General features: G+C 35.6%; 1 non-coding gene across 1 annotated transcript; it reads left to right on the forward strand.

The window, feature by feature from the left end:
* Positions 1–22435: 22435 nt before the first annotated feature.
* LOC112423630 (U6 spliceosomal RNA) lies at positions 22436–22540 on the forward strand. The gene has a single exon (XR_003014109.1). It is a non-coding gene; the product is annotated as a U6 spliceosomal RNA (small nuclear RNA).
* The last annotated feature ends 49549 nt before the right edge of the window (positions 22541–72089 follow it).

Raw genomic sequence — 72089 nt, forward strand, 5'->3', positions numbered from 1 at the left:
ACGAGGTCAGGAGATCGAGACCATCCTGGCTAACACGGTGAAACCCCGTCTCTACTAAAAAATACAAAATACTAGCCGGGCGCGGTGGCGGGCGCCTGTAGTCCCAACTACTCGGGAGGCTGAGGCAGGAGAATGGCGTGAACCCGGGAGGCGGAGCTTGCAGTGAGCTGAGATCCGGCCACTGCACTCCAGCCTGGGCGGCAGAGTGAGACTCCATCTCAAAAAAAAAAAAAAAAAAAAAAGAAAACAATACAAGCTAAGACAGGTGGTACACAACAATCTATGTTTAACGTTTTAGGAAACCACTCGAAGATTTTACTTTTTTTTTTCTTTTAGTGATTGAAAGTAATTAATTTGTAATTCATAATTTCAAATTAACTGGATTTATCTGCATCTACGCTCAGTTATTTTTTATAGTATCATTTTTCTAACCCTTTTACATGATATATATGTATCTATATTCATAACTTTAATCAAATGTTCCATATATTTATGCATGCAGTTTGTCTTTGTTATTTAATTATTTAATATATAAATTACAGTTATTTAAAATTTCTTCTCTTATTTTTCTAATACTTGGTTAATCTTTGAGCATGATTGTGTTGGTTGCTTATAACTTGACAAAATGTTCTTATCTTAATAGAGTACTGGCAATCAGGCATGGTGGCTCATGCCTGTAATCCCCGTAATTTGAAAGACTGAAGTAGGAGGATCACTTCAGGCCAGGAGTTCAGGACCAGCCTGAGCAACACAGAAAGACACTGTCTCTACAAACAAACAACAAAACAAACCCACCTTAACCAGGTAACCAGGCATGGTGGCGTGTGGCTGTCATCCCGGCTACTTGGGAGTCTTTGGGAGGATAATCACTTGATCTCAGGAGAGTCTGGAGTTGTAGTGAACCAAAATTACACCACTTCACTCCAGCCTAGGTGACAAAGGAAAATACTGTCTCTAAAAATTGCTGAATATTTTGTATAAGAGAAAAAATGGAGCACAATATAAATAGTATCTATCATCAGAAATTAGTATGGCTTTGATTATCTGAGGCCAACAGTGGAGTCAGGAGTTGACTCAATCTAGTCAGGAGTTAAATTCAATTTGTTTTATTTTTGCTACATTTACGTTCAGTGCAACACAACCTTAAAATTCTTGAAGCAGTGGTTTGTTGTTACCTTGTGCATAGTGTGGAAACCTTAAACCAGAAGATTTTTCTCAATATTTCTGTTCTATCCCGAAATTTCAGCAGCCCTTGCATTCTTATACCCCAGAGGGGTTTTTCTCTACTTTACTCTCCCACAATCTTAGATGTAGGCTACCACTTTTGTTACTTATTCTTAACCTAGTCATACAGCCAGAAGAGATTATTGTCTCTCCTTTTTTCTCTCAATGTCTCAGTTTTAGACAGGTTATTTGTGCTTAGGACTTGGGGTAAGGCTCTTTTATTCTTATTATTGCTTCTACCTCTTCCCGCATGCCAATTAAAGTATGTCTTGTTTTTGTTTTGGGTCTTGATCAGGGGAGTTTCCTGACTCTGTCATTGGTAGCAGGTATCTGCTTTTTATTAGCACAGAATCCTCAATCAACTAGGACTTTTCTGCATCTTTCCCAGAGAAAATTAATTTCTGTTTTTACTCCTCTCCAAGTAGAAGTAGATATTGATGTGAAGCAAACAGAATTTTTAATAATTTCCTTAGAGGAAGATAGGTTTTACATCTAACCCAGCCATAGAAACAGTGGAAGTTGGCCTGATCATTGAAAACAAGGGAATTTCCTGTCTCTCCCACATCAGCTTAATGTTTTCTCTTTTTATGAGAAAACTGTCCTAGTAAATGTATGCAGAGTTTTCTACCAGTGTGCTACTGATAGTTACTTATTTTGTAGTTTCCTCTCCTGCCCTAATCTTTCTCTTGAGAACTTGATGAGTGCTTATAAAAGAGAACTTGTCAGTGAATGCAAACTCCCACTGTGTCTGGTGGTGGCAGTTATTCTAAGGGGATATTTGACACAACTCATCCTTTAATAATTAATATCATTTTAGCTGATTTCTTATAATCTACTGTTATGGTCCTACATCTTTTCATGCCTGGCAAAAGATGAAACAGTCTGTGTGTCCTGTCTCTTCTCAGAGGGGCCTGCTGCACTTTAAAGTTTCATTTAATCTTGTTTCCATAAGACCCCATCTATCTGAAGGGATCATAAAAGTTGTTTCATAACTTTGAGGTTTTTCCAATGTTATTAGCATTGTGGCAACATTCTCTTTGATACACCCTAAACAACAGAAAATAACACTTGAATTTACCTGTAAGATCCTCCAGTGTTTAGCCTTCTCCAGTTTCTCCAACATCACTTTAGGCCACTTCTTTCAACACACTCTCCCAATGACATGCTATGGTTTTTGACACATAGTTTATCAAAGTTTAATTCTTTTCATCACAGATTCTTGAATTATTCCGACATTACTGACTTCAATGTTCTTCTCAAATCCCTTCACCCAGTTAACTCTCATATATAATTAAGATTTAGATTCAAATATTGTATTATTCTAGGGTCTTCAGATAAACAGAACAAAAAGGAAAAATGGATAGGATTATAAGAAACTAGCTCACATAGTTATGGAAAGTGAGAAGTCACAATATCTTCAGTTGGCAAGATGGAGACCCAGAATAGCCAATAGTATAGTTTCAGTTCAAATACAAACACCCGAGAACAAGAGAGCCAATGTTGTAAGCTCTAGTGTGAGTCTGAGGCCAAAGGCAGAAGAAGACTAATATCTCAGCTCAAAAACAGTCAAAGAGAGAAAGAAAATTATTATTTATACAGCTTTTTGTTCTATTGAGGACTTCAATAGATTGGACGAAGGGAATATACTTTAGGAAAGGTAATCTGTTTACTCAGTCTACTGATTCAAATGTTAATGTCATCCAAAAACACACTCGAAGACACACTCAGAGTAATGTTTAACCAAATATCTGAGCAACCCTGCTCCACTCAAATTGACACGTAAAAGTAACCATCACAATGTCAAATCTCTTCAATTTAGCACCCATACACATCTCCTTAAATAATACTAAATCTCTAAAAATGATAACAAGGTCAGAATCCCACTTAACATAATACAGTTATCCAGTGTACAACTGAAAAGACCTATTAATATGTGTTTTCCTCAGAATAAAAATGGTAGATTATGTCTTGTTTGCTTTACTTCTTGATGTCTTGTACACTAAATAATATAAAGTAAAATTGACAGTACCTTAAATACTGTGATAACAAGTGCATACCTCTTATGTCACATAACAGAGGAATAAGAAAGATAAGAAAACAACTATATATGCATACATATGTGTGTGTATGTGTACATTTATGACAAAATAAGAAGAAATACTCATGAAAATTAGAGTCCATATTTCTCGGACTGATCATACAGTCATAGTTGAAACTGATAACTACTTTCCTCCACTATTCGTTTTCTATTTCCTGAAACTTCAGAAAACACATCAATTCATTGTAGATATTTATCTTGTAGAATTATTCAACACTTCCTGAAAGTTCTGGGCCACTAGTAGTCCTGCAAGAATTATGTAGTTGCAGTTTTTCATTAACATTGATGACAGGGTCTGGTAAAACTAAGATATCCTCAGAGATCTCTTGTACCATAGACAAACTCTTCCTTATCTTCACTATGGAGCAACGATCCAACTTCTCTTTGGTGGTCGGGAGCAATCACTTCAGCCAACACTGTAACTCCCTTCTTTGCCTGTTGACTCAGAGGCATGAGGAGTTAAAAGTGGCCAGGTAGAAGGCTTAGCGTCCAATTCAATAGAAATATTGTTGTCTCTGCCAGTGGAAGCATTCTTCTCTCTGGAACTAAGGCCACTAGGCCAGTAGAGCATGAAGTCATAGAAACAGGAAGAAAATATTTTGCCTTTGGGCACTAAAGTATAGTGAGTGGTTTCAACTCCCTTTTCTATCTCTTAATTCCTGGACCCATAAATCCTGGGTATGGAAGAAACATCCAGTGCTGATTGTGAACATATGCAGTGTCCTCGAGAACTGTGTTTATACCCTGCCAGGTACAGCCACCTAGAAAATGCTGTAGCTGAGTTGTTAAAAGGCCATTTCACTATTCTAGCACTATTATAGCACTTTTTTTTTGCCATAAAATCAGTTTATTCATCAGAAGCATACTGTGTGAAATATGATGATGATGGATAAGGCATTCTGAAAGTTCACTGATGGCAGTTTTGGCAGAATTATTCCATGCAGGGAAGGCATATTTATATTCAAGAGTAAGTTTCTATTACAGTAAAACAAAACACTACTCTTTCTATAATACAAATAGATGTAATTAACTTGTTATCAGGTAGCTGCCTAATCACTCTAAAAAAATGGCGACATATTAAGAATTCAATATGGGTTTCTGCTACTGGCTGATTGATCATTCAGTCATGGCCATAGCCAGTTTGGCCTTGGTGAATAAAAGTTTATATTGCTGAACCAATGTATAACCTTCATCTCTGCCACCATGACCACTTTGTTTATGAGCAGGAACAGCTGTAGCTGAGAAAAGAGGCTGACTACTATCCAAGTGTAATTATTAAAATCCTCCACTGATGACATAATTCTTTGTTGAGCACTCACAGGGGACACAGATATTTTCATGGTTTTTTTTTTTTTTTTTTTTTTTTTTGCCCATTCAGGAAGATATACCCACATATCTCTTCTCCTAATTTCTTCGTCACCATTTATTCAATCATGTTGGCTATGGTTTGGATGTGGTTTGTCTTTGATAGAACTCATGTTGAAATTTAATTGCAAATATAATCATGTGGGGAGGTGGGGCCTTTAAGAGGTTATTAGGTCTTTGAGATAAATTAATTTCTTCTTTCAAGATTGGTTTAGTTCTTGTAGGAGCAGGTTGTTACCAAAAAAAAGGTCACCTCTCATGTTTTGTCCTTTTTGAACTCCTGCTTCCTCTTCTACTTCTCCGACATCTTATGACACAGCACAAGGCCCTCACAAGAAGCCAACCAGATGTGGCTGCCTATTCTTCCCTTTCCAGTCACCATAATTATGAGCCAAAATAATTCTCTTTTAAAATATAAACTACTCGAAAAACACAAACAACCCCATCAAAAAGTGGGCAAAGGATATGAACAGATATTTCTCAAAAGAAGACATGCATACAGCCAATAGGCACATGAAAAAAATGCTCATCATCACTTGCCATCAGAGAAATGCAAATCAAAACCACAATGAGATACCATCTCACACCAGTTAGAATGGCAATCATTAAAAAATCAGCAAGCAACAGGTGCTGGAGAGGATGTGGAGAAATAGGAACACTTTTACACTGTTGGTGGGACTGTAAACTAGTTCAACCATTGTGGAAAACAGTATGGCGATTCCTCAAGGATCTAGAACTAGAAATACCATTTGACCCAGCCATCCCATTACTGGGTATATACCCAAAAGATTATAAATCATGCTGCTATAAAGACACATGCACACGTATGTTTATTGCGGCACTATTCACAATAGCAAAGACTTGGAATCAACCCAAATGTCCATCAGTGACAGACTGGATTAAGAAAATGTGGCACATGTACACCATGGAATACTATGCAGCCATAAAAAAGGATGAGTTTGTGTCCTTTGTAGGGACATGGATGCAGCTGGAAACCATCATTCTTAGCAAACTATCACAAGAACAGAAAACCAAACACCGCATGTTCTCACTCATAGGTGGGAACTGAACAATGAGATCACTTGGACTCTGGAAGGGGAATATCACACACCGGGGCCTATTATGGGGAGGAGGGAGGAGGGAAGGATGGCATTGTGAGTTATACCTGATGTAAATGATGAGTTGATGGGTGCAGCACACCAACATGGCACAAGTATACATATGTAATAAATCTGCACATTGTGCACATGTACCCTAGAACTTAAAGTATAATAAAAAAATAAAATAAAATAAAATGAAATATAAACTACCCAGTCTCAAATATTTTGTTGCAACACAAAACAGGCAGAGACAATATTCCTTCCAAGTGCCTGGTCATGCAGACAACTATTGGCCACATTCCATTAATTGGTATAGTTTAACATCTGGTCATTTCTCCTTCCAAGAAAAGTCAATAACCAGGTGCACTGCTCAAATTTTTGCCTACTAAAATAATTTCCGTTCACTATCATTTCTCAGGGATATGCAAGAAAGGCACTGTTGGGTAGTACTTACAAATTATACAGAACTAACTGCAAATAAGGCTCAATTTTTTTTCATCTGTCAAGTAGTTGCAGGGGACTCCTTATGAGGCCATAAGTGCAGGTTGGGAGAGAGAAAGCAGTGTAGCAGGAGTGAGAACCATGAACATTTGGGCCACTTTTTTATGTAACTTATTTATGTGTTCAGGACCTGCTCAGGCTCATTCATGTATATACTACCTCCATTTGATTAAGGAGTGCTGCTCTGAATACCAAAATTTGTGGTTTTCTAAGTGAGATAGTATCAGGTTTATGATGGGTAGCTCAGGTCACATAGTAACTTGCTGACCCATGGTTAAGTTTTAATCTTACCAGACTCAGTAGCAAGCCAAGAGCTTTTACTCAAAAAGAGAGTAGTTATCTACAGATGAAGGTATAGCATTGCTCCAAAATCCTAAAGGCTTAAACTATAATTCATACATATAGATACCTATCTAAGGCTCAAAACAACTTATGTGTGTGCCACTGACACTTCAAGCATCATTGGATCTGCTGAATCATATGGTCCATGTGGTAGAGCATCTTACACAATAGTCTGGACCTTTTGAATAGCCTTTCTTATTCTGAGCCCCCACTCAAAACTAGCAGCTGTTTAAGTCACTAAGTAAATAGACCAGAGGAATACATCCAAATGAGGAATATGCTGCCTTTTATTTTTTTTATTTTATTTTATTTTATTTTAAATGGCATGACTACTTTATTGAGCAAATATTCTGTCCTAACAATATTTCAAAATTTGGATCTTTTTATTTATTTATTTATTTATTTATTTATTTATTATTATTATTATACTTTAAGTTCTAGGGTACATGTGCATAACGTGCAGGTTTGTTACATATGTATACTTGTGCCATGCTGGTGTGCTGCACCCATCAACTCGTCATTTACATCAGGTATAACTCCCAATGCAATCCCTCCCCCCTCTCCCCTCCCCATGATAGGCCCCGGTGTGTGATGTTCCCCTTCCCGAGTCCAAGTGATCTCGTTGTTCAGTTCCCACCTATGAGTGAGAACATGCGGTGTTTGGTTTTCTGTTCTTGTGATAGTTTGCTAACAATGATGGTTTAAATTCAAATAGGTCCACTAGACATTGAGTCTTTTATTAGGTTATAGGAGAGGCCAGATGCAGCATTTTATCCTTTAGCTTAGACAGAATATTTTGACATACCCTACATCACTGGATCCACACAAATTTCATTGAGGTAGAAGGCCCCAAATCTTTTTCTGATTTATTTCCAACACCCTGACATGCAAGGATCCAAACTATGTTGAATATAGTTGCTATTTCTTACTCACTCCAATCAGCATAATGTGATCAATGTAATGAATCAGTGTGTTATCTTGTGGAAGAGGAAGGTCGTCAAGGTCCTTGAAAACTAAATTAAGAAATAGGACTAAAGAGTTGATATACATTAGAGGTAGGACAGTGAATGTGTATTGCTGATCTTGCTAGCTGAAATCAAACTGCTTCTGATACACCTGATGACAGGTTAGGATAAAAAGGCATTTTCCAGATAATTAGCTACATACCATGTGACCAGAATGTGTTAATTTTTTCAAGCAATGAAATTGCATTTGGTACAGCAGCTGCAATTAGAATCAACATCTAGTTAAGCTTACAATAATTCACTGTCAATATTCAAGATTTGCCTGTCTTCTGCACAGGCCAAATAGGATATTTGAATAGGAATACTTCCTGCATCTCTCAAGTTTTTGAGAGTGGCACTAATCTCTGTAATATCTTCATGAATGCAGTATTGCTTTTGATTTACTAGTTTTCTAAGTAGAGACAGCTCTAATTGCTTCCATTTCATCCTTCCTATCTTAATAGCCCTCACTCCACAGATCAGGAAACCAATATGAGAATTCCACCAGTTGCTGCATGTATTTATTTCAGTTTTGCTTTCTGGGACTGGAAATATAATCACAAGCTGGGTTAAAAGATACACTGGTCCCTCTTAGAAGTGGACCTAGCTAAAAATCCATTTAAATACTGACATCCATAAGTTTCTACTCTGACCACTGGACCGCAGTGATCTTTTGAATCTCCTGAAATAAATGCCAGTTCAGATATAGTACCCAGTAGTCCTCAGAAGGTGTGTTTATTTTTATTTATTTATTTTTTAAATATAACAGTACCCTGTCAATAGGCCACAGGTCTTTTTGGGTAAGGCAGGAAGAAAGATTAGTAGTATAACTTTTTTTCACCATATCCCATGGTTCTTCCTCAAGTGAACTCAGCCTACTCCACTTCACTAGGAAGATTCTAAGTCAGTAAACTAACTTAAGTGTGGAAATTGGTTGAGAAGCAATGACTTTCTGTTTATATAATGTGAGTGTCATCACTTGTCCCTTGAGATCCTACCTCCCAATTACTTCTGTTACATTTTAGATTCCCAATTAAGTGACCGCATTTCCCAGTGTAAGGTCTGGCCTGTAGTGATGAGTGATTACAGAGCTCATCTAAAGTGGTGATGCTTCCCTTATAAATATATTTTACCCAGTATTTCTGGAAAGTATGTCTTATGGACCCTCTAAGGATGAGACAATATTAAATGAAAAATCCACTCCAATATACTAATATCCCTTAGCCTTTGAATACCTTCCTGTACATTAAACCAAAGAATCAGCTTTTCTAATTCTCTCACGCTTAGTGAGCTTGTATTAATAAATTTGGTCTGATCTAACTTTATGTTCCTTTCACCATTATGCCAAATCCTCAACATGCATTCTCATATATATTTCCCTGATTTCTGTCCCTATATATATATATACACACACACACACACACACACACACACACACACACACATATATAAAATATATAACTCAGGTAGTTCATTTGGAATATAGTGAAATTCTTCTTGAGTCACACTCACCTTTATGCACCTGCTGAGATTTGAGTTTAGTTAAATTTCCTATTGAGATTTATTGGAATTCTCAAATATGAGATTCTATTGGAATTCTCATATTGGTTTCCCTTGATTTAGAAGAAAAGAGGTGTCGTGAGAGTCCATCTTGAGGAAAATCAGCATTATATTGTATGACCACAGCCTGGGAAGGCCGTTACAGTTTCCTCAGGTAATCTAAGGGTTAATCTCCTCAAACAAGTGTGCAGAGGCTGCTACCACTAAGGTTGCAGAGGTTGCTTCTTCTAGGGTTTTGTAGGCTGTTTCTGCTCTAGTTTTGGAGGATACATTCACTGGGAGTGAGGACTTCTACGGACAAAGAAGATGCATCAAAATTCAGGAGCTTAATGTTCCCAGTTTTGTCAGAGTGTTTCCATGCATCCTCATTTCCATTGGTCACATTATTTTCCAATCAACGCCCTCTTTTTAGCAATAGACAGACACCATGTAATACTGGGGATTCAACTTGTAATTCAGCCAGATACAGGATGAAATTACTATTTTCAGCAATTTCAACGTTGTGATTACAAAATAAGAGTTTCCTTCATGGTACACGTAGAAGGTCACTTATGTGGTGCTTTAGCTGGGAATTTAAATACCTGAGCTCATTTTTTTAATTTCCCCATTTACTCCAGAAACTTTAAAAACAACCATGCAACCTCATTATATTTGTTAGTATTCCAAAAATATTTCAAAGGGCAGTATGAACAGTCACCCAGCTCCTTGCTTCTTATAAGTTTTTGATTAGGAGTATCCAATGAAGATATTTTGAACATCTCTATATCCACACTATGCCATGCACTATCAGTACTCTCTTTACTACTGGAAATACAGCCATGTTCTTTTAAAATCTAATTAGACTAGAGGGAAATTTCCAGAAACTCCAGAACCTATTTTAAAAACTCACCTTTAAAATTATCTTCCCGTAAAACCACTCTTGGTACCAAAATCTGTAATAGTCCTAGGTCTTCTAAGAATCAGAACCAATGTGTGTGTGTGTGGTGTGTGTGTGTGTGTGTGTGTGTGTGTCTGTGTATGCATCTGCACATGTGTGTGTGAATGTGTGTTTGTATGCGTGTATGTATAAAGTCATTTATTGTAATAAATGGTTTCACACACTTATGGAGGTAGAGAGGTACCAAGATCTGCATTTAGCAAGTTGGAGAAACAGGAGAGCTGTGGCATAGTTCCAAGTAGACTCTGAAGGTCTGAGAACCAGGAGAGCAAATGGTATAAGTTTCAGTCTGAGTCCATGTCTGAAGGCAGAAGAAGACTAATGTCCCAGCCTGAAGGCAGGCAAAAAGAGTAAACTTTTCTTTTTTCCTCAGCCTTTTGTTCTATTCAGGCCTTCAAATAATTGGATGAGGACCACTCATATTGGGGAGAAAAACATGCTATGTCAATCTACAAATTCAAATGTTAGTATTATCTATGAACACCTTCATGGACACACCCAGAATAATGTTTAACCAAAAATCTGGACACCCAATGGCCCAACCAAATTGACACATAAAATTAACCACTACAAATATTGCTGCTCCTCCAGGTAATATTGACATTAAAAGTCAGTGTCAGTTCTCTGTTATATGCCTTTATAGAATCATGCAATTCCTTGTGGTTGCATCATATCTCTGAATTATATTTGCATGGGTGTGTGTAGTAATTTAATTAATGCATTTCTGAATGCCTATACTAGTAATTCCATGAAAGCAGAGTCTATTCCTTCTTACAGTTTTACCTTTAGTTCCCAGTCTGTGTGTGTGTGTGACACAAAGCAAGCTCTGAAAAATAATTGTTTAATAAATTACTGAGTATCTATGTGCGTGTCTTTCAAGACTTTTAATATTGTACTTTATGTAACATGTTTGTGGGGTGATGTAGGGGAAGTTGTAGTTGTCAAAAATGTGATAACCAGAGATATGATGTAAAAACTCCCAGAAACTGAACACAAGCATGAAATAAACAGATTCAGTCTAGGAGTCAAGAAGTAAAACTGCATGATTAATATGAATGGGAGACAACATGAGATGTGGAGGGGAAGTTCCAGAGACAGTTGATATACAGAAACAAATAATCAAGTACTAAAATGCAGATATTAACAGGAAACAGAGGAGCAGATAGCAAAAGGTGGGATATATGACCTAACTCAGTTAAAGCATGAGTCTTGGATAAATATTATGCTTGACTGAATGTTTATTATGATATGAGTAACGCATGTTCATTCACCAAGTTTGGAAAATATAGAAGAGTTCAATAAACATAATACAAATTATCGAAAAACTTAATACATTGCATTGCTAATGTTAACACTGTGTTTTAAGTTTTTTTGATTTTGTAGATATATATGGATATTTAAACCTTATTAATTACATACATATAAGTTTGTGTGTATGCATGTGTAAAATAATCCTCTTATGTATATGTCCTTTTAACTTTACAATAAATCATGAAAAAATATATGACACAAAATTATACTATTTTTAAAACTTCTATTATAAAAAGTTATGATCTTTTTAAAAATATTATTTTAATGACCAGAAGGGGCTCTATTGTACAAGTGAATTATGATTCATTTAACCACTCCCTTATTATCAAAAATTTGCATTTATTGAAGTACTTAGCAGTTTTCTTAATCCTAACAAGTAAAGCCTTAGTACGAATCTATGAATGTCTATGGAACAGGAAAGCTGCAGATATGATATAACCTGGAATACTGGGTAAACATAATTTTATTTCTTTGATTTCTCACATATTTCCATCCAAATTTGTCTGTAGATTTTTTTTTACCAACCAAAAAAATTAATTCATGAAGCTGTGGACTCTTGTTTTTCATCTGTTATTTTGGATCTGGAAATAATTGTTTTTTAATATTGTCTATTCTAGTGGCTTTTCTGTCACAATTTTTAACTTCTTCCCTAAACATACTTATTTCTGAGAAAAAAAGACATTTATTCGGTGAGTTTTTCTCCCCTAATTACAAATTAAATTTATTTTTTATTGTAGTGGAAGAATCTGGTCTAAGAAGAGAAAGATGCCTTCTAGCAACACAATTATTCAATAATGAATTGTGGGTCATATACAATATAAAATACAAGTAAAGACATTATAAAGAAGGAAGAAAACTGCCATCTCTTTATAGACAGCATTATTAGCTATTTCAAAAACCAAGATATTAAACTAAAATTTAAAGAGTTCATAAGATAGCAGTCTGAACACCAGATACAAAATAAACAAGTTAAAATCATTAGCTTCTCTGTATTCTAACAATAGCAATTCGAAGATATACTGATAATGGAGAAAGATATTTTCTTCACAATAAAAACAAAAATACAAAATATCTTGAAATAAACTCAACAGAAATATAAAGCAACATGGATAATCAAGTTGTAAATACTGAAGCTTAAAATATAATGATGAAATAGGGCATATACCATGTTTATCAATAACATAATGTGTTAATTCTCCATGACTTAATGAATAAATCCAATCCCAATCACAGTCAACAAGATTTTCATGAACTCTAAAATATGCTTTTAAAATTAATATGAAATATAAAATAATGAAGGAAATCCAGGAAATATTTGAGTTAGAACAACAAAGGACAATACTTATTAACGATACCAATTAAAATAATTCAGTATTGATAAAGAAATAAATCGATTGAAAATAATAGACTGATGTGGCACATATGCACCATGGAATACTATGCAGCCATAAAAAGAGATGAGTTCATGCCCTTTGCGGGGACATGGATGCAACTGGAAACCATCATTCTCAACAAAGTAACACAAGAAGAGAAAATCAAACGCTGCATGTTCTCACTCATAAGTGGGAGTTGAACAATGAGAACCCATGGACACAGGGAGGGGAAAATCAGAGACCAGGGCCTGTTAGGGGGTGGGGGGTTGGGGGAGGGATAGCATTAGAAGAAATGCCTAATGTAAATGAAAAGTTGATGGGTGTAACAAACCAACATGGCACATGTATCCCTGCACTGTAACAAACCTGCACATTGTGCACATGTACCCCAGAACTTAAAGTAGAATAATTTAAAAAAGAAAATAAAGGACCATAAAAAAATCAGAAAACTGAGAGAAGAAGCATAAGGGCTAGTGAACACTAAACCTACCCGCTGATCATCTAAGAAACCACACCAGAATCTATCAAGGCAGCAGGGGAACACAGAGAGAGAGGAGCGAAGCTGGGCATCAGCCTATTGGGTTCAACTCAGAGCCAGGAGAATCTTCCAAAAGGAGTGATTGAGTGAGAGCCCCCAGGGGAAAGTACACTTTCCGCAGGTACCTGTAAAAGACTAGGAATGAAAGAATCCCCTGCAACCCCATGCAACCCCACTCACCCTGTCACTGACAGTCAGGAAGGCAATGCCTGGCAAAGCTTCTGGCCCATTGTTCCTGCCTTTGTGAGAACTCAGCTGGAGGGCATAGCTTTCTGTTGTCCTGAGAAACACTGGGATGACAGAGCAGACAACCCCACCCAACCTGGCAACTAATAGTCAGGCAAGCAACACCTGCTAAAGCTTCTGGCCCAGAATTCTTGCTCACGTGCGGACTCAGCTGGAGGGCACAGCATCCTTTTGTCCAGAAAACATCTGGATGACAGAGCACATGACTATCCCCCTACACACACTGATAGCCAGGTGGGCAATGTCTGCTAAAGCTACTGGCCCAGCGGCCCTGCTTCTGTGTAAATTCAGGTAGAGGGTACAGCTTCCTCTTCTCCAAGGAAACACCCAAACAGCAGCAGAGCGCACAATCCCTCTTACCCCCAACACTGATAGCTAGGGAGCCACTTCTGCTAGAGGTTCTGTCCCAGCGGTCATATTTCTGCCTGAATTGGCTGAGGGGTGAAGCCTCCAGTTGCCCTGGAAACACCTGAATAGCAGGTAAGTGACTCCACTGACCCCTAACTCCTGTACTCAGACAGGCCACACCTACTAAAGATTCCAACCTTGTGGTCCAGCTCCTGCCTGAATTCTGCAGGCAGGTGCAATCTAGTGTTTCCCCAGGATGAACATGGGCAGCACATTAGGTCTGAGCTGGCAAGTATACAGCTTGCCTGCCAACTGTGGCTCCTTCCTGAAGGAGCCCTGTGAACCAGAACACCAAACAAAAGAAACATAGGCATGGAGAAGGTTCAGAAGGGGCTCTTTCAAGACACAGGAGCGGACTAGAAATCAAAGCCAGTCAACTGAACCCACCTTATACCATAATCAAAACCCCTTCAAAAAAGAAAAAATAATAAATTTGTAAAACAACTACTTCAAAGATTGAAGGAGCTCTGGGCCACACAAATGAGAGAAAAACAGTATAAGAACTCTGGCAACTGAAAAAGCCAGAGTGCCTTATTGCATCCAAAGAACTACACTAGTTCCCTAGTGAGGTTTATTAACTGGGCTAAAATGGCTGAAATGACAGAAATAGAACTCACAATATATATAGAAATAAAGATCACTGAGATTCAGGAGACTATTGAAACCCAAACCAAGGAAGCTAAGAATCACAATAAAATGATACAGGAACTGATACGATGAAACAGCCATTATAAGAAAGAACCAAACTGATCTGATAGAGCTGGAAAACACACTACAGGAATTTCATAATTCGCTTGCAAATATTAAGAGCAGATAAGACCAAGGTGAGAACAAAACATCAGAGCTCAAAGGTTGGCTTCTGAAATATCTATCTCAGTCAAACAAAAATAAATCAAAACTTTAAAGAAAAAAAAACTGGAGAAATAAAGGATTATGTAAAGAGACTAAACCTATAACTCATTGGCATCCCTGAAAGAGATGGAAAGAAAGCAAGCAACATGGAAAACATCTTTTAGCATATCATCCATGGAAACTTTTCCAACCTTGCTACTGAGGCCAACACTCAAATCCAGGAAATGCAGAGAACCCATGTGAAATATTACACAAGAAGACCTCCCCCAAGAAACATAATTATCAGATTCTCCAAGGTCAAAATGAAAGAAAAAAATATTAAAGGCAGCTAGAAAGATGAGCCAGGTAACTTACAAAGGAAACCACATCAGGCCAACAGTAGACATTTCAGTAGAAACTCTAAAAGCCAGAAGACATTGGGGGCCTATATTCAATGTGAAAGAAAATAAATTCCAAGGAAGAATTTCATATCCAACCAAACTAAGCTTCATAACTGAAGGAGAAATAGGTTTTCATTCAGAGAGCAAATTCTGAGAAAATATATTACCACCAGACCTACCTTACCAGAGGTCCTGAAAGAAGCAGTAAATATGGAAAAGAAAGGCCATTATCAGCCACTACAAAAACACACACTTAAGTACACAGACCAGTAACAATATAAAGCAACACCCAAACAAATCTGTCTAATAACCAGTCAACAACCTGATGACAGGAACAAATTCACAGATATCAATACTAACCTTGAAAGTAAAGAGGTTAAATGTCCCAATTAAAAAGGACATAGTAGTAATCTCGGTAAAGAAACAAGATCTAATGGTATGTTGTCTTAAAGAAACCCATCTCACCTGCAGTAATATTCATACACTCGAAATAAAGGGATGGGGAAAAATCAACCAAGCAAATGGAAAACAGAAAGAAAAGCAGGGTTGCAATCCTAATTGCAAACAAAATGGACCTTAAACCAACCAACATCAAAAAAAGGCAAAGAAAGGCATTATATAATAGTAAAAGCTTTAATTCAGCAAGAGGACCTAACTATTCCAAATATATATGCACCCAACACAGGAGCACCTTTTTTAATAAAGCAAGTTCTTAGAGACATGCAGGGAGACTGAGATTTCCACACAATAATAGAGAGAGACTTTAAATCCCCACCAACAGTATTACACAGATCATCGAGGCAGAAAATTAACAAAGATAAAAACCTGAACTCAACACTTGACCAAATGGACCTAATAGACAAAACTCTCCACTCAAAACCAACAGAATATACATTCTTTTTATCACTACATGGCACACACTCCAAAATCAACCAAATATTCAGACATAAAGCAATACTCAGCAAATTCAAACGGACCAAAATCATACCAACCACCCTGTCAGGCCACAACACAATAAAAACTGAAATCAATTCTAAGAAAATTACTCAAAATTATACAATTATATGGAAATTAAACTCCTCCTGAATGACTTTTGGGTAAACAATGAAATTAACACAGAAATCAAGAAGAAGTTCTTTGAAATTAATAAGAGCAAAGATACAACATACCAGAATCTTTGGGACACAGCTAAGGCAATGTTAAGAGGGAAATTTATAGCACTAAACATCCACATCATAAAGTTAGAAAGACCTTCAATTAAAAATCTAACATCACCTCTATAACTAGAGAATCAACCCCAAAGCTCACAGAATACAATAAATAACTAAAATCAGATCCAAACTGAAATAAATTGAGACATGAAAAACAGTTTGAAAGATCAACAAATTTAGGAGATGGTTCTTTGAAAAAATTCATAAGATAGATACAGCACTAACTAGACTTATAAAGAAAAAAACGGAAGCTCCAAATAAGCAGAATTAGAAATAACAAAGGGGATGTTATCAGTGACCACACAGAAATAAAAAGCAAGACCATAAGAGACTACCATAAACACCTCTATGCATACAAACTAAAATATCCTGAAGAAATAGATGAATTCCTGGACACATACACCATCCCAAGACTGAAACAAAAAAGAATTGAAACTCTGAACAGACCAATGTCAAGTTCTGAAATTTACTCAGTAGTAACTAACCTACCAACCAAAAAAAGTCCAGAACCAGATAGATTCATAGCTGAATTATATCAGACGTACAAATAAGAGCTGTTACTATCACTACTGAAGCTATTCCCAAATAATGAGGAGTAGGAGCCTCTTCCCAACTCATTCTATGAGTCCAGCATCATCCTGATACCAAAACCAGACAGAGAAGCACCAAAAGCAGCAACAACAGCAAAACACACAAAAAAGCCACATCAGGCCAATGTCTTTGATGAACATAGATGCAAAAATTCTGAACAAAATAATAGCCAACCAAATCAAACAGCACATCAAAAGGCTAATACACCATGGAATACTATGCAGCCTTTAAAAAGAACAAGATCATGTCCTTTGCAGCATCTTGGATAGAGATGGATGCCATTATCAGAAGCAAATTAACACAGGATCAGAAAAACAAATATTGCATAGTCTCAGTTATAAGTGAAAACTAAACAATGAGAAGATATGAATACTAGGAGGGGAACAACAAACACTGGGGTACACTTGAGGATGAAGGGTGAAAGTAGGGACAGGATCAGAAATAATACCTATTGGGTACTATACTTATTACCTGGGTGACAAAATTATATGTATTCCAAACCCCTGTGATCTACAGTTTACCTATATAATAAACCTAGACATGTACCCCTGAACCTAAAAGTTAAAAACATAAGCATTAAGAAACAAGAAGACATATGTATGTCATTTCAGCATACATTTAAGACAACATTTCAAACTAGTAAGAAAAATAAAAGACTTTATTAATGATTTGGGGAAATCAATCACCCAAAATTAAAAAAAAAAATAGCGTGAACTCGTTTCAAGTGGCTATTATTATTTGAATTAAATAAAATTTTAGAACAGATTTTGATCTCTGAAATACACAGACACAAAAATATTATAAAGGCTGAGCTAAGCAACTTATAAAATCCAGACTTCATAAAACAATTGACAGATTTAAATTATAAGATAGAACTTTTTGTCATGAAAGACAGTACGATATAATAAGTAATTTTAACATAAAATATTAATTAGAATTATAATGACAAGAGAGTAAGTAAAATAAGAGAGAAGATCCAAATAAGCTCAATAAGAAATGAAACTGGAGATGTTGCAACTGATACCACAGAAATACAAAAGATCACCCAAGCCTAATATGGACACCTTTACATGTGCAAACTAGAAAATCTAGAGGACATGGATAAATTCTTGAAAATATACAACACTTCTAGGTTAAATAAAATTAGAAATCCTGAACAGACCAACAACAAACGGCAAGATTGAATCAGTAATAAAAATAAATTGCCACCATGAAAAGGTCCAGTATGAGATGGATTGACAGCTGAATTATATTAGACATAAAAGAGATCTTTAAAAAAAAAAAACCTTATGAAACACTACTGAAAGAAATCATAGACAACACTGGCTTAGGCGGAGAATTTATGACTAAGAACTCAAAAATCAATTCAACAAAAACAAAAATAAATAAATTGGACCTAATAAACTAAAAAATCTTCTGCACAGAAAAAGAAATAACCAATAAACAGACAACCCACAGAGTGAGAGAAAATATTTGCAAACTATGCATTTGAAGAATAACTAATATCAAGAGTCTACAAGGAGTTCAAACAAATAATCAAGAAAAAAGCAAATCCCATCAAAAGGTGGGCAAATAACATGAATAGACAATTCTCAGAAGACGATATACAAACAACCAACAAATGTATAAAAAATGCTCACTGATTCCACAGACGTACAAACTACCATCAGAGAATACTATAAACCCCTCTACATAAAGAAACTAGAAAATCTAGAAGAAATGGATAAATTCCTGGATACATACACCCTCCCAAGACTAAACCAGGAAGAAGTCTAATCTCTGAATAGACCAATAACAAGTTCAGAAATTGAGGCAGCAATTAATAGTGTACTAACCAAAAAAGCCCAGGACCAGACGGATTCACAAACAAATCCTATCAGTGGTACAAAGAGGAGCTGGTACCATTCCTTCTGAAACTATGCCAAACAATAGAAAAAGAGGAACTCTTCCCTAACTCATTTTATGAAGTCAGCATCATCCTGATACCAAAATTTGGCAGAGACACAACAAAAAAAGAAAATTTCAGGTCAATATTCCTGATGAAAATCAATGTGAAAATCCTGAATAAAATTTTAGCAAATCAAATCCAGCAACAAATAAAAAACTTATCCACCACGATCACGTCTACTTCCTCCCTGAGATGCAAGACTTGTTCAACATATACAAATCAATAAACGTAATCCATCACATAGACAGAAGCAATGACAAAAACCACTTGATTATCTCACTAGATACAGAAAAGGACTTTGATAAAATTCAACACCTCCTCAGGCTAAAAACTCCCAATAAACTAAATATTGATGGAATGTATCTCACAATAATAAGAGCTGTTTATGACAAACCCACAGCCAATATCATACTGAATGGGCAAAAGCTGGAAGCGTTCCCTTTGAAAACTGGCACAAGACAAGGATGCCCTCTCTCACCACATCTATTCAACATAGAATTGGAAGTTCTGGCCAGAGCAATCAGACAAGAGAAAAAAAATAACGGGCATTCAAATAGGAAAAGAGGAAGTCAAATTGTCTCTGTTTGTAGACTACATGATTATATATTTAGAAAACCCCATTGTCTCAGCCTAAAACTTCCGTAAATTGATAAGCAACTTCATCAATGTCTCAGGATACAAAACGAAAGTGCAAAAATCACAAACATTCCTATACACCAATAATAGACAAGCAGAGAGCCAAATCATGAGTGAACTCCCATTCACGATTTCTACTAAGAGAATAAAATACCTAGGAATACAACTTACAAGGGATGTGAAGGACCTCTTCAAGGAAAACTACAAACCACTGTTCAAGGAAATAAGAGAGGACACAAACAAATGGTAAAATATTCCATGCTCATGGATAGAAAGAATCAATATCATGAAAATGGCCATACTGCCCGAAGTAATGTATAGATTCAATGCTATCCCCTTCAAGCTACCACTGACACTCTTCACAGAATTACAAAAAAACTACTTTAAATTTCATATGCAACCAAAAAAGAGCCCATATAGCCAAGACCATCCTAAGCAAAAACAACAAAACTGGAGGCATCATGCTACCTGACTTCAAATTATACAAGGCTACAGTAACCAAAACAGCACGGTACTGGTACCAAAACAAATATATAGACCAATGGAGCAGAACAGAGGCCTCAGAAATAATGCTATGCATCTACAACCATCTGATCTTTGACAAACCTGACAAAAACAAGCAATGGGAAAGGGATTCCCTATTTAATAAATGGTGTTAGGAAAACTGGCTAGCCATATGCAGAAAACTGAAACTGGACCCCTTCCTTACAGCTAATAGACAAAAATTAACTCAAGATGGATTAAAGACTTAAACGTGACATGTAAAACCCTAAAAACCCTAGAAGAAAACCTAAGCAATACCATTCAGGACATAGGCATGGGCAAAGACTTCAGGACTAAAACACCACAAGAAATGACAAGAAAAGCAAAATTGACAAATGGAATCTAATTAAACGAAAGAGCTTCTACACAGCAAAAGAGACTATCATCAGAGTGAGCAGACAACCTACTGAATGGGAGAAAATTTTGCAATTTATCCATCTGTCAAAGGGCTGATATCCAGAATCAACACATCTCATTTTTCTATGTTATTCTACACTAATCTACTACTGTTGTTGTATATTCTTCTATGTGTTTTTTTACATGACTCCATGGCTGAGAAAGTTTATTACATTTATGGAGAGTTGAGAAGAAGAAAAAATAAGAAGTAGTAGGAGGAGAAAGACGGAAAGAAGGAGGATAAGCAGGAAGAAGAAGGGCAGTAGGAGGAAGAAGAAGGAAAGGAAGAAAAAGAAAGGGAGCAAGAGGAAGTGGAGAAGGAGGAGAAAGTAAATATGAGAATAGCAGTGTAAAAATTAACCAATGTCAATTTTTTTTCATTTTGACAAATGTACTATTGTTATGTAAGATATTAATATTCGGCCAATTTTGGTGTCTTTAGATGTGAGTCACTGTGAAAAAAGCAGCATTGCATTAGCGGTATATTTGCCAAATTTTCATATCCTGAGCCTAGCCATGAAAAACACCAAACAATATGAGCCTTCCTTCCCACAGAATAAAATGCTACTATTCATTAAAATTGGCACAGTCATGAAATAGAGGGTAAGACAGAAAAACTGTTCCAAATTAAAGGGCAGTAAAGAGATGTGATAATTGAATACAACATTTAATCCTGGATTAGATCCTTGACCAAAAATATAAAATAGGAATTATTGAGACCATTAGCAAAATTTGAATGGAATCTGTAAAATAAATGGCAATGTTTACTAATTTGGAGGTTGCAATGGTGGTATGGTGAAAAAAGTCATTACTTTGGGCAAATGTGTACTGTAATAAGTTTGCAGCATCAGAATTACACTATATTCTTAACTTATTCAGAAAAAGGATAATGCAACATTTTTATCTAACCATATAGTTATTTATTGACAGAGAGAGAGAGAAAGAGAGAGAGCACCCATATCATAAATCATTGACAATTGGGGAGTCTGAGTAAAGAAGATATATACTTTTTGTACTGTTCATATGGCTTTGTTTTAAGTTTGAAATTATTTCAAAAATGGACATCTCAGGTGGTTCTAGTAGATGATTAAAACAAATACATACTTTGATGAAGAGGAGCTGCTGCCCAGTGAGGAAGAAATGATACTAATTAAAAGAGGTGGAAAATATGTGAAGGCATTAATTAATCTAGACTACTCATTGTTTGAACAGAAGTCTTCTTTATGCAATGAAATTATTGATAATTATCTAATTCATATGCCTTTCCTAATTTTCCAAACAAGTGTGTATTGAAAAAAGACATATTTTACTCGGAATATTTTTTAGAAATATTAATCTTACAAATATTTTATTCATAATTATGCCATCAAGATTAAATAAGAGTAAGTTTAAGAAAATGCTATTTCAAATTTCAGTTATACTACTTGCTTTTGACTCATAAATAATCAATTTTTTCTAGGAATATAATTTCACACACAAACCTGTTTATGATATTAATATCAAGTTAATTTTGGGATCTGGAATATTCTTTCATTAAAATAACCAGAATCTCATTACAAAATTTAATTATTCCTGAAACCTTAACACATGAATTTCATTGATAATGAACTTTCATATTTTACCAACTAGTATTAATACTGTGTAACATTACTTTTTATTTCAAATAATTTTCATTGCCTAAGATGAGTCATGTCACTATTACATTCTACAATATTAAAGGCATTTCTGATTAAAGAGAAATTCATGATTAAAGATTAGCCACTCACACAGAAGTACTCAAAATGTGAAAATGCATTTGCAGCCTTGGATGGTTATATATAGGGACAGGACAAAGTTTCCTATAGAATATTTAATTCTAAATTTAAAATTCTATGCCCACTTTGGCAGCATATATACAAAACATTAAAACAATACAAAGATTAGCATGGCTTCTGTGCATGGATGACATGCAAATTTGTGAAGCATTTCATATTTTTCCAGGAAAGAGAGAAAGAGATAAACAGCCTAAAAAGTAATCATTTGGAGTTTCTGTAATTAAAAAACTAATTTTAAAAATTAAAAAGTTCAATTGAAATCTTTATCAATAGACTACACAAACCAGAAGAAAAAAATCTGAGTTTTAACTCTGGTCTTTTGAGTTAATTCAGTATACAAAAAAATAAACAAAATATGTTTTTATAAATAAACAAAGTCTTTGACAAATATGAGATTATATAAATGACCACACCCACAAATTAATGAGATCCCTGAAAAAGAGAAAGTGAAAGTAAAGAGATTGGAAAACATACTTGAGGGTGTACTTCAAGAAAATTTCCTTAATTTTACTACAGAGATTTACAGCAAGATGCAACAAATCTAGAGAACATCTGTTAGATATTATATGAAACAGCATCAAGACATATAGTAAATGGATTGACCAAGATCAATGCTGAATAAAAAATGGAAAGGTAACTAGACAAAAATTCAGATTACATCCAAACACCACCAGGCTAACAGCAGATCATTCAGAAGAAACCTTAAAAGCCAGGAGAAATTGGTGGCCTATTTAGAGCATTCTTAAAGGAAAGAAACTCCAACCAAAAATTTCATATCCCACTAAGCTAAGTTTCATAAGGAAAAGAGACACATTTTCCAGGCAAGCAAGCACTAAGAAAATTTGTTACCACTAGGCCAGCCTTACAACAGATCCTTAACGGAGTTCTAAAAACTGAAATAAAAGAACAAGACCTGCTATCGGAAAAACACACTTAAGTACATAATCCACTCACCATATAAATCAACCACAATATAGAAACTACAAACCATCCAAATAACAGCTTAATAGTAAGAGCAAAACCTCTCAAGTCAATATTAACCTTGAATGTAAATGGCCTAAACACCTCACTTAAAAGGCACAGAGTGGCAAGTTGGAATAAAAATAAATAAATAAATAAATAAACCTCTCTGCTGTCTCCTAAAGACCTGTCTCACATGGTCACATGGAAAGACACAAATGGGCTCAAAGTAAAGGGTTGGAGAAAGATTTATTATGCAAATGGAAAATAAAAAAGAGCCAGGGTTGCTATTCTTATAACAAATAAAGCAGACTTTAAACCAACCACAGTGAAAACAGACAAAAATGAGCATTACATGCTGATAAAGGGTTCAATTCATCAAGAATACTTACCTATCCTAAATATATACACATCCATCACTAGAGCAACTATTTTATAAAACTAGTATTTCTAGACCTATAAAAAGACTTCGAAGGAAACACAATAATAGTGGGGGACTTCAACACCACACTTACAGGGTTATACGTAACATCAAGCAAGAACATTAACAAAACAATTATGGAATTAAATTTTACATATGACCAATTAGACCAAATAAAAATCTGCAGAATACTCCATGCATCAACCACAGAATATGCAATCATCTCATCTGCAAACAGTACCTGCACCAAGACTGACCACATGTTCAGCAAATTAAAAGCACTACTCTATAAATTCAACAAAATCTAAATGACACCAGCCATACTATGAGACTACAATGATATAAACATAGAAATCAATACCAAGAAGATCTCTCAAAATTACACAAATTAATGGAAATTAAACAACTGGTTCCTGAATAACTCCAGGGTGACCATTGAAATAAAGGCAAATTTTTTTTTTAAATTTTAATTAATGAAAATAGGGAGAGAACTTATAAAAAATGTTTGAGATACAGCTGAGGTAGTATTAAGAGAAAAGTTTAGAGTGTTAAATGTCTACCTCAAATAGTTAGAAAGATCTCAAATTAATGATATAACATCATGTCGAGAGGAACCAAAAAGACAAAAGCTAGCCAAAGAAATAAAATAATTAACATCAGAGCAGAACTAAATAAAATCGAGACCTTCCTCAAATTAATACAAAGTATCAAAAAACCAATAGTTGTTTTTTTAACAATAAAAAATATTGATAGAACACTAGCTACATTAACAAAGACAAAAAAGAGAAGATCCAAATAAGAACAATCAGAAATGACAAAGGTGACTTTACAATGGATACAAAAGAAATAAAAAAGATTCTCAGCAACTGTTATGAACACCTCTATACAAATAAACTAGAAAATCTAGAGGATATTGACATATTCATGGAAACACACAACTTCCAAAGACTGAACCAGTAAGAAATTGAAGCCCAGGACAGACCAGTATTGAGTTCTAAAATTTAATCAGTACGATCAAAAAACAAAAACAACACAGACACAAAAATCCTTAACAAAATAATAGCAAACCAAATCCAGAAACACATCAAAAAGGTAATTCAGTATGATCAAGTCAGCTTCATTCCTGGGATGCAAGGTTGGTTCAACATATGTAAATCAATAAATGTAATTCATCACATAAAAAATTAAAAACAAAATCCGTATAATCAGCCCAATAGATGTGGAAAAAGCTTTTGAGAAAATTCAACATCCTTTTATGATGATAGAAGCCCTCAACCAAGCATTGGAAGAACATAACTCAAAATAATAAGAGTAATCTATGACAAACCCACACCATACTGAATGGGCAAAAACCAAAAGCATTACTGTAATAGGCCATCCTTGCATTACTATAAAGAAATATCTGAGACTGGGTAATGTATAAGGAAAAGATGTTTAATTGGCTTACAATTCTGTAGGCTTTACAGAAAACATGGTGCTGGCATCCACTCAGTTTCTGGGGAGACCTCCTGAAGCTTAAAATCATTATAGAAGGTGAAGAGGGAGCAGTCATATAACATGATCAAAATAGGAAAAAAGGAATGGGGGGGGGTGGATGGTGCCACACATTTAAGAAAAAAACATTTAATTTTTAAAATTTTCAACGTTTATTTTAAGTTCAGGGACACATGTGCAGGATGTGCAGGCTGGTTACATAGGTAAACATGTGCCATTGTGACTTGCTGCACAGATTATCAATTATGTTCAGGTGTTAAGCCCAGCATCCACTAGCTATTCTTCCTGATCTGCTCCCTCCTCCAACCTCCACCCTCCAGCAGGCACCAATATGCACTGTTCCCTCCTATGTGTCCATTCATTCTTACCATTTAGCTCCCACTTTTAAGTGAGAACATTGAATATTTGTTTTTCTGTTCTTGAATAAGTTTGCTAAGAATAATGGCCCCCAGCTCCATCCATGTCCCTGAAAAGGACATGATCTCATTCTTTTATATGTCTGCATAGTATTCCATGGTGTATATGTACATTTTTCCTTATCCATTCTATCACTGATGGGCATTTAGGTTAATTCCATGTCTTCACTCTGGTGAATAGTGCTGCAATGAACAAACATGTTCATGTGTCTCTATAATAAACAATTTATATTCCTTTGGTATACACTCAGTAATGGGATTGCTGGACCAAATGGTGTTACTGTCTTTAGGTCTTTGAGGAATCGTCACACAATCATCCACAATTGTTGAACTAATTTGCATTCTCACAGTGTGTAAGTGTTCTTTTTTCTCCACAACCTCACCAGCAATGTTTTTATCTTTTTATTTTTAATAATACCCATTCTGAGAGGTTGATCTTCTAATGGTGTATCTTCCTAAGGTTCTCTGGATTTATTGAATTTGAATGTTGGCCTTGTCTTCCTATTTGGGGGAAGTTCTGGATGATATCCTGAACTATGTTTTCCAACTGATTCTGTTCCCCATGTCTCTTTCACATACCCCAATCAGTCATAGGTGCAACCTTTTTACATAATTATACAGTCCTCGGAGGTGTTGTTCATTGCTTTTTATTCTTTTTTTTCTAATCTTGTCTGGCTGTCTTATTTCAGCAAGACAGTCTTCAAACTCTGAGATTCTTTTCTCCTCTTGGTCTATTCGGCTGGTTATTGACACTTGTGGGTGCATTCTGAAGTTCTCATGTTATGTTTTTCAGCTCCATTTATGTTCCTCTATAATTTGGTTATTCTGGTTAATAGCTCCTGTAATGTTTCATCATGGTTTTGAGCTTCTTTGTGTTAGGTTAGAACATACTCCTTTAGCTCAGGGAAAGAGTATTTGAACTTATATACCTTTGATCTTTGAGGCTGCTGACTTTTGGATGGGGTTTTGTGGGGTCTTTTGTTTGTTGTTTTCTGCTTTTTTTTTTTTTTTTAATCAGTCAGGCCCGTCTTCAGTAGGGCTTCTGTAGTTTTCTGGGGTTCCATCCAAAACATTATTTGTCTGGTCCCTCCCACACATGGAGGTGTTACCAGTGGAGGCTGCAGAACAGAAAATGTGGCTGCCTGTTCCTTCCCCTGGGAGCTCCATACCAGAGGGGCACAGACCTGATGCAGGTGGGAACGCTCCTGCATAATATGTCTGCAGGCCCCTGTTTGGGGGGTGGGGTCTCAACAAGTCAGGAGGCATGAGATCAGGGACCCATTTAATGAAGCACTCTAGCCCCAACAAGTGTGCTGAGCTGGGAGGAATGCCCCTCCTCTGGACTGCCAGTATTCATCAGAGCCAGCAGCCAGGAAAGACCAAGTTGGCTGGACCCCAGAGACCATGGCTGCCCCGCCCTGCAGTGGCTCTGTCCTAGGGATTTCAGAGTTCTGTCCATAAACCCCTTGCTGCAGATGCTTAAATTCCTGCAGGGAGGCCCCGCCTGGTGAGGAGGAATGGATCCAGCTTCCACCTAAAAAAGCAATCTGGTCACGATTTGCCACAGCTGCTGTGCTGTGCTATGGGGAATTCCTCAAAGTACAAACCACCAAGTCTCCCGCCTCAGCAGGGGAAAAGGGCTAACTGGAACCGACTTGTTGTCAGCCTCCCCTCCCACCGGGTACTCAGTCGTCTTGGGCAGTCTTCATCCTGCTGATGCTGGCTGCAGCCCAAGCAGCCGCTGAGTATCTGCCCAGCTCCATTCTTGGGACCCAAGGCCCTGGTGGCATGGAGTATCTATCTGACAAAAGTCTAATATCCACAATCTACAAGGAACCTAATTTTTTTAAAAAAAATCTCATTTAAAAGTGAGCAAATGACATGAACAGACATTTCTCAAAATTATACATGTATGCAGTGAAGAAACATATGAAAAAAAAGCTCAACATCTCTGATCATTAGACAAATATAAATCAAAACCACAATGAGATACCATCTCATGCCAGTCAGAGTGGCAATTACTAAAAAGTCAAGAAACAAGAGATGCTGATGAGGCTATGGAGAAATAGGAATGTGTTTATACTGTTGGAGGGAAGGTAAATTAGTTCACCCGTTGTGTAAGACAGTGTGGCAATTTCTCAGAAACCTAGAACCAGAAATATCATTTGACCTAGCAATCTTATTACTGAGTATACTCAAATTAATATTAATTATTCTATTATAAAGATACACACATACACATATGTTCATTGCAGCACTATTTACTATAGCAAAGACATGGAATCAACACAAATGCTTGTCTTATTTTATCAATGATAGAGTGGGTAAAGAAAATGCAGTACATGTACACCACAGAATACTACACAGCCTTAAAAAGGAACAAGATCATGTCCTTTGCAGGGACATGAATGGAGCTGGAAGTCATTATCCTCAGCAAACTATACAGGAACAGAAAACCAACCACTGGATGGTCTCACTTATAAGTGAGAACTGAACAATGTGTACACATAGACACATGGAGGGGAAAAACACCCCAACACACACTGGTGCCTGTCTTGGGGCAGAAGGAGGGAGAGCATCAGGAAAAGTAGCTAATGCATGCGGGCTTAATGCCTAGGTGATGTTTTGATCTGTGCTGCAAATCACCATGGCACAAATTTTCCTATGCAACAAACTTGCACATCCTGTACTTGTACCCCAGAACTCGAGATAAAATATGAAAGGGGAATATTCATACACTGTCATTTGGAATTTAAATTAGTTCATCCACTGTGAAACACAGTTTGGAAATTTCTCAAATAAATTAAAACAACTACCATTTGACTCAGCAATCACATTACTGGATATATATCCAAAGGAAAAAATTTTCCACCAAACAGTCATATGCACTTGCATGTTAATCCCAGCACTATTTACAATAGTAAAGCCATGAAATCAACATAAGTGACCATTAATGATGGATTGCATAAAGAAACTGTGGTACATATACATCATGGAATACTACACAGCCATAAAAAATGAAGTCATGATTTTTGCAGCAACATGAATGAAGATGGGGACCATATATAAATGAAATATATAAATAAAATATATGTAAATAAAAACATATTTATATTTTATAAATTATATATTATATATCATATAATTGTATATATGATATATCACATATGCAATTTCATATATATGATATATATCACATATGTAAAATCTATATATGAAATTATGTATATATGAATATATATAAAATCATATTTATAATATATATTTCTAAAGATTCAGGTAAACAGACAAAAAACTATATGTGATGATATATACATAAGGTGATGAATTTGTTAACTAGCATGATTTAATATTCCACATTACAAATGTATAATATCATGACTTTGCAACCCATAAACCTAAAAAATTATATCAATTAAAAATATAATTATATTTTTAAATACACAGTTATAAATTTAAAAAGGAAAGACCTTGGAACAACTGCTGGCTTATGGTAAAGTTATCCATAAATGTTAACTATTAAGAGTATCAAATTATGGAATCTTCACAACAACCTTGTAAAGTAGATACCAGTATTACCCCCAGTTACAGGTGATTACATGTAGGTTCAGAGAAAGTCTATAACTTGAGTGTGGTCGCACACATAGTAGGTAGCAAAAAAATGATTCAAACTTAGGTACGTCCAACATTTTTCACTATAACAAACTTCCCCTCCAAAAAATTATTTGACAATCTGTTTAATGCTAAGATGTTTATATCTCAATTTTTTTATTCCGGGGACATTATTTTCATTTTCTATCTCTAATAACTCCATTGAATTCACACTTCTCACATCCAACATGACTTTCCCTCTAGAGTAATTTTTCTCCAACTTGCCTTAGCAGGTAATTCCTACTTATTATTTTATACATCATATTTTTAAGAGTTGCAAACTTAACTACCCACATTTTTTATTGTTGCTTTTAGACCATTACTCCTTCATTATCTTCCCAAACCCCAAGTTCCTCAGAAACCTGTAAATTCTACCTCAGTCTACTGTTACCCATTCTTCTTACTTGTTGTCTTATATTGACTCCTGGTCTACCTCTCTCAGTTACTAAAGATCTTAGTAACTGAATCATTGTATTTCTTTCTGCTTTAAAAACTGTCATCATCCCAAATGGTGTCACACCCATATGGATAAAATTATCATCATTCTGGGCAATTGATTTCCTACTTTTTCACCTTAAGTGATCTCCACAGCCAATATATTTAGCTTTTACATGGCCATGCACCGCACCTTTCCATTATCTGAAATTTGATCACATATGAACTCTGATATCTCCTTTCTCATTAAACTCATCACAACTTCCTATCTCTTCACTCTTTTAATTATAATTTAAATTCTCATGTAATGAAAATTACTGAGATAAATCATTAGATTGTTTACCTCTTACTTCAATCTCTTCTCCTTTGCTAACAGCACTTCTTTTATCTTTACTTAATTTCTTATTTTCTTTCTTTCTTTTTTTTTTTTTTTTTCCAGACTGAGTCTAGCTCTGTTGCCCAAGCTGGAGTGCAGGAGTGCAGTGGTGTGATCGCAGTTCACCACAACTTCTGCCTCCAGGGTTCAAGCAATTCTCCTGCCTCAGCCTCCCAAGTAGCTGGGACTACAGGTGTGCGCCACCATGCCTGGTTAAGTTTTGTATTTTTAGTAGAGACGGGGTTTCACTATGTTGGCCAGGCTGGTCTCGAACTCCTGACCTTGTGATCCACCTGCATCGACCTCCCAAAGTGCTGGGATTACAGGTATGAGCCACCACGCTCGGCCTCTTTACTTAATTTCTTAGCCAATGTGTTAATTTTCTAAATTCACATTGTTAACAGGGTTGTGTTCCAGCTGGTTGCTCCAGCATATCTTCGTTTCTTTGCTTTTTTCAGTTTCTGCAATCTACCTGCATTATTTAGCTCATGGCAGCTTCCTACATTTTCAAAGCCATCAGTGTAGCAAATTGAAATATTTTTCTCTCTCTGAACTCTGCTTGCCTGGTCATATCTCTTCCTGTGCTTCTTTGGTCATGTTCAGTCTAGATCCCATGGTCCTTTCAGTTTTAGATCAATCTTGTTGTCTTCTCTTCTTTTCTCTTTCTTTTTTCCTTCCCTTCCTTTCTCTTCCCTCCCCCACTTCATTCCTTTTTCTTCCTTTTCCACACTAGGTTTTCAACTTTGACTTCACATTATCATCAAGTGTTTTATATAAATACTGTTGTCAGGAGCCTCACTCAGAATCTGTTAAGTCGGAATATCTTGGATGGAGCTAAGGCATCCATACTTTATAAAATCTCCCCAGGTGAATATAATGTGGAATCAAGATTTTGAGCCTCTTCTCTACACTTTCCAGGGGTAATTTTCTTCACTCTTGTTGTTTCTATAATATCATTAGCCATATGTTGATTTCGCATATAGATTTAAAACTAAGACCTATCTTCTAAACTTTATGTATTTATACCCAATGCTTACTGGAAATCTCCATTTAGCACTAAAACAGAAGAGGGTAACACTGAGGGGTTTTTTTTCCCCCAATACCCTAAAGAGGAAAACAAAACTCTTTACAGTCTTTTAAATGAGTGTCATATTCTCTGTCTCCAATGCCATTTTTTATTTATTTATTTATTTATTTATTTATTATTATTATTATACTTTAAGTTCTAGGGTACATATGCATAACGTGCAGGTTTGTTACATATGTATACTTGTGCCATGTTGCTGTGCTGCACCCATCGACTCGTCAGCACCCATCAACTCGTCATTTACATCAGGTATAACTCCCAATGCAATCCCTCCCCCCTCCCCGCTCCCCATGATAGACCCCGGTGTGTGATGTTCCCCTTCACGAGTCCAAGTGATCTCATTGTTCAGTTCCCACCTATGAGTGAGAACATGCGGTGTTTGGTTTTCTGTTCTTGCGATAGTTTGCTGAGAATGATGGTTTCCAGCTGCATTCATGTCCCTACAAAGGACACAAACTCATCCTTTTTTATGGCTGCATAGTAGTCCATGGTGTATATGTGCCACATTTTCTTAATCCAGTCTGTCACTGATGGACATTTGGGTTGATTCCAAGTCTTTGCTATTGTGAATAGTGCCACAATAAACATACGTGTGCATGTGTCTTTATAGCAGCATGATTTCTAATCCTTTGGGTATATACCCAGTAATGGGATGGCTGGGTCATATGGTACATCTAGTTCTAGATCCTTGAGGAATCACCATACTGTTTTCCATAATGGTCTAAAACACCAAAAGCAACGGCAGCAAAAGCCAAAATTGACAAATGGGATCTCATTAAACTAAAGAGCTTCTGCACAGCAAAATAAACTACCATCAGAGTGAACAGGCAACCTACAGAATGGGAGAAAATTTTTGCAATCTACTCATCTGACAAAGGGCTAATATCCAGAACCTACAAAGAACTCAAACAAATTTACAAGAAAAAAACAAACAACCCCATCAAAAAGTGGGCAAAGGATATGAACAGACATTTCTCAAAAGAAGACATTCATACAGCCAACAGACACATGAAAAAATACTCGTCATCACTGGCCATCAGAGAAATGCAAATCAAAACCACAATGAGATACCATCTCACACCAGTTAGAATGGCGATCATTAAAAAGTCAGGAAACAACAGGTGCTGGAGAGGATGTGGAGAAATAGGAACACTTTTACACTGTTGGTGGGATTGTAAACTAGTTCAATCATTATCCAATGCCATTTTTAGATTGAACCACTGTCTTCTACCACCTTGCCTTCTCAATGTTTTGCCTCTCATCAACATAGCCACCTTTCAATTCACTTCACAGCCTTTTGCTAGTGTAATCTTTCTCAAATGAAAATTTGAACGTGACATTTATCTGCTTATGATGCATTGGCCTCCAAATAAAATTAAAATCTCATGACATGTTATACTTCATCATCATTAATCTGATGCTTACTAACTTTCTAGCTTTGTCTCAAGTCATTAAAACCTCTTCCCTCATACTCTACGTTTTACCCATTCTGACATATTTGTTGATTAAGGTTTTCTGCCAGGCTTTGGTGTAAGTATTTTCTGTGATTGGACTACCTTATCTCCACACAACCAGCTTTTAATCCCATTCATGTTACAGGAATTGATGACAGCTCCTTCAGTTGAGAAAGTCATTTTTTTTTTTTCTAACTTAGGTACATAACTTTTAGAGAAATAGTTTTCAACATGTGATCTTTGTATCAGCATCATCAGGATCACCTGGGAACTTGTTAGTAATTCAAATTGTCAAACACCACTTCAGACCTGCTAAATTCAAAACTATTTGCATTAACGAGTCCTCCAGGGGATTCTAAATCAAGTTAAAGTTGGAAAATTACTGCTTTAAAGCACAGAATTGTGATATAATGTAAAAATTTTCATGCATGTTTGTCCTCACTGTATGAAATTACTTGACCGAGGTACTACATATTTTTTTCATCACTATCAATTCAATGCTGACTGCAGCACTGGAAATGTTGATATTCAAGAAATAGTTGTTATACTGTTGAATAAATTAATATCTGAAAATTAGAAGTTACTTAATTTAGTAGCTTACCAGGCAATAGCTAAACTTCTGAGGCAAAGCGACTTTAAGGCATACCCCATAAGTACCTAACAGCTTGTCCCTGGGCACTCCAAAATAACTTCAACATCAGAGGATTTTAGATTTGCCTGAATTTTCTCTGAGTTTATTTGAGTGGATTCAACTTCACACTTCCAAAATAACACTCAAACATGAGCTTATCCAGCTTCTATTTGAAAAGCAGAAAATAAAATGCAAAAACACCAGCTTGTTCAGATTCAGACTTAGCTAACGCTTTTTTAAGACTTACTGTATGACACGTTCTTTACTAGATGTTTTCACAAATGCCAATCTCAAAAGTTCTAAATTGATATAAAGAATAATAACAATGGTAAGGTTTCCTTTAATATTTACATGTACAGTATTTTGTGATTTAGAATATATTTCACATCAATTGTCATTTTATCCTCACAGCTCCCCAGAGAACTGGTAGACTAGTAAAGTTTTAAGTCAACATTTTATAGATTAGAAAATTGAGACTGAGATTTTAAAAGACATACCCAATGGTACTGGTACCAAAACAGAGATATAGACCAATGGAACAGAACAGAGTCCTCAGAAATAATACCACACATCTACAGCCCTCTGATCTTTGACAAACCTGACAAAAACAAGAAATGGGAAAAGGATTCCCTATTTAATATGGTGGTGCTGGGAAAATTGGCTAGCCATAAGTAGAAAGCTGAAACTGGATCCTTTCCTTACTCCTTATACAAAAATTAATTCAAGATGGATTAGAGACGTAAATATTAGACCTAATACCATAAAAACCCTAGAAGAAAACTAGGTAATACCATTCAGGACATAGGCATGGCCAAGGACTTCATGTCTAAAACACCAAAAGCAACGGCAGCAAAAGCCAAAATTGACAAATGGGATCTCATTAAACTAAAGAGCTTCTGCACAGCAAAAGAAACTACCATCAGAGTGAACAGGCAACCTACAGAATGGGAGAAAATGTTTGCAATCTACTCATCTGACAAAGGGCTAATATCCAGAACTTACAAAGAACTCAAACAAATTTACAAGAAAAAAACAAACAACCCCATCAAAAAGTGGGCAAAGGATATGAACAGACATTTCTCAAAAGAAGACATTCATACAGCCAACAGACACATGAAAAAATGCTCATCATCACTGGCCATCAGAGAAATGCAAATCAAAACCACAATGAGATACCATCTCACACCAGTTAGAATGGCAATCATTAAAAAGTCAGGAAACAACAGGTGCTGGAGAGGATGTGGAGAAATAGGAACACTTTTACACTGTTGGTGGGATTGTAAACTAGTTCAACCATTATGGAAAACAGTATGGTGATTCCTCAAGGATCTAGAACTAGATGTACCATATGACCCAGCCATCCCATTACTGGGTATATACCCAAAGGATTAGAAATCATGCTGCTATAAAGACACATGCACACGTATGTTTATTGTGGCACTATTCACAATAGCAAAGACTTGGAATCAACCCAAATGTCCATCAGTGACAGACTGGATTAAGAAAATGTGGCACATATACACCATGGACTACTATGCAGCCATAAAAAAGGATGAGTTTGTGTCCTTTGTAGGGACATGGATGCAGCTGGAAACCATCATTCTCAGCAAACTATTGCAAGAACAGAAAACCAAACACTGCATGTTCTCACTCATAGGTGGGAACTGAACAATGAGGTCACTTGGACTCAGGAAGGGGAACATCATACACTGGGGCCTATCATGGCGGGGGGAGGGGTAGGGATTGCATTGGTGTAAATGACGAGTTGATGGGTGCGGACGAGTTGATGGGTGCAGCACACCAACATGGCATAAGTATACATATGTAACAAACCTGCACGTTATGCACATGTACCCTAGAACTTAAAGCATAAAAAATTAAAAAAATAAAAATTAAAAAAATAATAAAAAATAAAAAGACATACCCAAGCCACACACAAGAAGGGTAATGTAGGCAGACCAGACTAAAGTCTATAAATTCTAGTTTACTGATTTTCCTCATAAGCCATGATGCCTTCCATATAGCACTAGCTTTTTAAAATTAGAGATTTCTGATATATATTTACTGGGGCTAACAGACAAAATTCTGTAAAAAGTAGAGTTTTAGAAAAAAACAAACAAAACTTTGAACAACAATTCTGTCCATCTTGCAACATTGTGAGGATCCCTGTTTCATTTGGTTGCCAGTTGAGGCAAAATTAAGACCAACAACCACGGGGCAACCATCAGACTGACAGTAAATATAAATAAAGAATGAGATATAAAAACAGAATTATACCAATAAATTAGAAATATTTATTTTAAAATCAAAGTTTCGAATTAATATTCCATATACTTATCACGATCAACTGCCAATACTTTTCTTTCTTAAGCAAGAACTGGAAAGTAATTATTATTGTTTTCACTCCTGGTTTTTAATTATGAAACTCCAGAATAGTTTCAGTTCATAACTAATTTCAAAATTGCAAATGGAACTTTTAAGTAGAAAATGATTTATCAATATTAGTAAATGAAATGTAATCTTCACATCAGTAATAATTGATGCAGTCTTTGAGATGACACTATGTTTATACATTTTTTTATTATTACACTTTAAGTTCTAAGTTACATGTGTAGAATGGGCAGTTTTCTTACATAGGTATACATGTGTCATGGTGGATTACTGCACCCATCAACCCGTCACCTACATTAGGTATTTCTTCTAATGTTATCCCTTCCTTAGCCCCCCAGACCCCACAGGCCATGGTGTATGATGTTCCCCTCCCTGTGTCCACGTATTCTCATTGTTCGAATCCCACTTCTGAGTGAGAACATGTGGTATTTGGTTTTCTGATCTTGTGATGGTTTGCTGAGAATGATTGTTTCCAGCTTCATCCATGTCCCTGCAAAGGACATGAACTCATCATTTTTATGGCTGCATAGTATTCCATGGTGTATATGTGCCACGTTTTCTTAATCCAGTCTGTCATTGATGGGCATCTGGGTTGGTTCCAAGTCTTTGCTATTGTGAATAGTGCCACAGTAAACATACGTGTGCATGTGTCTTTATAGTAGAATGATTTCTAATCCTTTGGGTATATGCCCAGTAATGGGATTGCTGGGTCAAATGGTATTTCTAGTTCTAGATCCTTAAGGAATCACCACACTGTCTTCCACAATGGTGGAACCAATTTACATTCCCGCCAACAGTATAAAAATGTTCCTATTTTTCCACAATCTCTCCAGCATCTGTTGTTTTCTGACTTTTTAATGATCACCATTTTACTTGGCATGAGATAGTGTCTCATTTTGGTTTTGATTTGCATTTCTCTAATGACCAGTGATGATGAGCATTTTTTTCTTAGGTCTGTTGGCTGCATAAATGTCTTCTTTTGAGAAGTGTCTTCTCATATGCTTTGCCCATTTTTTGATAGCGTTTTTTTTTTTTTTTTCTTGTAAATTTAAGTTCTTTGTAGATTCTGGATATTAGTTCTTTGTCAGATGGATAGATTGCAAAAATTTTCTCCCATTTTATTGGTTGCCTGTTGATTCCAATGACAGTTGAATTAGATCCCATTTGTTAATTTTGGCTTTTTTGCAATTGCTTTTGGTGTTTTACTCATGAGGTCTTTGCCGATGCCAATGTCCTAAATGGTATTGTCCAGGTTTTCTTCTAGGATTTGTATGGTCCTAGGTCTTATGTTTAAGTCTTTGATTCATCTTGAGTTGATTTTTGTATAAGGTGTAAGGAACTGGTTCAGTTTCACTTTTCTGCATATGGCTAGCCAGTTTTCCCAACACCATTTATTAAATAGAAAATCTTTTTCCCATTGCTTGTGTGTGTCAGGTTTGTGAAAGATCAGATGGTCGTAGATGTGTGGTGTTATTTCTGAGGCCGCCGTTCTGTTCCATTGGTCTTTATATTAGTTTTTGTACCAAAACGATGCTGTTTTGGTTACTGTAGCCTTGTAGTATAGTTGGAAGACAGGTAGCGTGATGCCTCCAGCTTTGTTCTTCTTACCCAGGATTATCTTGGCTATGAGGGTTCTTTTATGGTTCCATATTAACTTTAAAATAGATTTTTCCAATTCTGTGAAGAAAGTCAGTCGTAGCTTGATGGGGATAGCATTTATAGCATCTATAAATTAATTTGAGCAGTAAGGGCATTTTCACGATATTGATTCTTCCTATCCATGAGCATGAAATGTTTTACCATTTGTTTGAGTCCTCTATTATTTCCTTGAGCAGTGGTTTGTGGTTTTCCTTGAAGAGGTCCTTCACATCCCTTGTAACTTGTATTCCTTGGTATTTTATTCTCTTAGTAGCAATTGTGAATGGGAGTTTACTCATGATTTGGCTCTCTGTTTGTCTGTTATTGGTGTATAGGAATGCCTGTGATTTTTGCACATTGATTTTGTATCCTGAGACTTTGCTGAAATTGCTTATCAGCTTAAGGAGATTTAGGGATGAGACAATGGCTTTTTCTAAATATACAATCATGTTATCTGCAAACAGAGACAATTTGACTTCTTCTTTTCCTATTTGAATACCCTTTATTGCTTTCTCTTGCCTGATTGCCCTGGCCAGAACTTCCAATGCTATGTTAAATAGGAGTGGTGAGAGAGGGCATCCTTGTATTGTGCAGGTTTTCAAAGCTAATGCTTCCAGTTTTTTCCCATTCGGTATGATACTGATTGTGGGTTTGTCATAAATAGCTGTTATTATTTTGAGATATGTTCCATTGATACCTAGTTTATTGGGAGTTTTTAGCATGAAAGGCTGTTGAATTTTGTCAAAGGCCTTTTCTGCATCTATTGAGATAGTCATGTGGTTTTTGTCTATGGTTCTGTTTATATAATGGTTTACATTTATTGATTTGCGTATGTTGAACCAGCCTTGCATCCCAGTGATGAGGACGACTTGATCATGGTGGATAAGCTTTTTGTTGTGCTCCTGGGTTAGATTTGCCAGTATTTTATTGAGGATTTTTGCATCAATGTTCATCAGGGATATTGGCCTAAAATTCTCTTTTTTGTTGTTGTGTCTCTGCCAGGCTTTGGTATCAGGATGATGCTGGTCTCATAAAATGAGTTAGGGAGGATTCTCTCTTTTTTATTGATCAGGATAGTTTCAGAAGGAATGGTACCAGCTCCTCTTTGTACCTCTGTTAGAATTCTACTGTGAATCCATCTGGTCCTGGACTTTTTTTGGTTGGTAGGCTATTAATTATTGTCTCGATTTCAAAACCTCTTATTGGTCTATTCAGAGATTCAAATTCTTCCTGGTTTAGTCTTGGGAGGGTGTACGTGTCCAGGAATTTATCCATTTCTTCTAGATTTTCTAATTTATTTTGGTAGAGGTGTTCATAGCATTCTTTGATGGTATTTTGTATTTCTGTGGGATCAGTGGTGATATCCCTTGTATCATTTTTTATTGTATCTATTTGATTCTTCTCTCTTTTCTTCTTTATTAGTCTGGCTAGCAGTCTATTTTGTTGATCTTTTCCAAAAAAAAAAGCTCGTGGATGCATTGATTTTTTGAAGGGTTTTTTTGGTGTGTGTGTTTCTATCTCCTTCAGTTCTGCTCTGATCTTAGTTATTTCTAGTTTTCTACTAGCTTTTGAATTTGTTTGCTCTTGCTTCTCTACTTATTTTAATTGTGATATTAGGGTGTCAATTTTAGATATCTCTTGCTTTCTCTTGTGTGCATTTAGTGCTATAAATTTTCCTCTACACACTGCTTTAAATGTGTCCCAGAGATTCTGGTACATTGTGTATTTATTCTCATTTGTTTCAAAGAATATCTTTATTTCTGCCTTCATTTTGTTATTTACCCAGTCATCATTCAGTAGCAGGTTGTTCAGTCTCCATGTAGTTGTGTGGTTTTGAGTGAATCAAACAAATTAAAAAAATTGTTTCTCATTCAAGAATGGTTTATTTATTTTATTCTTATTTATATTATTTGCATGATTCAGTTTCTATGAAATGTTCAAAACATTTCATGAGTGAATTTCTTAATCCTGCGTGCTAATTTGATTGCAATGTGGTCTGAGAGACAGTTTGTTGTGATTTCTGTTCTTTTACATTTGCTGAGGAGTGTTTTACTTCCAATTATGTGGTAAACTTTAGAATAAGTGTGATGTGGTGCTGAGAACAATGTATATTCTGTTGATTTGGGAAGGAGAGTTCTGTAGATGTCTATTAGGTCCACTTGGTCCAGAGCTGAGTTCAAGTGCCAGATATCTTTGTTAATTTTCTGTCACGTTGTTCTGTCTAATATTGACAGTGGGGTATTAAAGTCTCTCACTATTATTGTGTGGGAGTCTAAGTCTCTTTGTAGGTCTCTAAGAACTTGCTTTATTAATCTGGGTGCTCCTGTATTGGATGCATATATATTTAAGATAGTTAGCTCTTCCTGTTGAATTGATCCCTTTACCATTATGTAATGGCCTTCTATGTCTCTCTTGATCTTTGTTGATTTAAAGTCTGTTATGTCAGAGAACAGGATTGCCACCCTCGCTTTTTATTTTTTACCTTCCATTTATTTGGTAGATCTTCCTCCATTCTTTTATTTTGACCCTGTGTGTGTCTTTGCATGTGAGGTGGTCCTCCTGAATACAGCACACTGATAGTTCCTGACTCTTTATCCAATTTGCCACTCTGTGTCTTTTATTTGGGGCATTTAGCACATATACATTTAAGGTTAATATTGTTACATATTAATTTGATCCTGTCATTATGAGGCTAACTGGTTATATTGCCCCTTAATTGATACAGTTTCTTCATAGCATCGATGGTCTTTACAATTTGGCATGTTTTTGCATTGGCTGGTACCGGTTGTTCCTTTCCATATTTAGTGCTGCCTTCAGGAGCTCTTGTAAGGCAGGTCTGGTGATGACAAAATCTCTCAGCATTTGTTTGTCTGTAAAGGATTTTATTTATCCTTCAGTTACGAAGCTTAGTTTGGCTGGATATGAAACTCCGGGTTGAAAATTCTTTTCTATAAGAATGTTGAATATTGGCCCCCACTCCCTTCTGGCTTGTAGAGTTTCTGCCAAGAGATCTGCTCTTAGTCTGATGAGCTTCTCCTTGTGGGTAGCCCGACTTTTCTGGCTGCCCTTAACATTTTTTCCTTCATTTCAACCCTGGTGAATCTGACAATTATTTGTCTTGGGGTTGCTCTTCTCAAGGAATATCATTGTGGTGTTCTCTGTATTTCCTGAATTTGAATGTTGGCCTGCCTTGCTAGGTTGGGGAAGTTCTCCTGGATAACATCCTGAAGAGTGTTTTCTAACTTGGTTCTATTCTTCTCATCACTTTCCGGTACACCTATCAATCGTAGATTTGGTCTTTTCACATAGTCCCATGTTTCTTGGAGGCTTTGTTCCTTTCTTTTCACTCTTTTTTTCTCTAATCTTGTCTTCTCACTTTATTTCATTACTTTGATCTTCAATCACTGATATCCTTTCTTCTGGTTGATTGAATTGGCTATTGAAGCTTGTGTATGCTTCACTAAGTTCTCCTACTGTGGTTTCCAGCTCCATCAGGTCATTTAAGCGCTTCTCTACACTGGTTATTCTATTTAGCCATTTGTCTAACATTTTTTTCAAGGTTTTAGCTTCCTTGCAATAGGTTAGAACATGTTCCTTTAGCTTGGAGAAGTTTGTTATTACCAACCTTCTGAAGCCTACTTCTGTCAACTCGTCAAACTCGTTCTCCATCCAGTTTTGTTCCCCTCCTGGTGAGTAGTTACGTTCCTTTGGAGGAGAAGAGGTGTTCTGGTTTTTGAAATTTTCAGCCTTTCTGCTCTGGTTTCTCCCCATCTTTGTGGTTTTATCTACCTTTGGTCTTTGATGTTGGTGACCTATGGATGGGGTTTTGGTGTTGATGTCCTTTTTGTTGATGTCGCCACTATTCCTTTCTGTTTGTTAGTTTTCCTTCTCACAGACCTTTCCCTTAGCTGCAGGTCTGTTGGAGTTTGCTGGAGGTCCACTCCAGATCCTGTTTGCCTGGGTATCACCAGCAGACACTGCAGAACAGCAAATATTGCTGCCTAATCCTTCCTCTGGAAGCTTCGTCTCAGAGGGTGTGTTTTGTAACTCTCATTGTGGAGATCTTTCACCTCCTTGGTGAGCTGTATTACTAGGTATTTTATTTTTTGTGGCAATTGTGAATGGGGCTGCCATTCTGATATGGCTCTTGGTTTCACTGTTGTTGGTGTATAGGAATGCTAGTAATTTTTGTAAATTGATTTTGTATCTTGCAAGTTTGCTGAAGCTCTTTATTAGCCAGAGAAGCTTTTGGGTGGAGACTATGGGGTTTTCTTGATATAGAATCATGTCATCTGTAAACAAAGATAGTTTAACTTTCTTTCTTTCTATTTAGATGCTCTTTATTTCTTTCGCTTGCCTGATTGGTCTGGCTAGGACTTCCAATACTATGTTGAATAGAAGTGATGAGGGAGGGCATCCTTGCCTTGTACTGATTTTCAAGAAGAATTCTTCCAGGTTTTTCCCATTCAGTATAATGTTGGCTGTGGGTTTGTCATAGATGTCTTTTATTATTTTGAGGTATAGTCCTTTAATGCCTAGTTTATTGAGAATTTTTAACATGAAGGAAATTGAATTTTATTGAAAGCCTATTGAGATAATCATGTGGTTTTTGTCTTGTGTTCTGTTTATGTGATAAATCACATTTACTAATTTGCGTATGTTGAACCAACCTTGCATCCTGGCATGAAGCCTACTTAATCAAAACTACTCTTGGCCAGGCGCGGTGGCTCAAGCCTGCAATCCCAGCACTTTGGGAGGCCGAGACGGGCGGATCACGAGGTCAGGAGATCGAGACCATCCTGGCTAACACAATGAAACCCCGTCTCTAATAAAAATACAAAAAAATTAGCCGGGCGAGGTGGCGGGCGCCTGTAGTCCCAGCTACTCGGGAGGCTGAGGCAGGAGAATGGCGTGAACCCGGGAGGCGGAGCTTGCAGTGAGCCGAGATAGCGCCACTGCACTCCAGCCTGGGTGACAGAGCAAGACTCCGTCTCAAAAAAAAACAAAACAAAACAAAAAAAAACTACTGTTAACAAACAGTGCTACAAAATTTATAAAAAGAAACTACATACTGGAAAAAGTATTTTCAATGAATATATAAGAAAGAAGAATTGTATTCAAAATATATAAATGTGTATACATACTCTTAAAAATCAATAATATAAAGACAAACAACCCATTAAAATGTGCATAAGACATTAACAAAATCTTCATAAAGAATACTTATGAATAACCAAGAAACACATTAAAGGTTGCTCAACTTCATTGATCATTAGACCAATGTAAATTAAAACCACAGTGGGATACCATCATATACTCATTATATAACAAATACGCAAATAAAATAAATTTTATGGCACAAAATTTTGGTGACGATTTTGAACTCACAAATCTCTCGTTATTTTGGTGGTAGATGTGTAAAATTATCCAACCACTTTTAAAGGTTAGGCAGTTCCTTGTAAAGTCGAACATATCCTTAGTTTATGCATTTGCATTTCTAGGTACATATATATGAATGTTCATAGGAACACGCAAAGCATTTAAACTTCTCTGTACAAACATGAAAGAAAATCATGTGTCTACAAATGTTTATTGCAGGTTTATATATAATATACTCAAACTGAAATATAGCCAACTACCTATCAACAGGAAAGTAAGCAAACCAAATATTGTATATTCATACAATGGAATTCTACTCAGAAATTGAAAAAAAAATGAACTAGTAGAGCATACAACATGGATCAACTGTAGAAACCATTTTTTAAAGAAAAAAAGACATAAATTCATATATACTGTACTATTTCCAGTTATATTAAGTTAAATTACAGGAAAAGCTAATCTCTAATCATAGGAATTAGAAATGTTGCCTATGCTGTTTAGGGTTTGGAAGGTAGGGCAATGGTAACAGGTGTAAATTTATAGAAACTCATCAAAATACACATTTAAGATCGGTGCATTTTGCTATATGTAAGTATATGTAACTCTTACCTGAATTTAAAGGGAGTGAAGACAACATGAGTCTTTCAAGATAGAGGACAGGAGGTATGATAAATCATTTTTTTAAAGATAGACTGGAAAATTATACTATTTTAAGGCCATAGATAAACATAGAAGTTTTTATATAGGAAAGTGTCCTGGTCAGATTTATGTCATAGAAGGCCACTCTGGTTGCAATGTACAGGGTATGAGAGAACGATAAAGCCTACATGCATGAACACACATACATACACACACACACACACACACACAATTAGAACTAATAAATTAATTTAGTAAAGTAGCAGGATACAAAATCAAAATACAAAAATCAGTTGTATTTCTCAACACCAATAATGACCTATCCAGAAAAGATGTCAAGAAAACAATTCTACCTGCAAGAGCATCAAAAAGAATAAAGTCCTTAAAAATAAATTTAACCAAGGAAATGAAAAGTCCTTGTACTGAAAACTATAAAACACTGATTAAAGAAATTGAAGAAAACACCAATAAATAGAAAGACACCCCATATTCATAGATCAGAGAAATTAATATTGTTAAAATGTCTATACTGGCCGGGCGCGGTGGCTCAAGCCTGTAATCCCAGCACTTTGGGAGGCCGAGGTCGGAGGATCACGAGGTCAGGAGATCGAGACCATCCTGGCAAACACGGTGAAACCCCGTCTCTATTAAAAATACAAAAAATTAGCCGGGTATGGTGGCGGGTGTCTGTAGTCCCAGCTACTTGGGAGGCGGAGGCAGGAGAACGGGGTGAACCCGGGAGGCGGAGCTTGCAGTGAGCCGAGATCGCGCCACTGCACTCTAGCCTGGGTGACAGAGCGAGATTCTGTCTAAAAAACAAACAAACAAACAAAAAAAACAAACAAAAAATCTATACTACCCAAAGTAATATAGGTATTTATGTTCAATGCAATCTCTATAAAAATTCCTCAGCTTTTTACAAATAAACAGAAAAATTACAATTCTAAAGATGTATTCGTATGGGACCACAAAAGGTTCTGAATAGCCAAAAGAACCTGGAGAAAGAAAAACGAAGTTGCATGCATCACACTACCTGATTTCAAATTACAATATAAGGCTATAGTAATAAAAACAGCATGATATTGGGATTAAAGTAGAGACATAGACCAATGCTACAGACCAGAGAATCCAAAAATAAACCCAAGCATATACTGTCAACTAATCTCTGACAAGACCTCAGAGAAGACATAATGGGGTAAGGATAGTCTCTTTCATAGGTGCTGTTGGGAAAATTGAGAGTCCACGTGGAAAAGAATAAAATGACACCTTACACAATACAAAAAAAAAAAAAAGGCTGACAGAGAATTGAAGACCTAAATGCATGACTTGAAACCATAAATATTCAAGACAAAATTATAAGATGAAAACTCCCTGATACTGGCCTTGGCAATGATTTTTGGAATAACATAGCAGAATAACATAGAAGATAAACAAAAGCAAAAATAAAAAAATGGGAATACGTCAAAGTAAAAAGCTTCTTCACAGCAAAGGAAAAAATCAACAAAGTGAAAAGGCAGTCTATGGACTGGGAGAAAATATTGGCAAACTGTATATGTGATAAGAAGTCAATATTCAAAACATATGAAGAACTCACACAGCTCAATAAAAAATCAAATAACACAATTTAAAAATTGGCAAAGAATGTGAATAAACATTTAGAAAAAGAACACACACAAATGGCCCTCAGGTATATATTAATAAAATGGTACTTAACATCACAAATCATCAGAGAAAGTGAAAATCAAAACCATAGTGACATATCACCCAACCTGTCAAGGTAGTTATTTTCAAAAAGATAATAGATAGTAAATGTTGTCAACCTTCTGGAGAAAAAGAAACCCTTGTACACTGTTAGTGAGTATGTAAATCAGTACAGCCCTTATTAAAAACAGTATGGAGTTTCCCAAGAAATAAAAAATTGAACTACCATATGACTTAGCACTCCCTCTCCTTGGCATACATGCAAAGGAAATGAAATTTAAAGCTCACAGAGTTATCTGTGGTTACATGTTGAATGCAACATTATTCACAGTAACCAATATGTGAAAATAAGTGTTAATCCATGGATGAATGGATAAAGATATTTTGGTACATATGTAATATGTATGTATGCATACACAATTATTCTATATAATAGGAGAATATTTACTTGTACAAGTATATATTGTAGAAATATACTGGAATATTATTCAGCCCTAAAATGGTCATTCTGCCATTTGCAAAAACACAGATGAATCTGAAGAACATGATGCTATGTAAAATAAGCTAAACACAGAAATAAAAATAATGCATGATCTCATTTTATTTGTAATCTAAAAAAAAAAAAAACAGTTGAATATATAGAAAAATAAAATAGATCGGTGGTTTCCAGAGGTGGGGAGTGAAAGAAAGTTGGGAAATGTATGTCAAACGATACAAGCCTATAGTTATGTAGAATGAATAAGTATAGAGAGTTAATGTACGACAGGAGTACTTTAATTGATAATATCGTATAATGAAAATTTGCTAAGAAAATTAGTTGATAATATTGTATATTGAAATTTGCTAAATTTTAGGTGCTCTTAATTTCCATCCTCAAAAAGTAACTGAAAATTGATGGATATACTATCTGCTTACCTGTAGCAATCTCTTCACTATGTGTATGTGTGTGTGTATATATATACACACACACACACACAAACATACATATATAAATATCATGCTGTACATCTTGGATATATACAATAATAACAAATAAATAAATAGATAATATACTGAAAAATAAAGACATGTATGAAAAAGGGAATCAAAATGCCAAAATAATAGTCCATTGAAGTACAACTTTAAGGGAACAAGAATGGCACTTTACATTACAGATAATAAAGATGGACTCCGTTCCTCAGTTACTTGGGAGACAGAATCTATAGTATTTGGTGATCAATTGAATAATGGAAATGAAGAAAGAAAAGAAGTCAAGGATTGCTTTGATATTTCTTACTTGATAGATAGTGTAGGTGTAAAACATACACTGTAAGAAGGGTTTGAAGTTTATTTTTCTAGAAGGGAGGGCAGTGTAGAATGGTAGACAATTACATATTTTATAACATGATGGTTTTGAAATACCTGAATGAAATTGATAAAGAGATGCTCAGTGTGTTGTTTGGGAATATGAGTTAATTGCTCCAGAGAGAACAATTGGATGATGATAAATCATTTGCTATTTGTGACCACATCAATGGCATTTTAAAGCATGTGTATGACTGACAGCAACCAACAGAGTGAGAAGATCATCAAGAACTGAAACTTTAGGGTATACTTTTAGTAATGAAAAAAGGGGCATGTCACTGAAAGAGGGAAGTTAAGAACAGATACACAGAGAAAAAGAACCAGGAAAAAATTATGTCATAGAAGTCAAGAGAAGCATACATTTCAAAGAGAATGTAGTGAACAGTATCACACATGACAATGATATCTAGGAGGAAAACTAGAAAGAAGATAGAACCACTGAAAGAGCCAAGAAACAGCCCAGTAGCAATGAGCACACCAAGCACCCAGATGTTGATGAAATCATTTTTGACTCTAAGAACCAGGGTTCCTTGGATAAATGGATGATTACAGTGTCAATGATAGGTGAAAAAGTGGTTTAAAAATGATAAAGCTGTCACAAGGACACACTAGCCAGATTGAAGAGGGGTCGCCATGGTGAAACCTGGAAAAATTTGGGTGCCAAAATAATTAAATATGGTAACAAATTATAAACCACTTAAAACATATTAATTAATAACTTCATATCTATAATAATTTAGTAACTTAATAAGTGTCAAGGGTGGGAAATGACTCATAATAAAATATATATGTTGACTGACAAATGTACAAGAAAATCTAGAGTTGAAAAACAATATTTTTGTAACCATAATTATAAAAATTTAATCAGAAAAGAATCACAAATAATATTGAATCTAAAAGAAAATTTTGATAAGTAGGATATTTACATTGTCTAAAATGTGTCCCCAAAGATTGCTATTAGTTGCAATGAAGAGAAAGGACTCACAGTAATTATACAGTGAAGAAATAGCACATCACTTTGACCAAGTTGTCAAAAGTAACGTTACTAACAAGAGACAGATGGGCATTGTAGACCTGCAGGTGTACCTGCAGGTGTGAAATCCTGAGATGGATACACCATCCCCTATGGATTATTCTAGACAAGAATGCATATTCTGAATCCCAAGGAATTTCTCAGGGAAACACTAAATGAGGAACATTCTATTAACCTTCAAATATATTGGCTTACTGAAACTCTATGGAAAATTATGAAGATGTTCTAGATTTTTTTTAAAAAGGCTAAAATGTGCTGACAACTAAATTCAATACTTGACCATACTAGATCCTATACTGCAGAAGAAAAAAGTTATGAAACAAATATTATTGGGTTAACTAACAAAATTGGAATACAAAGAGTAGATTAAACCATTTTATCTATCTCACATTATACTGAAGATGATTACTGTATGATCTTTATGTAAGAATACATCCCTGTTCATAGGAAATATGCGCTAAAGTATTTAGTCGTAAAAGACTAGAAAGAGGGAAATGTTTACAACTGAAAAATGTAGGTGACATTATGTGAATGTACTTTGTAATTTTCTTGTGACTTTAAGTTTGAAACATGTAAGAAGACTTGAAAAGAGAATAGTAGTTTTAGAAAAAAAATCTGAGAGTTGTTAAATTTTGTTTAGAGCTGTTAAATTCCTGTGTAGTGGTAAGGCTGCTAGTATATAAAGAGAGTGGGTTCATAAAAGTGGTAATAGTGCTAACAGTGGCATTTAGTAGGTATACCCTAAAATGCGACAAAAAAGAAAACTTGTTTGAAGTGACTTCTTTTGTTTTTTCTTAAAGTTGTGGGATATATGTGCATGTTTGTTACATAGGTATACACGTGCCATGGTGGTCTGCTGCACTCATCAACCCATTATCTACATTAGCTATTTCTCCTAATGCTATCCCTCCCCTAGTCTCCCAACCCCCGACAGGCCCTGGTGCGTGATATTCCCCTCCCTGTGTCCATGTGTTCTCATTGCTCAACTCTCACTTGTGAATGAGAACATGCAGTGTTTGGTTTTCTGTTCCTGTGTTAGTTTGTGGAGAATGATGATTTCCAGCTTCATCTATGTCCCCGCAAAGGACATGAACTCATCCTTTTTTATGACTGCACAGTATTCCATGGTGTATATATGCCACATTTTCTTTAATACAGTCTATCATTGATAGGCATTTGGATTGGTTCCAAGTCTTTGCTACTGCGAACAGTGCTGCAATAAACATACGTGTCCATGTGTCTTTATAGTAGAGTGATTTATAATCTTTTGGGTATATACCCAGTAATGGGATTGCTGAGCCAAATGGTATTTCCAGTTCTAGATCCTTGAGGAATCACCACTGTCTTCCACGATAGGTAACCTAATTTGCGTTCCCACCAACAGTGTAAAAGCCTTCCTATTTCTCCACATCCTCTCCAGCATCTGTTGTTTCCTGAGTTTTTAATGATCGCCATTCTAACCGGTGTGACATGGTATTTCATCGTGGTTTTGATCTGCATTTCTCTAAGAACCAGTGATGATGTGCTTTTTTCCATATGTTCGTTGGCCGCAAAAAAATGTCTTCTTTTGAGAAGTGTCTGTTCATATTCTTCACTCACTTTTTGATGGGGTTGGTTGTTTTTTCTTGTAAATTTCTTTAAGTTCTATGTAGATTCTGGATTTTAACCCTTTGTCAGATGGATAGATTGCAAAAATCTTCTCTCAAGAAAAACTAGAGAAGCAAGAGCAAACAAATTCAAAAGCTAGCAGAAGACAAGAAATAACTAAGATCAGAGCAGAACTGAAGGAGATACAGACAAGAAAAACCCTTCAAAAAAATCAATGAATCCAGAAGCTGTTTTTTTGAAAAGATTAACAAAATACATAGACCGCTAGCCAGATTAATAAAAAAGAAAAGAGACAATAATGAAATAGACACAGTAAAAAATAATAAATGGGATATCACCACTTATCCCACAGAAATACAAACTACCATCAGAGAATACTATAAACCCCTCTATGTAAATAAATGAGAAAACCTAGAAGAAATAGATAAATTCCTGGACACATACACCCTCCCAAGACTAAACCAGGAAGTCAAATCCCTGAATAGAGCAATAACAAGTTCTGAAGTTGAGGCAGTAATTAATAGCCTACCAACAAAAAAAGCCCAGGACCAGATGGATTCACAGCTGAATTCTTCCAGTGGTACAAAGAAGAGCTGGTACCACTCCGTCTGTAACTATTCCAAACTATAGAAAAAGAGGGACTCCTCCCTAACTCATTTTATGAGGCTAGCATCATCCTGATACCAAAACCTGACACAACAACAACAAAAAAGAAAATTTCAGGCCAATATTCCTGATTAACATCAATGTGAAAATCTCAATAAAATACTGGTAAACCGAACCCAGCATCACGTCCAAAAGATTATCCATCACGACCAAGACGGCTTCATCCCTGGGATGCAAGACTGGTTCAACATATGCAAATCAATAAACGTAATCCATCATATGAAAGGAACCAATGACAAAAACCACATGATTATCTTAACAGATACAGAAAAAGCCTTCAATAAAATTCAACTCCCCTTCATGCTGAAGTGATTTCTTAGAAGCCCCCTTCTTTAAGTTAGTCTGACCAGTTTCCTCTCTCTTGGCTGTAAGGTCTGTCAATCCCATAGATTTGTTCACGAGAAATGTAACTCTGTATCTGCTTTCATATCTACACTTCTCCTCAGTTTCCTCCTCCATTCAGCAAAATGTACTGAGAATAATGCCTCTCAAATAAGGCCCCTGACCACCTAAATGTGGACTACTGGTCCTAACTGTAGCTCTACTAACTTCCAGTTTCTGAGTTTTATTCCCAGTAATTTGCAATCACAAACAAGCACTCCAGGTTATTTTTATATACCCCAAGTTGTGAAAAACATTTCTAGGGTAGGTGATAGTGCTTCAAGTTACTTTAGTTGCAAGATATTTCTTAATATAAAAAAATAAGCTATTTGTTCTCATGGCAGCTATTTAAACTTGTTTTCAGAGCATCAAGCAGTGTTTCTTAAAATGTGATAAAAACGCTAACAGCATCAGAAACATCTTGGGGTGTCCTGAAAAATAAACACCTAAATTTTGCTCTAGACTTAGTGTCAGCCAAAATATCTGGCATTGAAAGCTAGTGATCTGAAATTTTATAAACAACCATGGTAATTTCTTAAAATCTAATATTCTAGAACCGTTCTTATGAAGTTTTTTACTACAATACTATGGTCTAAGATAATTCAATTCACTTAGGCCTGATTATTTGTGTTGCTTGTTCATGATTAGATTTCTGGCCATGCAAATGACTCCTGGAAAAACCTTTCTTATAATAACTACAGGACTTAAATCTTGCAATAAAATGAACAGTTTTTGCAGCGCACTATACTTTATAAATGTGAACTGTAAAACTGTGGAACTAAACCATCAAAAAATATTGGCTTTTCATTAGTTTCCTTATATTTTTCCTACACATTTTTAAAAAATTGACACTGTGCTGCATTATAATTGGAGGCAGAGAAAAATAAAAAGCCATAACCTGCAAGATAAGCTTCATTTTAAGGACTGTTGTGAAGCACACGGCAAGAAAACCATGGAAGAATAGTTGGCCCACCTCTCTGTAACTTAAATATGTCTCTGTAGTGGTTCTGTCACGTATATACTTACAAACAGCTCAATTTAATAGACTGGTCCAGGAAGTGTTTACCAAAACCTCCTATGGCTTCTGTTAAGATTTGAATTTTTAAAACTGGCAGATTAGACATAAGAAGGGATTTTTCATGGGATCTGAAGCTTTTGTTTACTGACTTTATAGAAAAATACATAAATTCTACTGCAAATTGCATCAACCATTTTCTAGTTGATTTGCACTAAGTAAGCAGTTAGATCTCCATATGGCCAATCTGATTACAATGATAATTTTGGTCTACAACAAGCAAATTGGATTGGGCATGAGTCAAATGTAATTGATTTCCTGGTTATCAGATATTCCAAAGGACACTATAAAAATAACAGAACCAGTTATTTTCTTCCTTAGGCAATATTGACAAAACATTAAACTTTGAAAAAGTATGTGTATGCTCATAATTATTTATACATGTTTTACCCATACAATTTGTTTCTACTTTAAATAATTTATAACAGCCAGAAACAAAATAAAAACTCTTAGCTAGTCAAAAAAAAAGTAAATCCCTAATTCTAAACTGGAATTAAGCAGAAAATATTGGAGTAGGTTGCACATATACACTTATCCTTAAGCATTTCTTTTCTCAAACTAGCCTACAAAAACAAAACCCTGGAGAAAAATTGGCAATTGTGAATAACCTCCTTATGTAATTAGTTATAAAGTGACACTCAAAATTTTAAAGTGATTGTGATTTATTTAGCCACACTAGAACTAGACTGAAGGGAACCCACACAGTTGGTATGCATCTGCTGACCATAGCTCAGGAGAAAGGAGCTTCTCTCATAGATGTTTTATTTGGTGCTAAAGACTTTTCTGAAAACATGAGTGGTTGAGATCCATTAATATGATGAGAAAATTTTGTGAAACAGAAAAAGTCAGTTTAAGAAACAGCAAGATAACAATAGCAGGCAATTTGCTTTTTAACCTTGAATAGTTACAAATAGTTATCAATTGAGGATAAATGATTTTTTGAAAATAATATATATAAATATGTATATATAAAACCAGTGAATGTGGCTGCAACATATTTATCCTTTCACAATGTTTTGCATCTATGTCAGCATTGGGTATGGGTAGATAGTATGCCAACAATCAAGCCAAGGAGATGGCCCTGGACAGGGCAGATACATCCCTAGGGGTAACAGACAGAGAGTAGGGTACACATGGATGCCTGGCATAAGAGCAGGCCAGGAGTGTGCAGCAAATGGCAAGCAAGCATCGGGATGGTGAAAACCACAGTAGTTCAGCAGTCACAACAGACGGGAGAGTTAGAGGCCAAGGAATCATAGAATCTTAGTTCTGGCAGGGACCTAAAAACAACCTCTATTGGTATTACCTACTACCTTCACTATAAAGTGAAGAAGAAAGCAGAACTGAAGCCCGCAGGTAGAAAGTAACTTGTCTAGGGTCACACAGCAAATTGGAAACACAAAGGTGACTGCAATCCTTGTATTTTGTTTCTCAGGCCAGTGCTATTGTCAACACATGGCACTATTTTCTACAGTTGATTAAAACGTAATTTAGCTTAGCACCTACTGTGTACAAACACACCATGCTTGATTACAAAAGGAGTGTCAAGAAATCAAAAGTAAGTACAATAAGCCAGTACAGTCAATAATGGCAAATTGCTCATATTTATTGAGCATGCATCATTTGTTAGGCACTGGGCTAATTGCTTGACACACCTAGTATTATTTAATCTTCACAAATACCCAATATGTATGGGTATTCGTGATACATATTGTATGTACCACATATACACATGTAATAGTCCCATTCTACAGATGGGAAAAATTGAGGATTAGGGAAGAAGAGTAATTTTCCCTTGACTACATTGCTAGTCGATGCTGAAGCTGGGCTTGTAAGGCTTCCTGACTTTCTATCCTTAACACCTAACTTCCTCTTTATTCTAACCTTAACCCCTACTACTGCATATAGGCTGTTCTGTGGCTCCCAGTCTAGAAGATTAAAATTGGAGTCTGTGACTGAGAAGAAATGGTACCAGCAGGCACAGGGGTAAAAAGCAGAAGCTTCTGATGAGTAAACCCTGACACTACATGAAGTGAATTCCGTATGAAATATCTTTGTTTTAAAATTGTTGCCTTTTTATTATTGAAGATAATATATACTTAGAGTAGAAAATGTCAAACATGGAGAAAGGTGCATAGGTAAAATATGCCTGACATCTGTAATAATCTCAGCACATAGATGTAGAAGTGAAAGTCGTATAATTCATTTCCAGTATAATTCACTTCCAGTGTGTGTGAGTGTATCTAAAAATGCACAAATGTGTATATGACCCTGATTTATTATTTTTAAATCCAGAAGTATATATATTGTTTTATAACTTTTTCACATAACAATACGAGCATTTTCTGTATCTGCATAATATTCAACACTATGATTTTAATAACTATATAGTGTTTTATTATATTAATATATCTTACTTTATTGAATTAATTATTCTATTGTAAATATTTATGTTGTTTATAGGTTTTTTTGTGATTTTAAAAACCTGGGGTTGTTGGTATATTTCCGATCACTTTTTTCTTTTTTTTTTTTCAATTATACTTTAAGTTCTGGGATACATGTGCAGAACGTGCAGGTTTGTTACATAGATATAGACACGCCATGGTGGTTTGTTGCACCCATCAACCCATAATCTACATTAGGTATTTCTGCTAACGCTAAAGTTCCCCAGCCCCCCACCCACCGACAGGCCCTGGTGTGTGATGTTCCCCTCCCTGTGACTATGTGTTCTCATTGTTCAACTCCCACTCATGAGTAAGAACATGTGGTGTTTGGTTTTCTGTTCCTGTGTTAGTTTGCTGAGAATGTTGGTTTCCAGCTTCATCCCTGACCCTGCGAAAGGACATGACCTCATCCTTTTTTATGGCTGCATAGTATTCCATTGTGTATATATGCCACATTTTCTTTATCCATTCTATCATTGATGAGCATTTGGGTTGGTTCCAAGTCTTTGCTATTGTGAACAGTGCTGCAATAAACATGCATGTGCATGTGTCTTTGTTCCTATTTCTCCACATCCTCTCCAGCATCTGTTGCTTCCTGACTTTTTAATGAACACCATTCTAACTGGTGTGAGATGGTATCTCATTGTGGTTTTGATTTGCATTTCTCTAATGACCAGTGATGATGAGCTTTTTTCATATGTTTGTTGGCCATATAAATGTCTTCTTTTGAGAACTGCCTGTTTATATGCTTTGTCCACTTTTTGATGGGATTGTTTGTTTTTTTCTCATAAATTTGTTTAATTTCTTTGTAGATTCTATACATTAGCCTTTTGTCAAATGAATAGATTGTAAAAATTTTCTCCCATTCTATAGGATCCTGTTCATTCTGATGATAGCTTCTTTTGCTGTGCAGAAGCTCTTTAACTTAATTAGATCCCATTTGTCAATTTTGACTTTTGTTGCCATTGCTTTTGGTGTTTCTGTCATGAAGTCTTTGTCCATGCCTATGCCCTGAATGGTATTGCTTAGGTTTTCTTCTAGGGTTTTTATGGTTTTACATCTTACATTAAAGTCTTTAATGCATCTTGAGTTAATTTTTGAATAAGGTGTTAGAAAGTGGTTCAGTTTCAGTTTTCTGCATATGGCTAGCCAGTTTTCCCAACACCATTCATTAAATACGAAATCCTTTCCCCATTGCTAGTTTTTGTCAGGTTTGTCAATGATCAGATGGTTGTAAATGTGTGGCATTATTTCTGAGGCCTCTGTTTTGTTCCATTGGTCTGTATATCTGTTTTGGTACCAGTATCATGCTGCTTTGGTTACCATAGCCTTGTAGTATAGTTTGAAGTCAGATAGTGTGATGCCTCCAGCTTTGTTCTTTTTGCTTAGGATTGTCTTGGCTATGTGGGCTATTTTTTGGTTCCATATGAAATTCAAAATAGATTTTTCTAATTCTGTGAAGAAAGTCAATGGTAGTTTGATGGGGATAGCATTGAATCTATGAATTACTTTGCCAAGTATGGCCATTTTCATGATATTGATTGAAGCAGGAAAGATCTAAAATTGACACCCTAACATCACAATTAGAAGAACTAGAGAAGCAAGAACAAATTCAAAAGCTAGTAGAAGACAAGAAATAGCTAAAGTCAAAGCAGAACTGAAGGAGATAGAGACAAGAAAAACCTCTTAAAATCAATGAACCCAAGAACCAGTTTTTTGAAAAGATTAACAAAATAGGTAGACCACTAGCCAGACTAATGAAAAGAGAGAATGAAATAGACACAATAAAAAATGATAAAGGGGATATCACCACTTATCCCACAGAAATACAAACTACCATCAGAGAATACTGTAAACCCCTCTATGCAAATAAAATAGAAAATCTAGAAGAAAAGGATAAATTCCTGGACACATACACTCTCTCAAGACTAAATTAGAAAGAAGTTGAATCCCTGGATAGACCAATAACAAGTTCTGAAATTGAGGCAGTAATTAATAGCCTACCAACCAAAAAAAACCTAGGACCAGACAGATTCACAGCCGAATTCTACCACAGGTACAAAGAGGAGCTGGTACCATTCCTTCTGAAACTATTCCAAACTATGGAAAAAGAGGGACTCCTCTCTAATTTTATGAGGCCAGCATCATCCTGATGCCCAAACCTGGCAGAGACACAACAACAACAACAAAAAGAAAATTTTAGGCCCATATCCCTGATGAACATCGATGCAAAAATCTCAGTAAAATACTGGCAAACTGAATCCAACAGCACATCCAAAAGCTTATCCACCATGACCAAGTTGGCTTCATCCCTGGGATACAAGGCAGATTCAACATATGCAAACCAATAAACGTAATCCATCACGTAAACAGAACCAATTACAAAAACCACATGATTATCTCAATAGATGCAGAAAAGGCCTTTGATAAAATTCAACGTCCATTCATGCTAAAAATTCTCAATAAACTAGGTATTGATGGAATGTATCTCAAAATAATAAGAACTATTTATGACAAACCCACAGCCAATATCATACTGAATGGGCAAAAGCTGTAAGTATTCCCTTTGAAAACCAGCACAAAACAAAGATGTCCTCTCTCACCCCTCCTGTTCAACATAGCGTTGAAACTTCTGGCCAGGGCAATCAGGCAAGAGAAAGAAATAAAGGGTATTCAATTAGGAAAAGAGGAAGTCAAATAGCTCTGTTTGTTGATGACATGATTGTATATTTAGAAAATCCCATCGTCTCAGCCCAAAATCTCCTTAAGGTATAAGCAACTTTAGCAAAGTCTCAGGATACAAAATCATTGTGTAAAAATCACAGGCATTCCTATACACCAATAATAGACAAACAGGGAGCCAAATCATAAATGAATTCCCATTCACAATTTCTACAAAAAGAATCAAACACCAAGGAAAACAACTTAACAAAGGATGTGAAGGACCTCTTCAAGGAGAACTACAAACCACTGGTCAAGGAAATAAGAGAGGACACAAACAAATGGAGAAACATTCCATGCTCATGGATAGAAAGAAAGATCACCTTTTTTAGGTAAAGTTCTAGAGCAAGAATCAGGGGATAAAATGTAAATACATTATTAAGACTCTTGATTTATACTGTCAAATTGCTTTGTAAAAATGCTATATCGTTTCAAATTCAACAACCAATACTTGATGGCATCAATTTTTTGCTCTTTCCTCCATAATTTACATCTTGAATGATTGAATGGTACCCTGTTTGAGGGATATACTTTATAAACATTGAAATAATACTTAATGTTATTCAAAGATCATGTTCATTTCCTCAATGCTTATTTAAAGTCAAACATTCAAATTGAGATTAATGATTATGTAATTGGATTAATCTGAGTGTATTTGAGCATCTAAGACCACCATATTTTCTAATTAGAATAAAAATGTGGCTGATGATGAGGTGGATGATGATGATGATGATAATTCAGGCGAATATCGCTATTATTCATCCTGCGGTTAAGAATATTAAAAGTTATACAACTAATTTGTGGTAGAGCTGGGCATGAAACTGTCATCAGTTTGACTCCAAATTATGTGAGCTGAAGCAATAAGTACTGCCTCTCCCTTCACTGATTTGTACATCAAAAGCCCTATAATGTCTTTCTACCCTTTTCCTGGATGCTGAATAGACAAAAAGGTAAAACAGGTTTTTCCACCTAGAATAATTTCAGATGAGAAAGTAGAGAACATTAGTCTTTTTTCCCCCACCAATCCTCAAATTATGTCTACATCATGAGTATTCTCCATTCAGTAATGCTACAAAATATATCAACTAAGGATCTGTTTTTGTTTGAGAGATTCGTCCATTAACACAAAATTACTCTAGTAAGATAACATTGGGGATATTTGATGTGTAGAGAAGAGAGGTAATTTGACTACTTGAGAAATTCTGAGACAGGCTCAGGCTTACCTGCCTGAAGTGGGGGCAATAGTGAGAAAACAGAGGCATTTTTTAAAAATTATTTTTTAGGCCGGGCGAGGTGGCTCAAGCCTGTAATCCCAGCACTTTGGGAGGCCGAGACGGGCGGATCACGAGGTCAGGAGATCAAGACCATCCTGGCTAACACAGTGAAACCCCGTCTCTACTAAAAATACAAAAAACTTAGCCGGGCGGGGTGGCAGGCGCCTGTAGTCCCAGCTACTCGGGAGGCTGAGGCAGGAGAATGGCGTGAACCCGGGAGGCGGAGCTTGCAGTGAGCTGAGATCCGGCCACCGCACTCCAGCCTGGGTGACAGAGCGAGACTCCATCTCAAAAAAAAAAAAAAAAAAAAAATTATTTTTTATTTTATTGATACATAAATTTGTACATATTTGTGGGTTGCGTATGCTATTTTGTTACATGCATAAAATGTGTTATAATCAAGTCAGGGTAATTAGGATATCCATCACCTCAAGTATGTATCATTTATATGTATTTAGAATATTTCAAGTCCTCTCTTGCAGCTATTTTTAAATATATAATACATTGTTGTAAACTATAGCCACCCTATTCTGCTATTGAATAGCAGAATAATTTATTCCTTCTATCTAATTATGTTTGTATACATTAACTAACCTCTCTTTTCCCCCCAACTCCACCCAACACCCTTCCCAGATTCTGGTAAATACTATCCTACTCTTTACCTCTATGAGATAAACTTTTTAACTTCCACATATGAGTGAGAACATGTGATACTCATCTTTCTATGTCTGGCTTATTTTATTTAACATAATGACCTCCAGTTCCATTCGCATTTCTGCAAATGGCAGGATTTTATTTTTTTTATTGCTGAATAGTATTATATCATGTATATATACCACATTTTCTTTATCCATTTCCCCACTACTGAAGGCTTAGGTTGATTCCATATTTTGGCTATTGTGAACAGTGCTGCAATAAACACGAAAGTGCAGGTGTCCCTTTAATACATTAATTTCTTTTTTTTTTTTTTTGATATACATCCAATAGGCGGATTGCTGGATTGTAGGGTAGTTCTCTTTTCAGTTTTAAAACTAATCTTTATAACTGTTTTCTATAGGGATAGAGGACATTTTGAGGGCACTGACAATATAGCTGACTAAGAGGGAGAAGCAAGGAGTAGAAAAGGCACAGAAAGAAAAATGGGAGGGCAGTAAATACATCTTGACAGTTTTCTTGACACCTAAATAATCATCTTCAAGTATCTATCTGTGGGCACACTATTTCCATTTCAAAATCAAATTTTATTTTTTATGTTATTTTATTGCTATGTTACAACCTGCTTTCTTTTCCTAGGCTTAGAAATTAGTAGGATGAATAGATGATATTATCTTTATTCACACACCACTCAATATCACTTGAATTCTTTTAACTTTAGCTTTCCTTAGCTTTGCTAAACCAGTAAAACACATATAGGGGGACACATATTTTGTGAATATTTGCATTGACACAATATCAATTGTAAACTTATATTTCAGGGAGATAATTAAATTATAAGTTTAACAAGTACTTTTTTTTTTTTTTTTTTAGTTTTACAAAAACTGGGATTTATTAAGACACTTCAAATCTCACCATGTAGGGGTCCAAATCTGGTCTGACAGCTGACTCATGTCATTTTCTATATACACAGTGATGTGTATGGTCCAGTCACAACTTTAGTGTTTACAGCTGTCATTAACAGTCAGTGAGTCTGTAATTCACACATGATATTGAAAATTTTAACTATTTTTCTACACATCCCTTTGAAAACCAAAATAATGAATTCCGTTGCAAGCTTCTCCACTTTATAAACAAAATTTCCCTTCCACAAGTTATATAATGTTAACTTATTTCAGTCCTCCAGTCTTTCCTAGTACCTAATCCATTATGATCACATATATTTGCTATATTAATTTTTAATACAAACACAACCTTTTATACATTTTTAACAAGCATCGAATAATGAGATAATAAACCCTATCAAAGGTATTGGGTGATCCAATTTTGCCATTAGTACTTCAAAGAAAAAAAGTAGTTTTTGTTTGCCTTTTAATTATAGAGTGATAGCAACTGAAATTACAAAAGGACAAAAGCAATCATGCACAGGGTAATTCACTATCTCTTGCTTCTCTTGCATGTGCTTCTACTATTCTCCAGTCTAGAAGAGAACTGTGAGCAGCAACACGTGGAAGAGTAATAGTGCCCACCCTACTCTCCAGAGGAGTTAGTGGAAGCTCCTTTGGTGTCACTTAAGGGGCACTGAAAAGCTTACTTGCCTGTCAGATTTCCTTTAGCCAGTTTATGTCACGAGTTTGAGATTAAGCTCTTTGCCACTTTTTAGCTGTTTAAAATTAGGAAAACAAATTAAAATATCCATAAAAACTCTGAACATTCATTTGCTTGTCTGTTAGTATGGGGACTGCCTAGATAATTGTTTTGCAGATATATGCTGACATGCCAAGCATAATTTTTTGGTACATGGTAACTTCTTATTACATTTTTCTGTATTAAACAACACACATGTATTCATGTTCACAATGTTTAACAAGTACTTTTAACTAAGATCCTAAACAAACTGGAGGTTTTGCAAGTAAATATGTGACTCTATGTGAAAAAAAATATGTATGAAGTAAAGAAAACTATTGATTTTTATTAAAGTAATTCAGTCACTAGTAAGCGACTCAGTGTGCTAAAACATACCTAATGTTATGGTGTTTGTAATGTTTCAACATTTCCACACCTTGAGAAGTAACACACATTAGGACCTGTGGGTGTAAGGAATAAGACAAATTTTGTCTTCATATACAGATTACTTGGTACAACTAAGTTGACTAAAGTAAAAAGAATTTATAACATCTGAAACACAGGCACTTTAGGATGGATTCATATTATTGACCTTAGGTAACTCTCTCCTTTAATGATAACTGAATTCTCTAAATCCCCTTAATAAAAGTACCATTAACTATGTAGAAAATACAAATTGTTATTTTCTAATTAAACTTATTGTCAACTTATGCATTTATCATTAATGAATCTTTATGCATTTTTCAAGGGTCTGATTAATATGATCAATATTCTAGTGTTAATAGTTTGAGAATATCACCTTCTGACTAGGGGCTACTTCTTAATGATGTCATTCTGAAAACAACATTCGTCCTTTGTAAGTTTACGAATCAGGACCAAGAAAGCAACTCAATGAAAGCAAGGTTCTTAAAACATAATGAAAGTGACAGAAATCCAAGATTTGATTCTTGGGTAAGTAGTTTCTCAGATTTTCTGATGATTATGCCTCTGTGATACTAAAAAGAATTTTTGCATAATGAACAAGAATCTCTCTACATGAGCCACCTGAGAGGCGGGAAAAATGGTCTGTGTCAAGTAACTACACACAAAAATGAATTAAACAACAGCTGTCTGTACAAAAACAGACATCATCTTAAATATAGTATTAGGGAAAGATACATAAAATTATAATTGTATACCATTCTGGGACATTTGACTTTGTTTTTGTTTGTTTGTTCCTTTGTTTTACCTTGTTTTTTAAAAGATAAAAAAAAAAAGTGGCATAATTTTATAGTTTTGGAGACTTTAGAAGTGTGTAATAGTATCATTCTCATATTTTAAAACTGACCCTCCAGAGGAAAATTTAGAGGGATTTTCCTCCATAGGCAATCAGCAGAGAAGTAGTTATTCATCTGGGAATTCACAGCACCACTGTAACTTTCAATTAGCAAAACATACATTAAAAGCTGCTGTAAACCACTCCAGGAGGCCTGCTGATGGCTATGATTAATGGCTGTGCATCTACAGCTATTGCACATAGGTCTTAACAGAGCTATTTGTAAATTGTCAACACAAACTCATGCAACCTCAGGTTATCAATCAGAAAGGTATGCATTGGAGTTGCTTAATTACAGCCCTTCTTCTGTTGCACTAGGAAGTGTATAATATTTTTCAACGACTGAAAATTGTCAAAGACTAGTTTTGAAATTAATTTGAAAGTAAAATGGTACAATAGAAGCTTACTTGTTTATTTCTGTGTGTTAGGTCTCCCAAAGAAAAAATAGGCCTTACTTAAGTGTATAAAGCTTCTTCTTTTCCAATTTCCACAGTCCTTCCTTTGTTATACATGTCCTTGTAGATTATTTTGTTGCTATAGCCATAGTTTTCATTGTTGTAGAACCAAATTTAGCAAGAACGCTATTTGTAGAACTCACACTCATCTCAGGCTATATTCTTACTAACTAATCTCAAAGGTATCTATCACACAATATGGATTCAAATGTAAATGTATTGTGTGTTTTTCTTTTTCCTTTAAGATTGGCTGCCTTTTGTAATCCTTGGCTCATGGACAAACTATTTCAAGCCTCAACAGAAACAATAATCCTTGTATATGGTATAGTAATTTTTATTTGTCAGTATATTCATATTCATTCTTTCATGTGACCCCATGATATCTCAGTGAGGTAGGTAGGACAGGTAATATAGTTTATAAAAATGGTAATAATATAGTAATTAATAATATAGCAAGTTATATGGTGCTCTAATTAGTATGACCATTCATTTACTCTGTATATAATATCATTTACATGATATTTACTTATATTTTAATAATATTTAAAAGCACTGTTGAAATCAGAAATGACCAGTTAAGATTTAAACTCTACTCAGAAAAGCGGCATAATTGTAATCATTGTCAATTACCTAAGTTTCAAAAAATCTAAAGTTTAGGGATATGTAGGAGCAACATGAGAAAAATGTCTTAAGATTAGTAAGTCAATAAGTTTCTTCAATAATTTTTAAGACCCTGAAATTGCTTTTCTTAAAAGACATCCCATAATTGTACATTTTAAATGTTAAAAGCAATTGTTTAAATTTGAGCTCAGTATCTTTAACCCCTTCTAAGTACATGCTAAAGAATTTATCTCAACAAATACTTCTAAAGCACTGTTGTATACAGAAACAAATTTAAATGCGTTAGAATTAGCAGAATAAATATAAACAAATATGTTTCCCTTTACATCTCAAATTCATCACAATGGGAAGTTGTATTGATATGATATTCGAGACAAATGACATTGAGGCAAACAACTTTTAAAATGTTTAGACAGGCCAGTTATGGTGGTTCACGCCTGTAATCCCAGCACTTTGGGAGGCCAAGGTGGGCAGATCACGAGGACAGGAGTTCGAGATGAGCCTGACCAACATACTGAAACCGTGTCTCTACTAAAAAGACAAAAATTAGCCGAGTGTGATGGCACAAACCTGTAATCCCAGCTACTTGGGAGGCTGAGGCATGAGAATTGCTTGAACCCTGGAGGCAGAGGTTGCAGTGAGCTGAGATCGTGCCATTGCACTCCAGCCCAGGTGACAGTGTCAGACTCTGACTCGGAAAAAAAAAAAAAAATGTTGATACAATTGTCAAAACTAACTCCAACTGTAAATTTATATCACAACAAATATAAATGTGACAGATGAAAAATTGCATTGCATAGTACCCAAAAGGTGGTGCTGTATAGGAATAGTTGTTGGGGAAGCCCGGACAAGTATAAACAAAATTTATCTTGGGCTTTCTCCTGACCAATACCTCAGATCTATCACTAGGCATCAAATATGTCCCTGCTACATCAGGCTGCCCAGAGTCTACTAAGCCTCCTAGGCTTTATGACTCCATGCAGTGTTCTGTGCTCCAAACTCATTCACTTCTGTGTTTCCCAACCCCTTCCCCCCCACACACACACACAAAATGTAACTTTGGTTAACTAAACTGTCAATGTATTTCTCCTGAGTCAAATATTTGCATTTTCTAGGACAATTTTGGAGAAAGAGTTATCTAAAGGGGTGATTTTAGCAATAAGAAAAAATGTAGGATTTTTTTTCCCCATGAATTTCACCAATTGACCATATGCCTGCTATATGTACACCCTGTGTTGGCCTTAACAATTCTCCATTGTCTGAAATGAAAGAGTATTTCCATTGGGTTAATAGCAGCAATCAAATGAAGCACATTCTGATTTTGGCTCCCACTTAGAAACATGGTGCTAAGCAATAAGTGTAACATCTGAAGCACAGAAGGGTGACTTTTTAAAACAGAATCACAGCTCTTTCTAACCTAATAAGTTCCTGCTGAGTCTAAAAAGTGGTCATCTGAACCCAGACCAGTGACTCCAAGTGACCACCTATTAAAGAAAAAAGAAAAAAAATCATGGTAGTTAAATACTCAGAGCATGTATAATACTTCAGGCACTTATAATTTATTTTCTTTCTAAAGTACTCTGATGTCTCTTGTCATTTAGTCCACTTAAGGCATGGTTTCCTAGACGCTTTTTTCAATCCCTACCAAACAAGGCACAAAGTCAGGGAGCCTCTGAGATCTAACCTGATTTCCACTCTAGCAAATGTGTAGATGACTGAGCTCTTAATCAGTGAAGTAAAAGGTCTTCCTTATAATTGACATACAGAAGTATTGTTAATGGATTCCTAGCTCCTGTCAAGTTCTCCTGTTAAGCTGTTCATATGTATTATGAATGCAAGTTTCACAACAACAACAAAAAGTAGCTAGAGTGCTAGAAATGAAGAAAACACCTCTCTAAATTCCCTTAGTGCTCTACCCTGGAGCTGCTGACTCAAGAAACACCAGTGCCCTCTCCTGGTCAGAAGAAAGACAAACTTTGTCCTCTGTAGCCTTAAGGGAGCAGTCAACAAAGAATTACCAAATACTTTATGACACAGTCTCAACAAACATTTCATTTATAGGAACAATGTTAGGAAACAAGGTTTTCGTGAATTGCACTATTTATCTAAAAAGTAGTACTACTGGCTACAGATTCTAGACACAAATAAGAGATAATGATTTTCAAAGAGTGCATACATATATTCAAGCATTGCAAAATTGTTCAAATACCAAATATTGAGAAATGATATGTACATGAAATTGTTTATGTCACTTTCTATATGCCGATGTATGTAGAGAAAAGTAAGTTTAAAAAAAGGAAATTTAAAACTGTGGAAATATTTGAAGAAGTTTTCTCATAACAGGGTTCATTCTTTCCAAACACAGTGTATTTTCTTGTGTGCAGATGTTCAAAGCTTTGGTGCAACAAAGAAACTCGCAAAGAAACTGTAAATGTGTAATAAAGGAGCTTAAAACACACACACGTGTGCACAAACACACACACACACACAGAGTACCCACAAATAAAAGAAATACTGTCCTCTTCAAAATAGTTGTTTTGAAAAGCTACACTCATATGCTGCAAACCTTTTCAAAACTTCTTTTTTGAAAGTGTAGTCAGAGCCAAAAATCCATTATTATTATTTTCTGGTAATACCATGTTTTTCATCCACGGATGCATTATTCAGCTTGAGTTTCTATATGATTCAGCATATTGAATTCTAAATCCCATTTTGCAATTTCTAAATATTCAAATATAGTTTCTGGGATAAATATTTATCAACACTAAGGATATTTGAAAAGATTTATCCATTTGTCTGTTGATGGAAACTTTATTAAAACAATAAAAAGTGATTTCTTATTTGTTCACAAGATAATTGTAAAAGATGAAAAAAAACTTCAAGGGTGACTGAAGCATTGCCAGAAACATGTGAATAAGTTGAGGAGATGGCCATATTGATTACCTGGAAGAGAATACAATTCAGATGCCTGAATTGTGTTGCATTATTCAGAAATTATTCATATCTCTTTTCTGTCACCGCTAAGGAAATTTATTGTTGAAACTCAAATTGGGAACTGGGGCTTGAACCACAGAAAGCATGGGTGTTTGGCTATACAGCTAGAGAGATTCAAGAGAATATTAGACAAGTTCTTTCTCGTTCTCCATCAGTGTGCTAGGGAGCCTTATTATGTTCTCCTGAGGATTGAACTCTAGGCTCCTCACTTGGCCTTTGCTTGAGTGGATACGGTGGGGCCACAGGATTTTCTTGTGACATTTGGCTAAAATAGAATGAATATTGCCTAAATCTTTTTCTATCTTGCTAGACTGTCATTTTCCTGGTCCTTTTACTAGAGAGGGCAGATTTCTGTTAGGATTTTTTGTTGTTTGCTCCTGTTGATACTTCCAGATATCACTTCTTCACATCTCGAGGTTCCTAATAGCTCTGTCTTCTTTTCTCTACCTTTTAGAGCCTTCTTAATCTATACACACACACACACACACACACACACACACACACACACACACACACACAAATGTTTTAGCTGCACTTAGTGTAATGAATAATGAAAATTATGGGTAGTCCATATTGCTGGAAGTGGAAAAACACATTCCTTTTGAGATATCTAAGACATGCATTTGGAGATGCTCAGTTAACAACTTCATACATGAGTCTTGAGTTCAGAGCAAGGTCTGGACAGGAGATAGAAATCTAAGAGGCATAATATATATGGCATTTAACACCATGATCCTAGATGAGGTTACTAAAGGAGTTACTATAAGTAGAAAGGAGATACCCAAAACTCAGTGCTGGGGCACTTCAATGCTTGCAAGATGGAGAATTAAGGAGAATTCAGAAAGATCCTGAGAAGGAACGTTCAGAAAAATGAGAGGAAGTCCAGGGGAGAGTGGTTTCCCAGAAGTCAGGTGAATACAGTATTTCAGGAATTACAGAGTAATCAACTGTGTCCACTGCTCCTAAAAAAATCAAAAAACAAAAGGACTGAATGTAGACTATGGGTTGTAGAAACATGAATTCTCTTTAGTGGTTATTGTATTGATGCCTTAATTGAATCCATAGTTTAATTATTTTCATCAGGTGTATTCCTCAAAATTGTATTGTCTTAGAGTAAGAAGGATATGTCATATGGTTTGAATCTGTTTCCCCGCCAAAATCTCATGTCAAATTTTAATCTCCAGTGTCAGAGGTGGGACATGATGGGAGGTGATTGAATCATGGGGGCGATCTTTAATGGTTTATCATCATCTTCCCTTGGTATGTATAGTGAGTGAATTCTCAGGAGATCTGGCTGTTTAAAAGTATGTGGCACCTCCCCACCCTTCCTTCAGCTCCAGCCATGTAAGACAAACCTGCTTCCCCTTCACGTTCCAGGATGATTCCAAGTTTCCTAAGGCCTCCTCAGAAGCTGAGCAGATGCCAGCATCACGCTTTCTGTACAACCTGCAGAACCATGAGCCAATTAAACCTCTCATGAATTACCCAGTCTCAGGTATTTCTTTATAGCAGTGTGAGAACAAACTAATAAAGCCATCCATCCAACCACTCAACAAATCTATGGCATCACGGATAATTATTGATAGTCTTTGCTTAAACACTTCCAATGGCAGTTAGCTCACAACTGTGTAAAGTAGTCATTTCCATTTTTGGAGTAACTTATTGTTTCTTGTGCTGGATATGTATTTACTTTTCATTTCTATTCATTATTCGCAGTTCTATTTTTGCACTTATGCAACGAAAAGAAATGTTGCCAGGTATTCACAAGTCACTTCTGTTTTGTTGTTGTTGTTTGTTTGTTTGTTTTTAATCTGTGATTTCTTTAACTTCCACCAGTTGTCACAAGGGTGGAAACTTCAAGAATGCCTACAGCCTCACAAGTAGGTTCAGGAAAACCCTACTTTTTTCTCACCTCATCAGCCTATCCACACAAAGGCCCTCACAAACACACATGATTACTAAGCATCATTCCCCAGTTGTATTTTCAAATATGGTTTCTTTCCTCTAGGCCATAGTTCTGTCATTGACCATCTATCATTCATCCTCCCTATACCCTATCTATTAACAAGTAATTGAGAGTTCCTGTTCTGAACCTATGAGAGGCCTTATGTTTACAATTCTGTGATTGCTTTATTTGATATGATGTTCTTAATCCAAGTGCACACTTGGAACAACTAGGCTATTTCCTAGGTTCACCTGACAGTGGCCTCTAAATTTCATGTTGTTCCAAGCCCCATTCCAGGAGTTGGGACATAATGTCATAAAATGTAGCCACCTAGCTCTAAAATAACATTGCTATGAGCTTACTCCAGTGGGTATAAGATGATTTCATCCTAGATACCAAGCCTACCTGTCACCTGTGGGTGAGATAATGTTCATTAAAAAAAAAAAAGTTATGGAGGGAGAGTCAAGATAATGTGAGTTGAAAGAAGTCACCAGATATATGATTTTTCACACTTTCAGAGAAACTTGTTTAACAGTTATTAAGATAACTCCTAAACCAGTCAGACTTGAATGAGAAATAACTTACTCTGACTTGGTTGAGCAGCAGACCACATTCCCTTTAATAATCTCTTCATTCTAATCAGCATGATTAGCATGTCTTAAATCATTTTTATTTTTGCTTAACTGATCCCTGGGAATGTACACAGACAATACAATTCAGGGTGGTTCCATGAAAAGAGAGGTACTGTTTATATGGAATAAACTCTTTGTTCTTATCTACTGTCCACCCCTCATTATTAGCTACTAAAATATTTTAACTATATATATATATATATAAAATGAAAGGCATATATGTGGTATATACCGATATAGATATATATATAGAAGGTGTATATATACTTTAGATATGAAAGATATATATATATATATACACACACACACACACATAACTATATATATATACCTTTTCTGCCTTTCTGGGCCGAGAAATACTTTTCAAAAAAAAATTTCCTTGACTATGAAAAAACAAAACAAAGGATCAGCAATGTTTTAAGCAAGAAGTTAAAAATATCACTTCAGTCTTTTATTAGTTCACTTCATGCAGTTAATTCTTTTTCTGCTTGATTTTCAAGAACATTTCAGCTTTCCATGAGTCCCAAAAGTTTTTGCTCTATTTCCAAAGCTATCAGAAACCTGCATTCAAGAGCATCTGTTAGAGTTTTCTAGCTGATTATGAAACCACCTTCTAAAGAGGACCAAAACAAGAAAACAATTGTCTGTGGATGACAAAAATTTTAGGGTAGGTATAGTCAAAGATAGAATTGACAAGGAAATTTTTACCTCTGTGGCACATAATAATTTAACATAACAATTATAATTATTACTGATAATATACACTATGTTATATTAGAATTACAGGAGTTTCCCATGATTTGGGAACATATACCAATAGCATATTTATACAAATACAGCCCAAAGGAAATCAAACACCATTTCATATTTGACAATGCTTCCTGCATAATTTTTATACCAAATAAGCCAATTTATGTCATTTTTAAACTTTAGGGAAACTAATATTTTAAAGGATTAATTAGGTCAGAAAAAGACATAATTTATAATTTGATTTTGGAAAGTTTGTCAAATATCAAAAGCTTAAAACACTTGATATCACTTGTTATTGTAAAATAAGTCATTCATTTGACCACAGTTAATAACTCAAGGATTTCAAAAACAGTAAAAACCTTCACTCTTTAAGAGGAAACTTTATTTTACAAACAATAAGCCATAATAACATCAGCATAAAGCCAATTAGATTTGTTTTCCAAAATTTTATAAACAACCTATAAACTGTTAATCTTAACCATAAGCTATAACTTCCATAATCTTTTTACAACCTTTATAACCTTTATTAAGGATTTGGTTAGTACTTCAATAAAACCTTGTTAATCTGACACAGGGGCCCATATGATGGTCTTCTATCAGTGTGCTTTTGACATTAATCATTAATTTATACAGCCACTGAACTTATTTTTTCTGATAAAATTGACACAATCTCACACACCCACCTCTTCTGAGATGTTTCCTGGGTCTTGAGGAGTTGAATAGCTTTAATTTCTGGCCCTGTGTTTCAGGAATGCAGTTTATTTTTATTGCCATCTTCTACTGGGCATGAAGATGGGGCTTTAATTGCTGGCAGTGTTTAAAATTTAGCAGGACTTAATGTTCTTTTAGACCCAGGAGTCAAAGTCTTATAACTCAATGTCACAAGGACTTTAAAAGTGCGTACAGAGAGTTACACGGATGTAATAACATTAATTTTTTTAAAAGTTGTATCTGTTTTTTTTCCTAAGCAAACCAAAACTTAATAATAATATGATAACTTGATTATATAATAGTTTTGGGGTTTTTTAAATAAATCATCATATTTTGACTTAAACAGAACGTTCATGACATGGTTGGACTTTCTGGTTTGTCTTGAACACCCCTTTTTGTTAAACAACCAGATATTTTACTCTAGGACTAAATTTACCATACAAGATTCTTTCTCATATAAAATTATTTCTCTTTTTCTTCCAAAAAAAACCCTTTATTTTTATAACTTTATCTACATCTCTCTTATTTCCTAGTTCCTTTTACCTTGTTTTATGCATAAACTTTAAATAAGCTTTGAATTAGACAAAAATTGTTCACCCTTTTAAAAAGGACACACCTTTTTCAGAATGTTTTTCTACAACAGATTTTTACTGGAAAATACCCAAATAATGAAATATTTGTTATTTAATTTAATATAACTTTAGATTCTAAATTATGACAAGTTTGTCCACAAGTGTTTATCTCATTACATTTACCTAATTATTTTATTTTAATCATTTACCTAGATTATTTATGAAGACTGTGATAGTCATCATTTAAAGTTGTGAAACACATGGCCAGATATGTTGGCTTATGCCTGTAATCCCAACACTTTGGGAGGCTTAGGCAGGTGGATGACCTGAGGTCAGGACTTCAAGACCAGGCTGGTCAATATGGTGAAATCCCATCTCTACTAGAAATATAAAAAACTAGACAGGCATGATGACACATGCCTATAGTCCCAGCTACTCAGAAGGCTGAGGCAGAAGAATCGCTTGAATCTGAGAGGTAAAGGTTGTAGTGAGCCAAGATCATGCTACTGCACTCCAGCCTGGGTGACAAGAGTGAAACTCCATCTCAAAAATGATAATAGTAATAAAGTTATAGAATGCACCATTGCACAATTATAAATGAGACAGTGAAAAAAAATCTGACCTAACTGATTCCATCTTGCTTCTAACCTCTAAGCTGTCCTTGTTCATTTCTGGGCATAGGCTGAACTAACTTTGTTAGGAACTTACAGTTTAGCTTTGAAACAAAGATGACAACAGTCCTTTCACTAAACAACCTCCTTACTACCTGTGGACTAGACTTTCTAAAGCCACAAGATTAGAAGTTATGATAACCTTACTAAATGAACAATGTAGTTTTTTCCATTAAACCAATATTACTGTCTTATTTATTAAAAATTACACAAGCAAAGATCATTCTGTTTTGGGCTGGGTTCATGGTTTTGTAAATTCTATGCCAAATTTTGACACCTTATAGTATTTGGCTGAGATAAGTATGAAATTGCTTGATTAATAAATGCAAAGAAAAATGTATGCTGGCGATTCTAAAGACATTTCTAATATTACTTTATCAATAATTTTAAAGCTAACTTATTTAATAAAAATTTTACTTAAGTTATATAAACTTAGAAAAGTATTTGGCTAGTCTTTTTTCTTAATAAAGTATTTGATTTAAATGATTTTACTTTTTAAGCTAATTACAGCTCTTTTATATATTTTTAGCAGTGAAACATTTTGTACACAAAACAAAAATACATCGTTGTATTAGACATACTAATAGAAATGCATTTTACAGATTTTTTTTTTTTTTTGAGATGGAGTCTAGCTTTTTTGCCAGGCTGGAATGCAGTAGCACGCTCTCGGCTCATTGTAATCTCTGCCTCCTGGGTTCAAGCTATTCTCCTGCCTCAGCCTCCTGAGTAGCTGGGATTACAGGCACACGCCACCACGTCCAGCTAATTTTTGTATTTTTAGTAGAGACAGGGTTTGACCATGTTGGCCAGGATAGTCTTGATCTCCTGACCTCATGATGTGCCACCTCAGCCTGCCACAGTGCTGTGATTACAGGTGTGAGCCACCATGCCCGGCACATTTTTTAAAATTTTAAGACCTTTTTAATTCCATTTTAGGCTTACAAACTACTGATACTCAGTTTTATTACCCTGGCAGTTGTCAGCTAAATAGCTTTAAATTTGAATATTGAATGAAACAACTCTTAGATGAAAAATCGCACAGCAAAATTTGCCTCTCAAGATACAGGAAGAAAAGGTCTGCTGGTGCTAGAGGGAGACTAAAGATGGATGTCAAATCAAACATAAAATTATAGAAATCTATCATGGGATAGATAGTAGTATCATAGCATTGTATGAGGAGACCAATTTTATTTACATAGAGACTACCTACCTTTTAACTGGATCTCTGAGCTCTTGGCAGAGCCTCATAATAATTCTCCCATTTTGGAGGCCCAGGAGTCAGTGTGGGCTGACAACTGCCAGGATAATAAAACTGATCCTTTTACAGTGCACTTAGAATTTTTTTTTTTAATGAAGACATTTATAAGTTTCTAAACTACATTCTTTTTTCAACACCCAAGAGTAGCCTCTGTTGCAATAACTATTTTAGTTAAAAAATTAGGTAACACAATACAAAAGTCAAGCAATTTAAGGGCTGAGATGAATTTGTCTGTTTACATTCTTGGGATTCCTTAAAGAAAAAACAAAGGTTTCTCCCCCAAAGAGG

Source organism: Macaca nemestrina, chromosome X (genome assembly GCF_043159975.1).
Source record: "Macaca nemestrina isolate mMacNem1 chromosome X, mMacNem.hap1, whole genome shotgun sequence".
NCBI classification, from domain to species: Eukaryota; Metazoa; Chordata; class Mammalia; order Primates; family Cercopithecidae; genus Macaca; species Macaca nemestrina.